The sequence below is a fragment of the Peromyscus maniculatus genome, chromosome 14, assembly GCF_049852395.1.
Source record: "Peromyscus maniculatus bairdii isolate BWxNUB_F1_BW_parent chromosome 14, HU_Pman_BW_mat_3.1, whole genome shotgun sequence".
In the NCBI taxonomy this organism is placed as follows: domain Eukaryota; kingdom Metazoa; phylum Chordata; class Mammalia; order Rodentia; family Cricetidae; genus Peromyscus; species Peromyscus maniculatus.
Genome location: NC_134865.1, coordinates 87,466,913 through 87,539,001, shown reverse-complemented (window position 1 = coordinate 87,539,001; position 72,089 = coordinate 87,466,913). Strand labels below are relative to the sequence as shown.

The 72,089-nt window shown below is 39.0% G+C and overlaps 3 pseudogenes; all 3 read left to right on the top strand.

Annotated features, from left to right (window-relative positions):
- Positions 1-3,424: 3,424 nt before the first annotated feature.
- Positions 3,425-3,885, top strand: LOC143268389 (immunoglobulin heavy variable 1-84 pseudogene; annotated as a pseudogene).
- Positions 3,886-29,242: 25,357 nt separating this feature from the next.
- LOC102908125 (immunoglobulin heavy variable 1-84 pseudogene) lies at positions 29,243-29,700 on the top strand (annotated as a pseudogene).
- Positions 29,701-45,985: 16,285 nt separating this feature from the next.
- LOC121822621 (U6atac minor spliceosomal RNA) lies at positions 45,986-46,093 on the top strand (annotated as a pseudogene).
- The last annotated feature ends 25,996 nt before the right edge of the window (positions 46,094-72,089 follow it).

Here is a 72,089-nt window from a genome sequence, read left to right as displayed (position 1 = left end):
TTCAGGTGCTCTGACCCAGTTGTAGCCAGATGAAGGCTGCAAAGACCCCATTCTCTCCTCTTGCCTTATTACAAGTGGGAACTGCTGGAACTGGATCCACCAGAGAGGAGCCTGGGATTGAGAGGGCCATTGATGATCATGTCGGCACAATTTCAAAACAGTCTCTGAAACATCCCGTCAGCATCTTCAGGTAAAGAGGAGCCATTCATCCCTGCAGCTGAGCTCTGTGAGCACTGAAGTTTCAGGGATCTGTTACTGCTCCAGGGAGACAGTGCAGCTTCAGTGTAAGCCAAGACAGACCAACCTGCAGAGGAGCTCCTGACCAGCAGGGGGCACAATGGAGCCATGAATCCCCAGTTAGAGAGATGAGGTTGGTGTGTGTGGGGGAACTCTGTATCCTCTGTGGTTTCCTTTCTTAACGTTTTTAGCTGACCCGCACCTGCTGTGAGTGACAAGTAACGTGTCCATGCTCAAACAAAACAAAGATTCTTTGTTATACATTTCACAGGTTTAAATTTTCTTGTTTATTTTGCTGAGTTTTAATTTATTTTTTATAATGTTTTTTTAAAAATAAATTTTCAAACAATATGTTTTAATTACTGATTTCCTTCTTCCAACCTGTCCTAGATCCTTCCTGTTTCTCCACCACCCAGGTCCTCACCCTTTCTTTCTCTCTGTAGAAAGCAAACACATAGACAAAACAAAATATAATAAAACAAATGAGTTTAAAAAATAGACAAGCATATGAAAACAATGAAACACACACAAAAACACAACTCTGAGACCATGGTATACAGGCAAAAGACAATTTAGACAGAAAGAAATGCACAAAGAAGTGGTATGATAGAAAATATCTACAAAAATACCATTAAGGTCATCCTGTGTTGGTCATCTACTCCTGGGCCTGCATCCACCATTAAGTGTGGTGAATGTACCCAATGAGACTCCATAAGAGAAAACTAATTCTTCCTTTGTAAATATCAATGGATGAAACGTCTTGCTTTAGGCTGAGATCCCGTGTCTGTGTCCCTCTCTCAACACTGGAACCCCATCTGGACTGGATCCGTGCAGGCATTGTGTGTGCTGTCACAGTCTCTGTAGGTTCATATGTGCATCAGTCCTGAGGTGTCTGGAGTATAGTTTCCTAAGTCATTTACCTGCACTGGCTCCTACAATCTATTGGGTTTTTAATTTTTCCCAGAGAAAATTCTAACTATTGAGTTATTGTGAGCAACTGAGAGAAATGTCAACACCTCACACTGGTTTAAGCACTTGTAGGGATTCTCTGACCGTTAACTTATAAGGAGTTATCCTGTGCCTGGTACTGATATATTCAATTGATAAATCATGATTTTAGGAAACAGCACTGGTGACCCATGCAGGTACCTCTGTTCAAAGGCTCGCAGGTTAAAAAAAAATACAAAGCTTATCCATGTGCTTTCTTAGCTTTCTGCAATAACTCAGTAAACTGCCAATCATGATGAGAATGAGACCACTGAGACAATCCTAGTAGCTAAACTACATCTCCTCTAGTTATAACCAGCTTTGCACACAGCTTTCTTAAATTTATTATTTTCAATAAAATATTGTATCATCAGATCCATAAAACCATACCATATATGAACAAACACACACAAAGTATCAGTCCAAAGAAAATTGCAAATGTAGAACTAGGCCACCATGAATAGTTCATTATTTCCCTGTGTTTTGTTATAGAAATAATAAGGGTAATTCATGTTTCTCTTTACTCCAGAATACGCTTTCCTTTACTCCCACTATTCTTTCGTTCTCTCACACCACGCATGTTCTATGTCCTCTAATGCTTTATTTTTTAACTTATTCTATAAGACCATATATTCACATATAGCTTTGTTATCATCCCTCATTTTGGTTTGCTTTACACCAGTGCCTGATCTCTCAATTTCAAATAGCACTCCATCTTTGAACCTTTCTTTCTCCAGTATCCCACTTCTGGTTTCATTTTATTTCTATTTTATTAGACCCTCTCCCTTAATTTCTTAGACCACAATGACCTAATTTTAGTGACTTGGCTTCTACAAATTAAATCCACAAAGCAAATATTCAAATCTGGGAGAAAGGTATGAGTGAGAACATGAAGCATTTGTTTTCATGGACCTTGGTGACCTCACTCAGCACATTTTTCCAGTTCCATCCACTTACTTATAATAGAGTTCATATCTATATGTTCCACATTTTCATTATCTATTTGTCCTTTGTTGGGAATCTAGGTTGATTCCATTCCCAGCTCCTGTGAATTGAGTAGCAATAAACATGGATGTGCAAGCGTCACCATATTTGGATGTAGAATCATTACAGTATATCCTTGGAGGAATAAAGCAAGGGCACAGTATAGTTTCATTTAACGTTTTTGATAAAATTTCCAAGTTGGGACACGAGTGTATACTCTCATTAACAGTGAATGATGATCATCCTTTTTCCACATGCAAGCATGTATTTGTTATAACTTATTTTCTTGTTTATAATCAGTCTTACTAATGTCAAAATGGAATATTAAAGTTGATTTTATCTGCACTTCACTGTGAGCTAAGGACTCTATTTGAAGATTATACAGAAACCAACCATAAACTGAATTTGAAATTGTCCCTGCTGCCTAGGTTTCCTAGTGAAGGAAAGTGCTATTCAGCCTTCAGGGAGAGAAAAGTCATCAATGATCTTATACCATACAAGACCTTGCTGTCTACAGTACCAGACTCCCAGGAAAATGCACCCATTAGTGCCTGAATGGTATGTGGTGATCAACTGCTTTCTAATTAAATTCATTGCGTGTTCCACAGGAAAGACTGCATCCCAGGTAGACATGATTGAAAGTCCTTGGCTTGGAAGTATATTTCCCTAAGTTATCGTACTAATGTTGCAATAAATATCAATGTACAAATATTTCTGAGGTATGTTCTCTTTAGGTCATTTCACTGAGTTATTTCTATGTAACCTTTAGGAATGGCAAATACTAATTGAATGTATCTAAAAGGAAGTTTCAAATCCTCTTAATTCAGCAGATTTTGGTATTTCCATTCACCACCATCACCATCAGAACCACTTTCTTAATCTTGTCACAAAGTGGAGCAAATTCCACAGGCCTGAAATCTATTGAGAGCTTAGGCCCTGAGGTTACGCCCACAGCATCTGCACAGGGCTGAGGACAAGGATATGGATGCATTTCCTCAGAGAGGATTAGGACTTGGAACTCAGCATCCTGCTGCCTGACCCAGGTGTCCTCTATCTACTTCTTCTCCAGCTGGGCTAGATCCTTATCTAAGAAGTACCCTGCTCATGAATATGCAAATTACATGAGTCTATGGTGGTAAATACAGAGATGTCCACACCCCAGAACAACATATGATCAGTGTCCTCTCCACAATCACTGAGCACACAGATCCTCACCATGGGATGGAGCTGGACCATTCTCTTCCTCCTGTCAGTAACTACAGGTAAGGGGCTTTCCAGTTCCAAACCTGAAGAAGGAACAAGGACTGAGGTGACAATGACATCCACTCTGCCTTTCTCTCCACAGGTGTCCACTGCCAGGTCCAGCTGCAGCAGTCTGGTCCTGGGCTGGGGAAACCTGGGTCCTCAGTGAAGTTGTCCTGCAAGACTTCAGGCTACACTTTCACTAGCTATGTTATGCACTGGGTGAAGCAGAGTCCTGGACAGGGCCTGGAGTGGATTGGATGGATTTATCCTAAAAATGGTAATACTAAGTACAATCAGAAGTTCCAGGACAAGGCCATACTGACTGCAGACACATCCTCCAGCACAGCCTACATGGAGCTCAGAAGCCTGAAATCTGAGGACTCTGCTGTCTATTATTGTGGAAGAGACACAGTGTTGCAAACCACATCCTGAGTGTGTCAGAAACCCTGGAGGGACAGGAAGCCGCACTGGGACTGAGATGACAGAGAAGATCAGCCTGGAGACTTGCTCAGAAATAATCGTTCTGAGTGTCCCTTTGTCTGTCATTTCACAACCTTATTGGGTGTTTGTCAACTTTTCAAAAGGGAAAATGCTGGGAATAAAGTGATGTTGATTCAGGTTGTCCCTAGAGTACACCATACTTTGACCAGCTGTTTACCAGTTACAACCTCCATTCACATGATTACTTTTTAATAAACTAAAATAGGACAAACTGTGGCAATATATTATGATATGAATATCTCTTAAATCTAGGGGACTGGAACTGTTGCTGGAGTAGCTGGGAATTAGCTATAATATGAATCAGGCCATTACAAGACAAATTAACAGCATGTGCACAAACAAAGCCCCTTTCACAGTCCAATTTGGTTTACCTAAAACAAGCACAGGCAAGTTTGTTAGAAGCTGTCCCCATAGATTTTGGGGTAGGTGTTTTAATCTCTTCTATGAAATCTAATTTTATGTCTTTAGTTGTTGATACATCTGATCATGAATTGCTTTTGGAAGTAGTATTAAAATCTGTATTGTTTTAGAATTAGGGATGAACCTGAATGTCATTGTGGTGTCCCCAGGGTGTGGAGTCTGCTACTTTGACAACAAGCTGGGCTCCTGCTCACACAGCACTGGGGAAAGAGCAGTGGATTCCAAGCTGGGAAGTAGAGACCTGATCCTGTCATCAGTAACCCTGGGTGCTCATTCCCCACTTTCCTGAAATTGAATTCTCTTTTTCACCACTATCCACATAGACTGGACCAATGAAAATGCATCTTACATTTGCAGGTGTTTTAGACGGAGGTTTACTGTATTGATGGTGATTAGTAAGTTTTATTTTATATTAGTTTTGTAAATGATCTTTTCCTTTCCCATTTGAAACATATAGGAGGCCACAAGGACACAGCCAGCATCTGAGCCTCATGTTTCTCTGGGCAATCATTTTGACCTGCTTTTATAAAATTAGCAATTATGTGAGAGTTATTAGCAACTGCACAATTAAGGTTTTTACAGTTAATATTAATGAGCAGATGTATGAGACAAGGTGGAAGCAGCTCCTTTATTATCTGTCAGCCACTCTATTGCTTGTTGCAGATGATAGACAAATTCATAAAGGTCTCTGTAGGTTTCTGTCTATAGTCAGAAAGATGTCTGTGGAGTGTTAATATCAGGAACTTTATTCCAAGCCCTGATAGCACTTTGGCTGCTTTGGCTGTGAATCACTTGAGGGCTGGCAAGCTGCTAGGCCACTGTTTGGAAGTTTCCTTGTCTGTTAATTTGACAAGTAATGTTTATACAGGTCCCTGCCTTTGGTTATGACCAGCAGTGGACAGGAATTCTTTCATTCATTTCTGAAGCCACGGACTAAGGGGTAGTGAGAGTTGTTTTCATAGAAGCTTGTCAGGCTAAGGTATAATTTCCTACATGTTTGCCAAAACAGCTATTATTTCTGTAGGGAAATGACTCTCAACCACATTTTCTGTAACATTATTTTTGAGGACTTTCTGTATGGAGAATGTGGGTGGTGGTGTTCATGGGCAGGATTCTCATACTTCTCTAGTGGCTGGAAACATAGTCAGTAATTGTCCTACCTGAGAAACTTCTTTAAGGCCTTTTGTGGTTAAAGATCATTAATATCTTAACATCCTGAAGGGACATATGCAGAGAATATGTCCTTGCAGAGAAGATGCAAGAGATTTGGTAGGAAGACATTATTTTCTGAGACTTCCTTTTCCTTTGGTGAGACTAACCAACTAGTCTAAGATGGTTCCACAGGATTAAATGTTTTAGTATATCTCGTCCCATAGAGCAGTACAACTTAGCTTCATTTTCCCCCTCAAGATTCTGCATGAGTCTCATGGTCAATATAACATGGCTGGTTCTTAGTAACAGTCAATACTTGTTGAATTCATCTTAAATACATTCTGGCTCCAATTCATTTATGTAAGTTTTGTAGTTGCTTTGAACACATTGACAACAAACTCAGATTCATCAATGTTGTTTCCACATCACAATAAGGAAATCAATCAAAGCACTTCTCCTTGACATCATTTAATCAGGAGCAAGCCCAGTTTTGAATGGCCTAGTTGATTCTCCCTGTGTTGTCTTCTGTTGACCCTCTTGTGGGAGTCTGAATTTCTCTTTCTATCTCCATCTCTTCCTCTGCACCTCTTTCTCTGTCTTCCTGAGCCCACTTCTTTGTCTTTGTCTCTGTCTGTGTCTGTCCTTAACAAAGATCTTTACTCTTTATTTATTGAACAGCATGGAATACATCACATCAGAAGAGAATTAGGGATATTAGACATAAATCTTTAACAGGATTTTACTAAAGATTAATAACTTTTTCAGCTGACTCAAATAATAAACAGTACAACAAACATATTTTTATTCAAACAATATCTGCATATTATTTTCAGCTATTTTGGATACTTGTTTTATAAAATTTATTGAAAACTATAGTTTATTTTTCAGCAGATGGTTATTATAACATACATACAATCATATGCATCAGTCTTGATTCAGGACCATGGAAGAGCACACAAAATAAGGTTAGAGCTATGCATTGTTTCATTGTGTAAAAGCTAGTTATGAGCCGGGCGGTGGTGGCACATGCCTTTAATCCCAGCACTCGGGAGGCAGAGCCAGGAGGATCTCTGTGAGTTCGAGGCCAGCCTGGGCTACCAAGTGAGTTCCAGGAAAGGCACAAAAAGCTACACAGAGAAACCCTGTCTCGAAAAACCAAAAAAAAAAAAAAAGCTAGTTATATGGGAAATCTTAGGCAAGTAAGGTTGGGTGTTACAATGTTCTCTTAAAGGCAGGTTAAACAGACTGAGTACACAGTAATATCACATTCTGAATAATTTCAAAGAGTATCATTCACTCTGGCTGTGTGGTCCAGCAAAATTTTCAGTCTCTTCAAGGATAAGAGATATTTTTATCAAAATATATTACCACAAAAGTACATTTCCTGTAAGCTGGATAAATGTGCTATTAAAACATTTTCACAGAACTCATGGATTGACACAATGCATGTACATGTTAATTGTCAATAGTTCTGAAATTATGCATTATGCAATATTCTCTAGTCTCATATTTAGTGCTTTCCCAGTCTTAGTACTCTGATCTACACTCTAAAGTCTTTACACAATATGGAACTACACTGATACAGCATCATCTCACACAGTTCTTTGGGTAGCTGGTAGTCATACTGCTATAAAGCATGGGGTTTTGAATACAGTGTGAATAACAACCAGCATTGAAGACCTTGGGTACTTGGTAATCTCAATGGTTTGATTCAATAAGAAGACTCTTTATCTCAGAACAATAACTTTTCATTCTCCCCTAGCAAACAGTCCTCCATGATAAACATCAATGTCATTTGCTTAATATGTATGCAACCATGTGGGGAATACATTGTGGCAGGCATTAATCCCATAATAATTATATGTTGAAGATTATGTAAATCTATATTGAGTGTAAAATACTGTATGAAAAACCAGTAATTTTGTAATATATCCTTCTGTCTTCCTCCAACAGGAAAGCAGGGATTGACCTGAGGCAGGGGAATCTTCCATTTCAGGCCTCTGTATTGAATGGGACTCTCCAATGTACTGGTGTAGATGTAACCAACAGTCTTATTAATTAAGAAACGCAGAACCATTGCAAAGACGAGAGCCAAGAGGTCAGAGCTAAGAGTTAAAACCTTACCCTTCCTCCTGTGGTGGTCCTACCTCTCCGAACCAGAGCTAATTCCTGTGTGTCTGTCTGTCTTTTTATAGTGTTTCTGTTCTGCCTTCTCATTGGTTGTAAACCCAACCACATGAACGCCTCATCATGGCCTGTCTGTATAGACCTCTAGGTTTTCTATTGATTGGTATTGAGATTAAAGGCAGGTGTATCCAATACTGGCTGTATCCCTGAACACACAGAGACTTACCTAGCTCTGCCTACCAAGGGCTGGGATAACAAGTGTATGCCACCACTGCCCCGCTTTCCTATGGCTGGCTAATAGCTCTGATCCCCGGGCAACTTTATTTATTAACATACAAATAACATTTGAATACAAATAAAATTTCACCATATTTCCTCTTTTCTATTTTAATTAAAAGAAAAAAGGAAAAAGCTTATAACTAACATAAAAAACTATATACAAATGTATAATAACTATACACAATATATACAAGTAATAAATACCTAAACAATATCTAGTTCATTTCTCTGAATGAGAAAATAATTCCATTATTTATCCTATTGTATCTAATTTACTTTCTATCCTAATTAATCTTCAACTATAACTAACTAATCTTCAACTCCCTCAGAGACCCAAGAAGGAAATAATATTAGCTAACAAAAATAAAAACAGGAAGTGCATGCAAGCAATTTCCAAAAATTTGTGAGTTGACAGAAACAGCCAGCTTCTTGGACAGTCACCTGAGGTTTCTCCTCAGTGTTGGGGCATCATCTTCAGCCTATAGGCTTAGCGTATCTGACAGACTCTTCTGTGAAGTAGGATGTACACAAGGTCAACATTTCAACCTCACATTGGGTGAGAGCAGTCTATATACCAGAAACACCTGAATTCCATGTCATGTTATGATTCAGGATTTTAAATTCTGGAAATTGTTTTTTTTTTAATTCAGCTGTCCAATCTTTTTGGCTATGTGTGTATGTGGCTTCATCTCAATATCCTGTTCTCCACATCCCTCTATTAAATGCCATTCTAATATTGAGAGGCATGAGCTTAATTACTCTTTAAGAATAACTGTTTCAGCTGCTGTCCCATTGCACATCAGAAGCCATCGGCTCACTGCCGACTAAGCTGCCTTCGAAGAAAAGGGCACTGTACCTTTTCCGGATTGCGAAGGTCCCTTCAGGGATGGTGCCATATTGTCCTGGCCTCAGAAGATGCCTTTTGATAAAGCCATAACCACACATGTTTTGGCAAGAATCAGTAGTCCTTTGATTACAAGATTAATATATATATATACATAGTGTCCTGTCTGTCAGCAGTTGATTTGAGGATACTTTGTTGTCCAGTGGCTAACTTTTGCCACAATGAAAGTTAACTCCAATTGCAGTTTTTTCAATGCCCATATTTTCTCTGAAGTAGATTGGTACTGCCAGGAGACGACATGCCTTATGGTCATGACAAAAAAAATTTCTAAGTTATTAAAACATTTTAAATGCCATATTCTGTAGATCTCTGAAGGGTTTGAAGATAACCTGTCTATATATCTATTCCATCTTGAAAACATACCTAATATGACTAAAAGTTATACTATAATGTCTAACTACTAACTTTCATTTCTTTATATCCTAATAGTTGGTAATAACCACATTCAAGGATCAGAAAATTGCATTACATTGTTAAATGAATAGTGTTAGTACAATTAGAAATATACATATAGCATTTCTAACAATACCAATTTCAATATATATAATTTGTATACAATATAAAACAATCCAATCCAAGGTAAAGTATTTACATTATTATTTTCTTTCTCTCTCTCTCTCTCTCTTTTTTTTTTTTTTTTTGGTTTTTCGAGACAGGGTTTCTCTGTGTAGCTTTGCGCCTCTCCTAGAACTCACTTGGTAGCCCAGGCTGGCTTCAAACTCACAGAGATCCACCTGGCTCTGCCTCCCAAGTGCTGGGATTAAAGGCATGTGCCACCACCGACCGGCCTTTCTCTCTTTTTTTAACAAGAACCTTAAATCTAATCTCCTTTGCTTAGCCCTTTTCCTAACCCTTGACAACAACTTGTAAACAACCCACCTAAACAATGAAAATTATCCCAGACCCAAAACCCATTAAAAGAACCAAAAAACCACCCACACCACACCACCTCTTTGAGAATGTGGGCGTCATATTCTTAAAATTGCTTCCTGCTGGGTATGGGCGAAGGTATCTTTATCCTGAAAAGAAAACTTTTAGGTTAATTGTCAAATTCTAGGAAAGGTAAGTATATCCTTCATTATCCAGTCTGTGTATAATGCCAAAGTTCAGGGTTTATCTCAAATCCTTATTCAAATAATCTTTGAGACTGGATCATCTCAGCTAGCTCTCTCAAAATTGCTCTGAGCATTTTGTAGTTCAAAGCTGATCTGTAGATGATGTTTGTCAGCTTAGTGATGTTATTATTGTCCACATGGAATTTTTGTTGTTGTGGGGCCCCATCTTCTTCCTGGAGACTTCAGTTGATGTTAGGCCTGGCCGTGATTTCCTGCAAAAAACTGATAAGAGACTGGAACACAAAGACATATATATGCAGGTAATTGAAGCCTTTTTTCTAGAATTAGTTAGTACTTTATATGGCCATTCATGTCTTAACAAAGTAAGATGTATGTATACATATATATTAATCATGTAAATTTTAATATAAAATTCATACTTTAAGAAAAGTTTAAAGAATCAGAACAGAATCAAAGAGTTGAGATTAGTAATAGAATAGTCCCTTAATTAATTTGGCTTTTGTCCTGTCCTATAACAGAAGATGGCTCTTTTCTTCTGGCATGATACAGGGAGTTTGCATTTTCCTTTTAACAACATGCTTGAGTTTAAAGAAGGAGAGAGCCATTCTCCAACTCCAAAGTCAGCTTTAAATTTTAATTGAACTGGGACTATTAGAAGACCAATAGTGTTAAATCTTTAAACAAAAGCAGAAAGAAACCTTTAGGAAGACATAAAATTTTGTAGATGATATACCCATATGCCATTTCACTCTGTTTCTTGGGATAGACGATTTGTCCTTTTTCTTCAGTTGTCTCATTTGTCCAGTGTTCTTCAGATTCCTTAACCTTCATTCTCCTAAAAGACAAAAACAAAAACCTTTCCCCAAGACTAATTTTGGGGATGTTCTTTTTTGGCAAGTTATTATCTGATTAAATGAAAAGGCATGTGTTACTGGTACAAGGTAGTTTAAATTGGATGCTCATGCTGGTTGATGAACTATCACCTCCTCTAAATAAGAGGTTTCTCTTGTTCAAATCGAACTTTTATCAATTTTGATGGTACCCACAGCTTATCTTCTCCTGTAGAAACAAAAGCAAAACCTTGTCCCCAACGCAATACATACCCTGGTTTCCATTGTGAGGTCAGCACATCCTTAAAGTATATAGGCTGATTTAATTCTGTAGTTTTTTCTATTATCCAATGTCTCACTGCAGCCGTTGTTCCTTTCTCATTGGCATTGAGAAAATTCAAAGTTAATAGAGCATTATGTAGTCTATTTCTGGGTTTTTTTGTTACCCCTTTCTGTTTATTTAGCATATCCTTTAGAGTTCTGTTTGATCTTTCTATAACTGCTTGACCTGTAGGATTATGTGGTATACCTGTAATATGCTTTATATTGTAATAAGCAAAAAAACTGTTTCATTTTAACAGAGACATATGATGGAGCATTGTCAGTTTTGACTTGTGCAGGTATACCCATGATGGCCATAACTTCTAGCAAATGAGTGATTACAGAATCAGCTTTTTCAGAACTCAAAGCAGTTGCCCATTGAAATCCTGAATAAGTATCGATGGTGTGGTGTACATATATCAATCTTCCAAATTCTGCAAAGTGAAATATGTCCATCTGCCAGATTTCATTCCTCTGAGTAACCTTTGGGTTACATCTTGCTGGTAATGGCGTTTGATTGTAGAAGGAACAAGTAGGACATTTCTTTACTATTTCTTTGGCTTGTTGCCAGGTTATGGAAAAATCCTTTTTTAAACCTTTACTATTGACGTGATGTTTTTTAAGAAATTCTGAGGCCTCCAGCACATTTCCTATCAATAATTTATCCATCTCAATATTGCCTTGTGCTAGAGGGCCTGGCAGACCAGTATGGGATCGAATGTGAGTTATATATAAAGGATGACTCCTTTTCCTGATATCTTGTAATTGAATGAATAGTGAAGTTAATTCTGAAGCATCAGGGATAAATTCTGCAGTCTCAATATGTAATACTACTCTTTCAGCATAATGAGAGTTAGTTACTATGTTAAGAGGTTCTGAAAAATCCATTAATACCAACAGAATAGCATACAATTCTGATTTTTGAACTGAATTATAAGGACTTTGAACCACTTTACTTAAATTTTCTGATTTGTAACCTGCCTTTCTTTGTTTGTTGGCATCTGTATAAAATGTATGAACTACAGACATGAGTTTTTTTTTTTCTGAACAATTCGAGGCAAGATCCAATCAGCTCTCTTTATAAGATCAATTCTATCACTTTTGGGATATTTGCTGTTAATTTCTCCCAAAAAATTACTGCAAGCTTTTTGCCAAGGTTCACTTTCTATCCATAATTTTTCAATGTCCTCCTTAGTTAAAGGTATGACAATTTCTGCTGGTTCTATTCCTGCTAATTGACAAAGTCTCAATATTCCTTTCCAAATCAAGTCAGAGATTTTTTCCACATAAGTTTTTAATTTTTTATTTGGTTTATTTGGTAAAAATATCCATCCCAATATAATATCTTCCCTCTGCATTAATATTCCAGTAGGAGAATGCCTAGAAGGTAAAATAACCAAAATGCAATCTAGCTTTGGATCAGTATGATCCATGTGCCCTTCATGTACTTTCTTTTCTACCAAGGCCAATTCTTTCTCAGCTTCAGGTGATAATTCTCTTGGACTATTTAAGTCCTTGTCACCTTATAAGGTTTGGAACAAATTAGTCAGTTCATCATTTTTTACCCCAACAATAATTCTTAAATGAGATATGTCTCCAAATAATCTTTGAAAGTCATTAAGAGTCTGTAGTCTATCTCTCCTAATTTGTACCTTTTGGGGTCTAATTTTTCGTAGCTCTATTTTATATCCTAAATAATTAATAGAATCTCCTCTTTGTATCTTTTCAGGAGCAGTTTGTAATCCCCAGCAAGGCAAAATTTTCTTTACTTCTTCAAACATTCTTTCTAAAGTATCTACATTTGAGTCAGCTAATAAAATATCATCCATATAATGATAAAATATAGATTTAGGAATTTTTTTACGTGTCACTTCCAATGGCTGTTGTACAAAATATTGTGCTATTCAACATTCCCTGTGGGAGAACCCTCCATTGAAATCTTTTAACCGGTTGAGAATTATTATAAGTAGGCACTGTGAAATCAAATCTTTCTCTGTCTTTTTCTTGTAAGGGTTTTGAAAAGAAACAATCTTTTAAATCAATAACTATGAGAGGCCATCCTTTTGGTAACAGAGTAGGCAAAGGAATTCCAGATTGTAGAGAGCCCATTGGCTAAATTACTTTGTTAATTGCTCTAAGGTCTGTTACCATTCTCCATTTACCAGATTTCTTTTTAATAACAAATACAGGAGAATTCCAAGGGCTGGTTGATTCTTCAATATGCTGAGCATTTAACTGTTCTTCTACCTGTTCTTCTAAAGCCTGGAGTTTCTCTGTTGTTAAAGGCCATTGCTTAACCCATACAGGCTTGTCTGTTGACCATTTTAAAGGTAGAGCTGTTGGTGTCTTTGGAAGATCACCAGTTGTTGTGCCCTGTTCTTGTATGACATGGATGGCTGGTGAGTACTCATTAGAATAATATCTTCTAATATTTCTCTCAGAAACATGTGCTAGTTTATGATTTGTTTCTGAGATTGGAGGGATATTAATCTGAGTATTCCATTGTTTTAACAAATCTCCATCCCACAGGTTCATAGCTATGTTAGCCATATATGGTTTTAATTTTCCTTTCTGTCCTTCTGGACCTATACATTCCAGCCATCTTGCACTCTGTTTCACTCGAGATAATGTCCCAATTCCTAACATTTGAATGTTTACCTCCTGAAGAGGCCAAGTTGGATGCCAAATTTCTGGTGCAATTATGGTAATGTCTGCTCCTGTGTCTAAACAGACCAGACAACAAAACACCATTTATTTTTATTGTTAGTTTTGGTCTTCGTTCATTAATAGAAGTTTGCCAAAAAAAATTTCTTTATGTTTTCTCCTGAATTTTCTCTTCTCTCTGTTTCATCATCCTGACCAGCATGATTTATTCCAATAGGCATTTGGTATTTAATTGCTCTGAGCAGGGGTTTCCTCTATGGCTGCAGGAAAGGTTTGAACTCGATTTGCTATGGAGCACTGCATGAGGCCCCTATGGGAGTTTCCCGAAAATTGAGGCAAAGGATTACCCTGTCTGTCCTTTGTTGATCTACATTCGTTGGTCCAGTGTTTTCCCTTACCACACCTTCTGCATACTCCAGAAGGAAGTGGCATTCTGTTGCCAGTGTTCCTTGAAGAGACATTATTTCTAGGAATGACCTGTTTACAGTCCCTTTTCAGATGTCCTTGCTTTCCACATCCAAAACATCTAACATTTCTCAAATCTTTTGAAATTGCTTCTCCTAACCACATATCATCATGGTCATAAGCCTCAACAATAACTATATCTCTAATCCAATCTTGCAAAAGTGCAGATCTTGCCTTTAACAGCCTGATTATTCTTTTGCATGCTGCATTTGCATTCTCAAAGGCCAAAGATTCAATTATTATCTGACTAGCTTCTGAATCCGGGACCATTCTATGTACTGCTGAAGTCAATGTTTCTTAGAAATCTGTGAAAGATTCTTTTGGGCCCTGTATAACCTTTGTAAATGACGTAGTTTTTTTCCCTCGTTCCTCATGCATTCAAGGCTGCCATTTGACATAGAACTAGGGTTTGGATATCATATAAACATTGTGTTTGTACTGAAGCATATTGGCCTTCTCCAATAAGCTGATCCTGACAAACTTGTATTCCTTTATCCCCCCCATTGTTTTTCTAGATTTTTAGCCTCATTATTGAACCACATTTTCCACTGGAGATTTTGTCCGGGTTCAAGAACAGCCTGTGCCAAATTTCACCAGTCCTTTGGTAAAATCCTATTACAAGTTGACCAGGTGTTTAACATTTGCTTTACATATGGGGAATGCATAACATAAGATGCTACTGCCTCCTTAAATCTTCGTAAGCCTAACATTTCAATTGCAATCCAAGTATCTTGTCCATTCTCTTCATTATGTAGCTGCTGCATGGCTACCGGATAAATTAAGGGTGATTGTGTGAAAACTGGCTTTCTTTCTGTAACCTTATGATCCAATTTTGAAACAACTTCACTGTTAATTTCTTCTGTTTGAATTTGAATTTCTCTATAATTCATCTTTACAGGTGTAACAAGTTTTTCTAAGACTGTTATCCTTGCACTTAAATTGAATATCTTTTAAATAGTAAAATGAGGATAGGAAAAGTAATAAACTGAATAATTCGATCAATATTAATCTTCTCATATAGTTGTTCCATTGTCAGAGTGCCTAAAATTTCAAACAAAGCCCAATTTTCTTCCAATGTTCACATAAAGCCCACTTTTTAATGTAGAAAAAAATTCTCTTTTAAATAGATATGTTAATTGACTTACCAAATCTGCGTAGAACAGTAGAAATCTGAGGGAATTTCAAAACAGCCACCTGATGTTCAAGGTGTGAATCCAGTGAGAGAGAGAGAGAGAGAGGGAGAGAGAGAGAGAGAGAGAGAGAGAGAGAGAGAGAGAGAGAGAGAGAGCAAGAAAGCATAACTGCTTGAGCCAAATCAAGCCTTAGCTTTACAGGCAGGGGCCCTGTTCAGTAGGGCAGGCCTGAGTTGTTTGAGTTGTTTGTAACACCAGCTTTAAGCAAGTAGCAACAGCTGCGGGTCAGTCAGACCTGGACCCGAGCTAGGGAGCTGAGCCGCCCAGGCCGGAAAACGGACCTGCCGCCAAGCCAAGCGGTTTTTAATGGATTCTTGTCATGTTGGGTGCCAAATGTAGATGTAACCAACAGTCTTATTAAATAAGAAACACAGAACCAATGCAAAGAAGAAAACCAAGAGGTCAGAGCTAAGAGCTAAAACCTTACCCTTCCTCCTGTGGTGGTCCTAACTCTCAGAAACAGAGCTAATTCCTGAGTGTCTGTCTTTTTATAGTGTTTCTGTTCTGTAAACCCAACCACATGAACGCCTCATCATGGCCTGTCTGTATAGACCTCCAGGTTTTCTATTGATTGGTATTGAGATTAAAGGCAGGTGTATCCAATACTGGCTGTATCCCTGAACACACAGAGACTTACCTAGCTCTGCCTACCAAGTGCTGGGATTACAAGCATACGCCACCACTGCCCTGCTTTCCTATGGCTTGCTAATAGCTCTGACCCCCGGGCAACTTTATTTCTTAACATACAAATAACATTTGAAAACAAATAAAATATCACCATATACTGGGAAGGCATCTGTCAAGTGGCTATAAGAACTTGATTCAAGTATTTCTCTAACATCTGTTCGGCAAGCCATTTTAAATTACTTAGGAACCTCATAGTACATATGGGAGAGATCTCCAAAGACAGTCCTGAAAGTCTGAAAGATTGAAAAGGGTATCCCTAAGACTGAGATATACTGTAGAAAATATATTATACTTTGCCTTCTGCCCAGAGGAAGCAAATGATTCATTATAATTTGATTCTAAGCCTATGAGAGCTAATTTTGCATAGTTACCACCTAGAGGTGTTATTTAAATCACAGTATTCCCTAAAAAATGTATTTTAAGTAGTTTGTATTGGGAATTTAAGGAAGAAATGTAATTTCATTTTCTTGTTTTCTTTTACAAAATAACATAAACTTACTATGTGCTATAAAAATTATCTCCTCTTGAATCTTTCATTTAGTTATCTGGTTATCAGTAGCATTATCTCTTACTAAACAAGGTATTTTACATTGGGCATATAATAACCCATCACAGATTTATACTCTATGTGAGATTAAGAAGAAATTTCTAGAAGACCTCATGGAAGACCCAGAAGAACCTGAGCTCTGGCATCTCTGCCTGTAAATACAGAGGTCTCAAAACTCAATCATTCTTCTGATCTCCAGGCAAAAATTTGCACATTCAGTGGTGGAGAGTGCACAAGTCTCTTCTCACACAGGGCTGAGGCACCTGGAGAAGGGAAGGATTGGTCTAGAAGATCGTTGTGATGGTTTGAAAGAAAACGGTCCCCAAAAGGAAGTGGTATTATTAGGAGGTGTAGCTGTGTTGTAGTTTGTGTGGCATTCTTGGAGGAAATGTGTCACCATGGGCAAGGACTTTGAGCTATCCAATGCTTAAGATATGACCAGTGTCACAATTAAATTTCTGTTGTCTGCAGACTTGAACTGTCTGGACCAATGCAAGTTTCTCAGGGTGAATTCTCTATGGACAGGATGGATTTCTCTAAAACAGCCAAAGCTTCCATCCTCCACAGAACTCCATCTTATGGCTGCCCTGATGTATCACAATAACACAGAGTTGATAGGGAGGCTTTCCTTATCTATAAAGTATTTCTGAAACACTGTGCGTAACTACATGGAGATTATGTTCCAGCAAGGTAAACTAAGACATACACAGTCCACTACTCTATATTATGGTTTACAAATGACAACAAGTTCACATAATCAATAACATTGCTAAAACTTATTGCCATGAGACAGCAAAAATGAAGCAAATTAAATAAATCAGTTGTGCAGAGCCTAGGGAGCAGGTGCAGACAGGGGCCAGCAAGAGTGTTTCCTGAGTCTACCCAGATTTTATTCCTCCCATTTAACCACATACAAGCCCAGAAAACCATGTCCTGTGTCAGAACCCTTCCCTTGAAGGACACAAAATCTGACAGAGATCACCACAATTAGTTCCTCAAATCTATGTCACTCTCCTGGGAATATTACATAGACAAAAAGGACTCAATTTGAAAGCCCAATTAAGTCACCACAAAGACAATTTATCTCATAGTAGAATGAATTCCTCAATTGGAACCCCAGGACCTGAGAATCTTGTCTCATGGAGAGGCAATTTTATGGCTCTTCATGCTGCTATTTCACCCCCAATCAGTATAGAGTGTCATGTGCTGAGGAGGGGCAGACTGGAGATAGGGAAGGACATCAGAGCATGATGCTAGAATGGAGGCCCTAGATTTCTCTATGTACTCACAGACATGTTAATTTATTACTTGAACATAATTGAAATGAGTGACCTGATATAGAAAAAAAGCTTCATGAAAGAGCGCCAACACAAGACTAATAATGTAGATGAACAGTCTTATTAAATAAGAAACACAGAGCCAATTGCAGAGTTAAAAGCCCAAGAGGTCAGAGCAGTAGCTAAGAGCTAAAAACCCTTTCTTACCCTTTACTGCTGCTGCTGTCCTTTCCTTCAGCAAAGAGACCTACTTCCTGTGTGTCTGTCATTTTATTGACTTTCTGTTCTGCCTTCTCATTGGTTGTAAACCCAACCACATGACCGCCTCATTACTGCCTGTATATACAGACCTCCAGGTCTTCTATGGTTAGTATTGAGATTAAAGGCATATGTCTCCATGCTGGCTGTATCTTTGAACACACAGAGAACCGCCTAGCTCTGCCTCCGAAGTGCTGAGATTAAAGGTGTGCTCCACCACCGCCCAGCTTCTGCTATGGCTTGCTATTAGCTCTGACCACCAGGCAATTTTATTTATTGACATACAAATAAAATCATATTTCAGTACAAATAAAATATCACCATGTAATAATAAAACACAAATTTCAAATATGTAAAAATTATTTGCAGAAAAATAATACTGTATAGAATATGTGCAGCTTTGATTCCCAATACTGGGTATTACATACCAGTTGTTTTCTGTGAATCTACACTAAGCTACATCCTTGAAACCAATTTCTTCAATTTAATATCTGCACTCAATATTCATAAAGTGTGTTTCTCCTTGTAAAATTATCAAAAATGTATTATAATGCTCTGTGGAGCACATAAGGCAGAGGGCTGTCTGTAGTAAAAACATGATAAAACAAGACTTGGAATTATATCATAAATATGTAATAAAATAATTATTTCCCTGTAACTCAAGTTTTATCTCTTTCATCTGCTCTAGGCATTCATATTCCTAATGTTTCAACAGCCAATTTTATTATAAGTAAAGGACATGCAGAGACGGCCTCCTAGTACTCATGAAAACCAGCCCAGGCCTGATACTGCATCTCAGGCTGAGGAGGTCAGCCCTAGATTCCCAGGTCTTCCCACGCAGTGTTAAACACTGAACACAGACCACTTACCTAGGAGTTGGGTATGAGAGATTTTCTGTTGTTTTAAATTTTTTTTTTTTTTTGGTTTTTCGAGACAGGGTTTCTCTGTGTAGCTTTGTGCCTTTCCTGAAACTCACTTGGTAGCCCAGGCTGGCCTTGAACTCACAGAGATCCACCTGGCTCTGCCTCCCGAGTGCTGGGATTAAAGGCGTGCACCACCATCGCCCGGCTAAATTTTTTAATTAAAATATTTTAAAGAATTTCTTTACCTGAGTACTATAACCATCAATATTCCCACTCAAATTCCTCTCATATCCATCCCTCACTTTATCTCAAATTTATGACTGCTTCATCGTTAATTAATATTTTACATGTGTATGTTTCTGTGTGTATTTAGTCTATTGAGCCTAGTTAGTTGTGTATAAGCACATGAGTTTAGAGCTGACCATTGGGACTGAATAACCTATAAGGGAGCTTGTACTTGAAGGAAACTGATTCTTCCTCTCTCAGCAGTCATTGATTACTTGTAGCTCTTCATTTAGGGGTGAGGGCCTGAGAGGTTTCCTTGTATATTTTGGAAATCTAGTAAACTAAAGGAAGCAATATTTTCAAGATTTCATGGGTGAAGCATCCCTGTCCTGTCTAGAAGATACCATCTCACAGAGACATCTTGGTTCTTGAGACCCTACAATCTTTCTTCCCTCTCTTCCAGGATTTTTTCTGAGCCTTATGTGTAGAGTTAAAATTGAAGACATATCAAGTGTATTTGGACATCCCAGGGTTACTTGTTCTCTTCATGTTTACCTGATATAGATCTCTGTAATAGTCTCCACCTGAAAGCTTTTTATAAAAGCTTCTTTGATAAGGGAGTGGAATCTTTTAGTTCAGGGTATAATAATAAGTTTTTAAAATACAATTATAAAACATATTTGTTTCTTGCAGGCTGGTCACTACTGTAGGTCCAAGTGTTTGCAGCTGGGATGGTATTTCCATTTACCCTTTGGTAGTATGCAGTGTATCTTTTGTTGGAATAACCAATGAAAATATGATTTAATTTCAGGCTGACTTTATAAGATTGAACCCATTCCCAGCACTGCTCAGGTAGCCAAGAACACGAGGTTAGATGGATCAGGTGGAAACCAAATACTACTATTGACAATATAAAGGAGGTACGGGGATGAAGGATTCTGCAAACACCAGGCAGTTGCTAAATTTTCAGTTCACATATCCTTGATTCCTTCAACCATCTCTTGTCATAGACTCTTGGAACATGAAAAACTACACAGTTAAGCTGGGCATCAGTCTGATAAATTAAATATTCTAAGGACTCCCCATGTTCTGTTCTAATATCACATACCACTTTGTGGAGACCAACAGGTGATCCCCTGATTAGCAGGGAGCTGTAGCTCTCAGTGCCCAGGTCTCTGTGAATTATGTTGTGCTTCTTCCTGATGATTCCCTTAATGCCACTGAGTCTTGTTTCAGGAATGTTCTTCCCTTGGTGGACCTCTGTTATCAAGAGTCTGCACATTAACCTACACTTACAGGCTGGTGAGACACAGTAACTGTCTCCTCTGTGGATTACTGGCTCACTGTTGTAATATTTTTGATTACACTATGAAAAAGTATGTCACTGTGACTTTCTAATAAAAAGGTGAATGGCCAATAGGTAGGCAGGTCTTCCAAATACAGAGGCTGCTGGAAAGAAGAAGGGGGGGGATTCCAGGAACACAGAGCAAGCAGCATGGCCATTACAAGGTAAAGATAACCAAGCCTTGTAAAAGAATGTACATTAAAAGATTTAGGTTAATTTAAGATATAAGAGTTAGTTAGAAACAAGCCTAAGTGATTGGACAAACTTTCATGATGAATAGTAAATCTCTGTGTCATGACATGGGAGCAGGCTGGTGGTACAGATAGAGAGAAGAGCTTCCCTTCTATCTAACAGGGCTTTTTCTTTCCTTTTCTTCTTTGAATCCTCTCTATGTTTATGGCATATATTATATTGCAAAGCCTTTTCATATAAAATTATTTTTGATTTTGCTAAAATATAATAAAGTGTGGAATATGAGATCCTAAGAAAACTCAGGAAAGCATGGAGACTTCAGTGTGATTCTAGAAATATTGGCAGTGGGGATTCCTGTCTAGAACAGAGTTTGAGATTTCAAACACAAAGGGAGGGCTGACCAAGCTGCTGGACCCCAGAATTATCCAATTTAAAATGTCCCTTCCTCTTCCTGAGGTACATTCCAGGCTCAGATATGAACAATTAGACTTCTAGCAGATGGGTTTCTTCATCTGGCACCATTCTCAGCCATTCTTATATGTCTCACCTCAGGTTTTTTAAGAAGAAAAAGCAATTTCTGAATCTTGTAGTTTTTGTTCATATTGACTATTAAATTAATCAGACCCAGAATCATCTGCAAAATGAGTCTTGGTCATACCTTTGAAGGATTATTTGGTTTGGACTCAGGACAGTCTGTGAAGGAAATTCTAGACTAGGTAAATTGAGTTAGGTAGACTCACCCTAAGCACTGTCCACACTATTCCTGTAGGTTTTGGTCCTGGGCCAAATACAAAAAGTAAGATTATTAGTATAAGCACTTATCAATTTTTGCCTTTGAATGTTGATGTAATGTGACTCACTACATTAAGCTCTTAACTCCATGAATAACTGACATGATGGAATGTACCTCAAACTATGAGCAAAAATAAATCCTTTCATCTAGGAGTTGTTATTGTCTTATAGTTTGCCCCTGCAATGCAGATAGTAACTAACACAGAAAATGATTATTAAGAAATAGGGCTATTGCTGTGCTAAATTTAAATGCACTCTTAGTCAATGTTCAATTACTGTGAAGAGGCACCATGATCAAGGCCACTATTGTAGGAGAAGACACTCAATTGGGATCTTGTTTACAGTTTCAGAGGATTATTCTATTATCATGGCAGGGAACATTGTGGCATGCCTGACATTTGGTCAGCAGCTGAGAGATACATCCTGATCACAACTAGAGAGAGAAAGACTGGACTTCTCAAGGGTTTTAGATCCTCAAATCCAACATCCAAAGACATACTTTCTCCAACAAGACCACACTTACTCTTCTAATCCTGTCAAAGAGTACTATTCTCTGATGACTAATTATCATAGTCTATAGGCCATTCTTTTTCAAACCACCATATGTGCTGACTGTGTTTCCTGATTCTGAAAGGCCACAAAATATTTACCCTAATTTTTAAAATTACTATTCTTAATTTGAGATTTTTTTGTCCATAACTGAGAATAGATTTTTCCCTATAGCCCCTACATTAACATGACCCATTTTCTAGAAAATGTTTGTAGTTTAACCTGGATTACCAGACAGGAGATAACAGTATCTTGTCAATTGAATAATTAGAAGGGGGAATCTCTACTAGACTAAAGTTATTGCCATGTAATAATCTAAAATGTAATAGTTCAGTGTTTGTGTTCTAAATGGTTCATCCTGATGTTCCAGTTGTAAGAAACAGTACATTGTTGTAAAACATGTGGACTTTATGAGATATGAATGGAAGGCATTATCAGCTTGGATTATCTTAGGGATGCCTATAAAAGGCAAAGCAAGCTTGTAATATGACATGAATAGCAGATTCCTCAGGATGAGTTGTGGCCCATGTCATGATTGAAAAAATATCTATAGACAGATGAACATATTTTTGCTTACCAAATTCTGGGATTTTAGTAGTATCCATTTGATAGATGTCATTTGGTCTCTCTTTGGGTAGAATCTTTGAAGGAAATGGTTTAGTACCCAATTTAAAATAATCAGGGCATTGTAAAACTACAGTTTTTACTGATTCTTGGTTTGTTGAAATTTTGCTGCAGAAATGGACCACGATTGTGAGTTAGATCATGCCAATCAGTGGCCTTTGGACAGATGTGAATAAAGACAGAGGGAAGACCAAAGCATCTTACAAGGTTCCAGGAAATCCTGAATAAACACACATGTAAATGATTAAGAATTGTGAAGGCTTAAAACAAATTATTTCATAATCCTGAAAAAAAGTTTCAGATAGTGTTAGCAATTGGTGGTATGTATGCTGTTTGTAACATAGGCATGGTAAGGGTAGTAAGACAGAATCAGGGACAATATTGACTAGAGAAGAGTGATGCTTTAGACCTTTATGACTGTATAAAATTCATTCTGTTAGGATGAACACAAACAAGTATGAAGAACTGAGTGATCTTAAAATGGAAAACCTATGCTAACAATGATGTCATTGCTTGTGCAAAACATTCAGCGTGCAATACCATTGCTAATAAGCATTTAGGTTCTTCTTCTAACATAGTCTTTTCAATGAATTTAAAATATACCAATAGTGAAGAAGAGTTGTGATCAATATGATATAAACATTTGTAGCTAATTCTCATTGAATATTATCACTACACCAAAGGCCTCTAACCAGCTACTTTTCCTCATAAACATGTTCAAGTTCCTCAAAGATTTTCATCTAAGGGAGAATCCAGAGGCTCAGGTTGTATTGTAAATGTTAGGCTTTCTTTAGGTAGAATCAATAGCAGAAGACTCTTTCAACAATGATAAGAAGAAACATCATGCACACAAAAGCATCTAAAAGGTACAACATATGTGTATGTGAGCTTGGCTTCAACAACCCCCCTTTACAGCAGACCTTGAATATAGAACTTAGTTAAAGCACTTATATACAGAAATGGAAAATCAAGCACCATGATGCACTGAAAAGTTTTCCATATAGAACAAAATTATATATGAGTGAAATGCATGTTACTCCTGATCATGCTGACACTTATACAACCTGATGTGCAGCATATACTTAGGGATTAACACATGTGCCTACCTCCACATGTATTTCTGTGCATGTATACATGGGTCATATACATTGGTATTAGCTCCACCAACTCTTTGGAGCTGGAGGTGGGTTATCTAGCTCCACAGCTGTCATTCACTAAGCTTATAGTAAATAAATTTAAGTCTTTATAAAGCATTAGTCACGACATTACATAAATAAGTTGATACTGTGCTTGGGGAATCTGGATCCAAACAGAGAAGAAAGAAGTCTAAGGATACAGAAAGAATTTTCTACCTAGAAAGATGCATGGCAAAGGGACTAATAACCTCTTTTAAGTATTTACATACAAATATACAGCTCATCCATGATACAAATGCTGAATTAGCAAAACATTATTTTGAATCACAGTCCAAATTTCCCTAAATTCTGTTCACTTCTCAAATGTGAACATATTTCATGTAGGTGGGAATTTTTCTGTAAGTATTACATTTGTTCCTCTTCCTGGTGCTGTGAGTTTTTTCTCTCAAGTGCATCAAGCTGGATGATTTGGAAAACTCAATTGTATATCACTTGTGGATCCTGTCCATCACTTGTGCTGTCCCTCGTAACTCACTTCATCACCAGTGATCACTGCTAAAGCTTGATCTAACAGCCCATGGAGAAAAGACTGTGGTTCATGGAGAAAACCATTGAATTACAGCTCATTACCCATCCTTGAAATATTTACTCAGCATCATTTTGTACATTACAATGAAGAGAAACAAGACCTTAGAACCCTTGAAGTGTGGTTCACTTTTTTGAACTCTGATGAAGTGACTAGATTCTCACTGGGATGAAAGAGCTCTATCGACACAGATGCCAAGATGAAGCAGGGAATGCACATCTGCAGACAGGTTTAATTCTTGAATCTCACCCTCTAACTGACTAACATAGAACAACTCTACCTGTTCTTTCTCAAAAAGGATAAGGTCTTGATCTAAGAAATACTATACCTCATTATTTTGCAAATTATAGAGTTTGTGATTATAAATCCAGTGATATTCACACAACCAACAGTATCACATTAATTCTCATTTGTCCACAGTACACACAGGTTCTCACTGTGAACTGAACCAGATCATCCTCTCCCTGGTGGCATCAGCTCCTGATAAGTGCATTACTAGGAGCAGGGCTGATGGGGAGCAAGGGACTGAGGTGATCATGGCATCTTTATACATGTGATGTCCACTCCTAGGTTCAGTTGTGCTATGGATATTGCTCTGTATGCTGTGTGTTACTCTGATTGATTAATAAATAAAATGCTGATTGGCCAGTAGCCAGGCAGGAAACATAGGAAGGACAAACATAGAGGATAATTCTGGGAAGAGAAGGCAGAGGCAAGAGTGCCAGCCAGACACAGAGGAAGCAAGATGTCAAGGCAGTACTGAGAAAAGGTACCAAGCCACGTGGCTAAACATAAATAAGAATTTAGTATAATGATGGTATACTAAAATCAAATCTCTGACAATCTTGTGGTTGTAACTTAATTGTAAAGAAACAATCTTGTAAGTCAATGACTATGATATGCCAGTCCTTCAGTACTGCCACAGGAGATGGCAGACCAGGTTGTAGGGCTCCCATATCTTCCATAGCTCTCAAATCCTGTAATAATCTCCATTTTCCTGATTTCTTTTTTATGACAAAAACAAGAGTATTCCATGGGCTATTGGACTCTTCTATATGCCCCTTTTCTAACTGTTCTGCTACTAGCTGCTCTAGTGCCTGTATTTTTTCTTGTGTAAGGGGCCACTGACTGACCCACACAGGCTGGTCAGACTTCCATTTTATAGGATCTGCATAAATGGTACTCGCAGTGGCCCCTATGAAAAATGTTGATCAGTCTCTGAGTCTACTGATACCAATTGGATATGCAAGGATTCCATTAAGTCTCTACCCCACAAGGTGAAAGGTAAGGAGGGCAGCACATAAGGCTGTATCATGCCGTCCTTATTGTCTGTCTTCCATTTTAATACTTTTGAGCTTTGCATGACCCCCGAGGCCATTCCTAACCCCATAAGAGAGGATCCTGTTTTATGTATAGGCCATGAGGAAGACCAATCTTTTCCTGCTATACAGGTTCTGTCAGCTCCAGTGTCCAGAAGGCCCTGAACGGGTTTTCCTTCTAGCTGTATCACTTTAAAGGGTCTATTGCATAGGCTTTGGACCCAAGCCACCAATTCATTAGAATCAGTAGATCCAAATTGATCCTGGCCTCTGTATCCTTTCATGATTGGAGCAGGCAGATTCACATAAGGTAATAGCACAATCTGAGCTATTCTCTGTCCCTTATGTAACTGTATGGTCTCCTTTAATGGTCTAATCATGACTTTAATGTCCCTCATTGTATCTGCATCAAGAACCCCTGGTAAGACCTCAAAATTTGTGGCTGTGTTAGATCTCCTTCCTAATATTAGCCCTACCGTTTGAGGCAGCAGGGTTCCCACTATTCCAGTAGATATGACTGCAACTCCGTCACAGAGGGACAAGAGTACATCCTCCCTACAGCTCAGATCCAATCCTGCACTCCCTGGGGTTCCTCGTGGCAGATCATAAATCGTAAATTCTGGGCCTTGAAGATTTAAAGCTTGCTTGTCCTGTTATACAGGATTCAGCTCCCTGTCCTCCAACTTCCCCTCTTTGAGTTCAGGCCTAAGGGGAAGCCCCTTACCTAGTTTTTTGACTGAGGTTCCTCTTTTAGGGGAACCCCCTCTTTAGTGAACTTTGACTTGCACTGATTTCTCCAAAGGTTTCCCTTTTCTACAACGAGGGCAAATCCCCGGAGGAGGCCGGGAAGTTTTTCCCCGTGTAGAAGGGCATTCTTTCTGCATATGCCCTGATTTTCCACACTTATAGCATGTTGAGGACTCATCATCATTACTTCCCCCAAATGCTTTCTTTACATAGGCGCTGAATCTCTGAACTTTCATGGCTGCAGCGTAGGCCATTCCTTGCACTACGGCTGGTGAGGCATCCAAACATGCTTTTATGTAGTCCTGTAATGACCCAGTTTTTCTGACAGGCCTAATCAGATCTTTACATAAGGTATTGGCATTTTCCCAAGCCAGTTGTTTTAGAAGCATATCCACCCCTTCAGATGGGGGAAGCATCCTATGGATAGCTTCCTCAAGGCGAGAAATAAATGCCTGATAAATTTCCTCGTTTCCTTGTATAATCCCAGATAATACAGTTCCCTTGGTCCCTGCAGGAGGTATCCTTCTTCAAGCTTCTAAAACATCTTTGGGGAGAGCAGTCTGAGACTGAGGGGTAGCATAATTTCCTGTCTCTAGAAGCATGTCTAGGGTAGGTTTAGTCCCCTTTTTCTTGGACATAGTAATGATTGTCTCTTTAGATCTGTCCTCATAATCAGTTCTCCAGAGAATATAATCCCCCGGAATTTCTCCCTGCTGGCTACATTTCCTAGGGCAGGATGGTGCTATGCAGCCTGCAGGAAGAGAAAAGATACCAATGATCTTATACATTGCAGATTCAAATATCAGTCTTCAGGTAAACATGTTCAAAAGCCCATGGATATGGATAGCCCTTTTAGATCCTAGGTCTATTGCTAAAGGTCAAGTTGTCAAACTTCCTTATATTACATATATTTACACCTAATAGATGAGTGCTGCCCCCAGCCTTGATCACACAAGCATTTTTGTGCTGTGTAATGATTAATGCAGACATTAATGACCTATCAATATTCTGAGAATGAGTAAATGAGTACTCAGCCACAGATGAGTTGTCTGTATTAACCTCACAACAAAGTGGAAGGACTATGATGTAAGCGAGATTGGAAAGAATGGAAGGTACAGAATATGAGTTTGCTAAACATGGAATTCTATCTTTAGGACCAGACATGGCCGTGGTACATAGAACTCACAGCAGCTATAGTTACCAGTTTAAGACCTAAACAGAACAAGCCATTCAAATTACAGCATGGGAGCCTATGAACTAGCTGATCAGGTAGAGGTGTCTACTGCCAAGCCTAGCAATATCAGTTTGATTGCTTGGACACATGTCTTAGGATAGAAGAATTGTATTCCATAAGTTGTCCTCTGAGGACCACACATACACTGGTGCATGTGTGTCCTGTTCTCACCACTAAAGATACTATAACAATTTTAAAAACTATTAAATGGATGGAGAGAAATTCCTGAGAATCCATATCAAGCTGAGGATCTATTGGCATTTAATGACTGATGAGGAAAATATAATGAGTCTTCTTTGGAACATCTCTGGAGGCTGCCTATGTACTAGGGAATAACCCCAGATATGTGTATATAAAAAGAACTGATGGGATTTGCTGTGTTATTAGTTAATGAAACAAAAGAGGTCAGGGATTTGGGAGAGAGACTTATTGGAAGGTTCCATGAAGAACCAGAGGGGCATAGTGGGTATAGATGTAATCATACTATATTATATACATGAATTAAAATTTCAAAGAATAAAATAGTGAAATGTTAAAATAACAATTTTATAATTTTTTTTAGAATTTTCATGTGAGTGTATTTTGTACACTATATAAATTTGCCCCATAATCTCTACCCTTCATTTTCTTTCCCCTCCCAATTTCCCTTTATTCTACTAGACAATTTCACTTATACATCATCATGTATTTGTTTGTATTCCTAGTTGTATACAAGTATGAAATATCTAAGAACTACTAATCATTTAAGGTTTGTGTTTCTGAGACGATCTTAATGAGTACATTTATCTCTAGTTGCATCCATTTTATATAACTGATGTAAGTATCATATTTCTTGCAAATGAAAAACTTCTGTTGTGTTGTTTATATAAACATGTTTTCATGATGAATTCCTCTGTTGACAGACACATAGTTTATTTCCATAATTTAATTATTGTGATGTTGCTGCAATAACCATTGCTGTGCAAATACTTCTGTAGTGTATTTTCTTTTGGTCATATGGGTGAGTTTCTTAGTATATAATCTGTCAGAAGGGATAATATAATTGCATATATCTGAAGGAGGCTGTAAAGTTCAAACTTAGCAGGCCTTAAATTTCCCATCACTGACCTGGTCATCACAGCCACCATCTGTACTTCAATCTCAAAACCTTGTAAAAAAAAATGGAGCAACTTTCTCAGGCCTACTGAGAGCTTAGGTCCTGATGTCACATCCTCAGCATCTGCACAGGGCTCAGGAAAGGAGCATGTTATACACTTCCTCAGAGAGGATTCAGAATTGGCTCTCAGCTTCTTGCTGCCTAACCTAGGTGTCCTCTGCCTTCTTCTCCCCCTGAACTAGGTCCTTATCTAAGAAGTATCCTGCTCATGAATATGCAAACTCCTGGAGACTTTGGTTGTAAATACAAGGTTGTGTAATCCCCTCAACAACAAATGATCTGTGTCCTCTCCACAGTCACTGAGCACACAGGTCCTCACCATGGGATGCAGCTGGATCATCTTCTTCCTCCTGTCAGTAACTACAGGTAAGGGGCTTTCCAGTTCCAAGCCTGAGGAAGGAACAGGGACTGAGGTGACAATGACATCCACTCTGTCTTTCTCTCCACAGGTGTCTACTCTCAGGTCCAGCTGCAGCAGTCTGGGGCTGAATTGGGGAAATCTGGGGCCTCAGTGAAGTTGTCCTGCACGGCTTATGGCTACACCTTCACAGACCACTATCTTACCTGGGTGAAGCAGATGCCGGAACAGGGACTGGAGTGGAATGCATGGATTATTCCTGGAAGTGGTGATACTGACTACAATCAGAAGTTCCAGGGCAAGGACACACTGACTGCAGACAAATCCTGCAGCACAGCCTACATGGAGCTCAGCAGCCTGACATCTGAGGACTCTGCAGTCTATTACTGTGTGGACACAGTGTTGCAACCCACATCCTGAGTGTGTCAGAAACCCTGGAGGAACAGGAAGCTGCCCTGGGACTGAGATGACAGAGAAGATTAGCCTGAAGACTTTCTTAGAAATAATCATACTGAGTGTCCCTTTGTCTGACAATTCACATTCTTATAGGATCTTTGTACTTTCAAAATACCACTAGTATTAAAGTGATGTTGATTCAGGATGCCCTTAGAATGCACCATAAACTGACCAGGTGTTTACAATTTACCACCTCCATTAATATGATTTTTTTTTTTTTGGTTTTTTTCGATGCAGGGTTTCTTTGTGTAGCTTTGCGCCTTTCCTGGAACTCACTTGGTAGACCAGGCTGGCCTTGAACTCACAGAGATCCGCCTGGCTCTGCCTCCCGAGTGCTGGGATTAAAGGCATGTGCCACCACCGCCTGGCTATTTTTTAAAAATAAACTATAATAGAAAAACTGTGTGTGTGTATATATATATATATATATATATATATATATATATATATATATATATATACATATATCTTACATCTAAGGGTCTGGAACTGTTGGCGGAGTAGCTGGGAATGAGTTATAATATCAGTTAGGCCAGTAAAAGACAAATCAACAGCTTGTGCACAAACAAAACCCTTTCACAGTCCAACTTGTTTTCCCTAAAACAAGAACAGGCAGTTTGTTGGAAGAGTTCCCATAGATTTGTGTAAGAATCAGTGTCACAGCACACATCTGATCTGTGTCAGAATCCCTGAAGGAGCAGGAAGCTGCTTTGGGGTTGAGAGGACAGGGAAGAATAACCTGAAGACTTTCGAAAAACTTGTGGTTAAGTACCGAGGAAAGGAACAACAGACTAAGGATTAGTTATATTACATGAAGAATTTCCTAGTCACACTGCATACAAGATTCAGAGAGCAGGAGTTTCAAATTAGTGAACTTGATCCACTCATTCTCTTGTTGATATCAATGTGAGCATTGTCTACCATAATTTAGTCATCACTTTGGAGTAAAAATATTTGGTCACATTTCACATCAATGTCTAATTTGTAGATGACCAATGTTGCTGTTGAATATTTATTAACAAGTGTTATTCATCACACCAGTTTGTGTTTATGAGCTTTTAGGTATAGGCTCTGAGATTAAGCAATGATCACTGATTCATATTCATAGTCTTCCTCAATCTCAATACCCTGCCTTGTAATCACAGCCTGTTACAGAACAGTGAACACAGTGACATGAGACATTCTCCTCCAGTCTTTGGGATATATGGGTTTCACAATCATCCTCAGTGCCTTGCTGAAGGCTATTTAGTAGTTAGTGTTGCTGATTCATGACATTTTCCCAGAGGAATGGGCTGCAGATGTTGTCTGTAACTTCCTTCAGAGGTAAGTTACAGAGAGGACACCCCAGAGATGCCCAGAAACATCTCAGAACTGGATTTTCCTGCATCTTAGATATCTGGACACTGAGGAAACCGTGTGCATCAATCTGTGAGACAATCAGAATGAAAAGATGTGAGCCTGTTTCCAGATACATTCTCTTCCCTGTGGAGGGCCTCCAGAATTGTGCAAGTGGTGCTCAGGTCCTCAAGTGGTGTTTAGAAGAGTAAAATACAGCACAGTTACAGTAGGGAGGCTCAAGGGTTAATTATCAATGCAATCAGTGACCAGCCAGAGAAGTGTAAATAGTCCACAGAGTAAAGAGAAAATCATAAAAAAGCTAGAAATCAATATATGATGTAAGTAAGGAGATATCCTGCTCACTTTCACATTTGTTGCAACAGATCAGCACATACTATAATCCCAATATTACTTTACCTCAGAAGAATAAACTACTAGCATCTATTTATATCTCACAGGCCCCAGAATTTTGTGAATGGATTACATTGTAAGAAGAGAAAATCTCCATACTATTTAGAAGGCATGCATTCCTGTCCATTGTAACCAATGATAGCCATTAGCATCTTATGTACTGAAGTTAAATGTGGCTTTATAGACATTACTTAGCCCAACAGAGATTCTAAAATGCCAAGAAAAAACCATCCAGTACCCTGAATTGTAGGGATAAGTGATAGAAGAGCAGATATGCAACAGACTGGTCCTAGATCCTTTTATGCTTCAACATTTGGTGCATCTGACCCATGAGCTAAAATTAAAGCAAAATATACATGACTAGCATTAATTTATGTAGTGTGCATTTTTGTGTAAATATTTTAGCTATATTTCAGACATTTAAACACACATGTACAGGTAACCCTGCATAGTGATATTTGATTCTCCCATTCCTGGGAGCATATTTCAAATCCATGAAAATGTTCAGCTTCTAAATAGGTTAACTAATACATGTCCTATCCAAAAATAAGAGGACTGTGAAATTGGAAAGATATACATGGGGAGATAAAAACTTGTAAATATATATATATATATATATATATATATATATATATATATATATATATATATATCCTACACCCATGAGGATTCTGGTCAAGGAGATCTCTCTGGCTTCATTCCTTTAAATGTATGCAAATGTAGTGTGGGAAACTGAGTCACAGCAGATATTTGATTCATTTCTACTTCCTTTTTAATGTGAGTATATTTTCTCATGGTATAATTGTTAACTTTTCTGTGAGTACTACAGTGGGTTATCCTCTTTCTGTTGACCCTTTTATCTGCATGTCTCTGCAATGCATACATGGATACATTGGGGGCTGCATCTAAGTTTATGACTCATTGTGGTTCTCTGACATCAGGTGCTCTGTCCCAGATATAGTCTGAAGAATGTAGTTTCCTGTTGTTCTTTATTGTTGTGACTTTACTACAAGTGGTAATTGCTAGAGCTGGATCCAACTGTCACCAGGGAGAAGGCTGGTATTGAGAGGGGCATTGATGATAGTATGGAAATATCTTAAAATCAAACTCTGATGTATCCAGTCAGCATCTCCAGATTAACAGCAATCATTTCTCTCCGAAGTTAAGCTCTTTGAACACTGAAGCTATTGGGATGTGTTACTGCTCAAGAAAGCCAGTGCTATACAAGTGTGCACTCCCTCCAACAATGGAGGAGTGTTCCCCTTGCTCCACATCCTCTCCAACATAAGTTATCATCAGTGTTTTTGATCTTATCCATTCTGACAGGTGTAAGATTGAATCTCAGAATTGTTTTGGTTTACATTTCCCTGATGAATAAGGATGTTGAGCAATTCCTGAAATGTCTTTTGGCCATTTGGGATTCTTCTGTTGGGAATTCTGTTTAGATCTGTAGTTCATTTATAATTGGATTGTTTGGTATTTTGCTTTCTATTTTCTTGAGTTCTTATATATTTTGGAGATGAGTCCTCTGTCAGATGTGGGCTTAGTGAAGATCTTTTCCCATTCTGTAAGCTTTCATTTTATCTCATTTATTGTGGCCTTTGCCTTACAGAAGCTTCTCAGTTACAGGAGGTCCCATTTATTAGTTGTTGCTCTCAGTGTCTGTGCTACTGGTACTATATTTAGGAAGTGGTTTCCTGTGCCAATGCTTTCTAGGCTAAATCCCACTTTCTCTTCTATCAGGTTCAGTGTAGCAGGATTTATGTTGTGGTCTTTTATCCACTTGGATTTGAGTTTTGTACATAGTGATAGATATTTATCTATTTGCAGTCTTCTACATGTTGACATTCAGTTATGCCAGCACCATTTGTTGAAGATGCTTTCTTTTCTTCTTCTTTTTTTTCATTGTACAGTTGTGGCTTCTTTGTAAATTATCAGGTGTTTCCAGGTGTGTGGATTAACGTTAAGGTCTTCAATTTGATTCCTTTGGTCCACATATTGGTTTTTATGCCAATATCAAGCTGTTGTTTTTACTATGGCTCTATAGTGGAGCTTGAACTCAGGGATGGTGATGCCTCCAGACATTCTTTTATTATACAAGATTTTTTAGATATCCTAAATTTTCTGCTTTTCCATATGAAGTTGAGTATTGTTCTTTTGATGTATGTGAAGAATTGTGTTGGGATTTTGATGGACTTGCATTGAATCTGTAGATTGCTTTTGGTAAGATCGCCATTTTTATTATGTTGTTTCCACCTATCCATGAGCATGGGAGATCTTTCCATTATCTGATATCTTCTTCAATTTCTTTCTTCAAGGACTTAAATTGTTTATCATGCAGGTCTTTCACTTGTTAGAGTTACTCCAAGGTATTTTATATTATTTGTGGCTATTTGTAAAGGGTGATGTGTCTCTTATTCCTTTCTCAGGATAATCATACTACAACTCACAGCTCCAAAGAAGATTGGAAAAAGTAGGACCATAAAAGGGGTACATGGATCACCTTGGGAAGAGGAAACTGAGGATATCCCGATGAGTAAACTGTGGATGAGGTGAGGGCACTAGAGGGTAGGGGATGGGGGATGAGAACATGAGGGAAAGGGATGGTCAATATGGTGGAGGGATGGAGTGGGAGAACAATGAAAGAGATATATTGATAGAAGAAGATATTATGGACTAAAGGAGAAACCCAGTGTTAGGGAAATTCCCAGAGACCAACAAGGATGACCCCAGATTAGATTACCAGTAATAGTATTAGATTACCAGTAATAGTGGTGAGGGTTCCTGAACTGGCCTACCCTGGTAATCACATTGGTAAATACCCTAATAGTCATCATAGAGCCTTCATCCAGTAACTGATGGAAGCAGATGCAGAGATCCACAATCAAGCACCAGTCTGAGAACTGGAAGTCCAGTTGAATAAAGGGAAGCAGGGTTATATGAGCAGGGGGGGGTGTCAAGATCATGATGTGGAAATCTACAGGGAAAACTGAACCAAGTCAAAGGAACTCATGAACTTTAGGCTGACAGCTATGGAACCTGCTTGGGACCAGACTCGACCCTCTGCATATGGGAGACAGTTGTGTAGCTGGGTCTGTTTGAGGGGCCCTGGCAGTGTGATCAGGATCTATCCTTGGTGCATGAGCTGTCTTTCTGGATCCCATTCCCTATGGTCTGACCCCTTGCTCACCCCGGTTAAAACAGAGAGGGGCTCGGTTCTGCCTCAGCTGAATGTACCAGGCTTTGCTGTCCCCCATGGGAAACCTTACCCTGTTGGAAGAAGGGATGAGGGGTGGGTCCAGGGGAGAAAGAGGGTGCGAGGAAGGCAGAATGAGAAGGGATGTCTTCTTGGTTCATAAAAGGAATTTCAAAAAATAATTAAAAATAGACCTTGCATCTTCAGTGTAAGTCATGATAAACCAACCTGCAGGGGAGCTCAGAACCAGCAAGTGGCACAATGGAGCCATGAATCCCCAGTAGAGATGAAGGAGACTCAGGGGACTCCAAGATCTTTCCTCTGTTCTCTCCTGCCCTGTTCTCACCACTAAAGATAGTATAACAATTTTTAAAATTATAACATGGATGGAGAGAAACTCCTAGGACCCACACCAAGGTGAATATCTATTGGCATTTATGATGGATAAGGAAAATACCTATGTGTATATAGATAGCACTGATTGGTTCATTGTGTTATTAGTTAATGAAACAAAAGTGGTCAGGAAGTTGGGAGAGAGACTTATTAGAAGGTCCCAAGAGGACAATTTGGGCACAATTGTTGTAGATATGATCATACTATAATTTTATACATGGGTTAAAATTTCAAAGAATACAAATTATTAAATGTAAAAATAACAATTTTACTTATGTTTAAAATTTTCATACACATGTCTTTTGTACACTGCATATATTTCTCTATAATATCTACCCTTCATTTTCTTTCCTTTCCTATTTTATTTTTATTATACTAGACAATTTCACTTATTCTTCATCATGTATTTGTATTCCTACTTGTATGTAAGTATGAAATATCTAAGAACTACAAATGAGAATCTCATTTAATGTCTGTGCTTCTAAGATGCTCTTGATGAATATATTTATCTCTAGTTGCATCCCATTTTCTATAACTGATAGTTTCCATATTCCTTGCAGTCGGAAGACTTCAGTTGTGTTGTTTATATAAACATGTCTTCTTGATGAAATCCTGTGTTGACAGATACATAGTTTATTTCCATAATTTACTTATTGTGATGTTGTGTAAATATTTATGAAATATGTTTACTTTTGGACATTTGGATGAGTTTTTTTGGTATATAATCTGGTGGAATGACAAATATCAATTGCATATATCTCTGAAAGGAGGCTGTAAATTCTCATAACTTAACAGGTTTTAAATTTCTCATCACTATCATCATCATCACAGTCACTAATCTGAAAGCCTTTTCACAAAGTGAAGCAACTTTCTCAGGCCTGAAATCTATTGAGAACTTTTGTCCTGATGTTACATCCTCAGGATCTGCACAGGGATCACAGAAGGAGGATGCTATACATTTCCTCAGAGAGGATTAGGACTTGGCCCTTGGCATCCTGCTGCCTGACCCAGGTGTTCTCTACCTCTTTCTTCTCCAGCAGGATTAGGTCCTTATCTAAGAAGTGCCTTGGTCATGAATATGCAAATTACTTGAGTCTGTGGTAGTAAATACTAGGAAGTCACACCTCAGAACAACATATGATCAGTCCTCTCCACAGTCACTGAGCACACAGGTCCTCACCATGGGATGCAGCTGGATCATCCTCTTCCTCCTGTCAGTAACTACAGGTAAGGGGCTTTCCAGTCACAAAACTGAAGAAGGGACAGGGACTGAGGTGACAATGACATCCACTCTGCCTTTCTCTCCACAGGCGTCCACTGCCAGGTCCAGCTGCAGCAGTCTGGTCCTGGGCTGGTGAAACCTGGTTCCTCAGTGAAGTTGTCCTGCAAGGCTTCAGGCTACACTTTCACTAGCTATGTTATGCACTGGGTGAAGCAGAGTCCTGGTCAGGGCCTGGAGTGGATTGGATGGATTTATCCTGGAGATGGTGATACTGACTACAATCAGAAGTTCAAGGACAAGGCCATACTGACTGCAGACACATCCTCCAGCACAGCCTACATGGAGCTCAGAAGCCTGACATCTGAGGACTCTGCTGTCTATTATTGTGCAAGAGACACAGTGTTGCAACCCACATCCTGAGTGTGTCAGAAACCCTGGAGGAGCAAGAAGCTGCCATGGGACTGAGATGACAGAGAAGATCAGCCTGGAGACTTGCTCAGAAATAATCGTTCAGAGTGTCCCTTTGTCTGTCATTTCACAGCATTATTGGGTGTTTTTCAACTTTTCAAAAGGACCCCTGGGAATAAAGTGATGTTGATTCAGGATGCCCTTAGAGTGCATCATGCCTTGACCAGCTATTTACCAGTGACCACCTCCATTGACATGATTCTTTTTTTTTTTTTTTTTTTTTTTTTGGTTTTTCGAGACAGGGTTTCTCTGTGTAGCTTTGCACCTTTCCTGGGACTCACTTGGTAGTCCAGGCTGGCCTCGAACTCACAGAGATCCACCTGGCTCTGCCTCCTGAGTGCTGGAATTAAAGGCGTGCGCCACCAACGCCCGGCTGACATGATTCTTTTTTAAGAAACTAAAATACGACAAGCTGTAGCAATGCATTATGATATAAATACCTCTTAAATCTAGGGCACTGGAACTTTTGATGGAGTAGCTGGGAATAAGCTACAATCTGAATCAGGCCAGTGAAAGACATATCAATAGCATGTGCACAAACAAAGCCCCTTTTAAAGTCCAACTTGGTTTCCCTAAAACAAGCACAGGCAGTTTGTTGGAAAGAGTCCCCATAGATTTTGGTGTAGATGATTTAACCTCTTCTATGAAACATCATTTAATGTCTTTTTAGTTTTGATACATCTGACCATGAATTGCTTTTGGTAGAAGTAATCAAATCTCTTTTTGTTTTAGGATTAGGGATGGAGCTGAGTGTCAGGTGGAGTCCCCAGGCTGTGGAGTCTGCTACTTTGGCAACAAGCTGGGCTCCTGCTCAGATAGCACTGGGGGAAAAGCAGTGGATTCCAAGCTGGGAATGTAGAGACCTGATCTTGTCATCAGCAGCCCTGGGTGCTCATTCCCCTGTTTCCCGAAATCCCATTCTCTTTGTCACCACTTCTATTTTGACATAGACTGGACCAGTGAAAATGCATTTTACATTTTGTAGGTATTTTAGAGGAACATTTACTATACTGAGAATGATAAGACAGTTTTAGTTTATATTATTTTAGAGGGAGATTTACTGTACTGAGGGTGATTAACAAGTTTGTGTTTATATTATTTTTCAAAGTAACCATTTGCTCAGTCTTGGTGCAGGGAGGAGGGGACCGAACCTGCCTCAACTGAATCTACCAGGCTGGGCTGACTCCCCAAGGGAGACCTTGCCATGGAGGAGGTGGGAATGGGGGGTCGTTGGGGGAAAGGTTGGGGGTGGGAGGAGGGAGGACAGGGGAATCAGAGGCTGATATGTAAAATTAAATTAATTATAAAATAAAATTATTTATTTATTTATAAATAAATAAATAAAATGCATAGGAGGCCACAGGGCCCATCCACAATCTGAGCCTTATGTTCCTCTGTGCCTTAATTTTGGCATGCTTTTATCAAATCAGCAATAATATGAGAATTAACAACTTAAGAATGAAACTTTTTACAGTTAAAAATTGCATTTTAATAAGCAGATGGAAGAGAAAAGGTAGAAGCAGTTTCTATATTATCTGCCAGCTGTTCTAAGCTTGTTGCAGAGAATGGACAAAGTCCTTAAGGGCTCTGCAGATTTCTGTCTATAGATGCCTGTGCGAGTGTTAATATGAGGAACTTTGTTCCAAATCCTTTTAGCAGCTTGGCTGCTTTGACTGTGATCTATTTGAGGGCTGGCAAACTGCTGGGCCACTGTTTGGAAGTTTCATTTTCTGATAACTTGATGATAAGTCATATTTATAGTGGTCCCTGCCTTTGGTTATGAGCAGCAGTGCACAGGCATTCGTCCATCCATTACTGAAGCCACAGACTAAACTGAGGGCTGGTGAGAATTTTTTCTTAAGGGCTTGTCAGGCTAAGGTATTATTTCATACATATTTGCCATAACATTTATTATTCCTGTAGGGAAAAGACCTTCAGCCACATTTTCTGTAACATCATTTTTGAGATCTTTCTTTATGGTTAATTTGGGGGAGGGTTCTGGACAGGATTCTTCATACTTCTTTAGTTACTGGAAATACAGTCTGTAATTGTCCTGCCTGAGAAAGTTTTTAAGATCCTTTGTGGGTAATGATAATTAATATGTTAACATAAAGAAGGGAAGTATTCAGAGAAGATGCAAGGAGTTTAGTAGGACGACATTATTTTTTTTCGGGATTCCTTTTCCTTCTGTGAAAATGTATTGCTAGCCTAAGCTGATTCCACGGGATTAAATATTTTAATGTAATTGGTCCCATAGAGCAGCACAACTTATCATTATTTTTTCCTCAATATTGTGAATGAGTCTCATGGCTGTGACCCCATAGATGTTTCTTAGTAACAGTCAATAGTTGATGAGTTTATCTTAATTATGCTTTTGCTCCATTTCATTTATGAAGTTTGGTAGTTGGGTCGAGCACATTAATAATAAACTCAGATTCATCAATACTGTTTCCACATCACATTACGGAAAGAAATCAAAGCACTTACCCTTGCATCCTTTAACCAAGAGCAAGCTTGGACTTAAATCTGCTACTTGACTCTTCCTGTGTTGCCTTCTGATTTCCCTTCTGTTGTAGGATCTGATTCTCTGTCTCTGTCTCCATCTCTTCCTCTGCACATCTCTTTCTCTGTCTCCCTGTGTCTGTGTCTGTGTCTCTCTTTGTCCATCTCTCTCTTTCTCTCTCTTTCTCTCTGTCTCTCTCTCTGTCTCTGTCTCTCTCTGTCTCTCTCTCTGTCTCTCTGTCTCTCTCTCTTTCTCTCTCTCTCTCTCCCTCCCTCCCTCCCTCCCTCCCTCCCTCCCTCTCTCTGCTCCTAACAAAGATCTTTGCTCTGTACTTATTGAACAGCACAGAATGCATCACACTGGGAAATAATTAGTGATATTAGACAGAAATCCTTAACAGAGTTTTACTAGGGATTAATAAATTTTTCAGCTTACTCAAATAATAAACAGTACTATGAACATCTTTTTTATTCAAACAATATCTGCATGGTATTTTCAACTATTCTCGATACTTATGAAATTTATTGAAACCTATATTTTGTGTTTCAGCAAATGGTTATCATAATACACATAGAAACACACACGAATTACTCTTCAGTCAGAGGGATGGAAGAGCACACAAAATAAGGTTAGAAGTATGCATTATCTCATTTTGTAAAAGTTGAATACAAGGGAAATCCTAGACAATTAGTGTTGGGTGTTACAATATTCTGTTAAAGGCAGCTTAAACAACCAGTATGAGTGTATAATAATGATTTCACTCTGAAGAATTTCAAAGTGTATTGTTCATTCTGGCTGTGTGGTCCAGAAAAGTTTCAGTCTCTTAGAGTGTAAGAGATGTTTTTATCATAATGTATTACCACAAAAGTATAATTCCTATAAGCTGATTAAAAGTACAATTAAAACATTTTTCATAGAACTCATTTATTGACACAACATATGTACATGTGAATTGTCAGTCGTTCTGAAATTATGCATTATGCAGTATTCCCTAGTATATTTGCTGCCTTCCCAGTCTCAGTCCTCTGTCCTGCACTCTAAAGTCTTTATAGAAGGTGGACCTACACTGATACAGCATCTTCTCTCACATTCCACTGGGTAGCTGGCAGTGACAATTCTATAGATCATGGGATTTTGGATAAATATGTGAATAACATCCAGCATGGAAAATGTGAATATTTGGTAATCTCAAGGTTTTGATTCAATAAGAATACTTGTTATCTCAGAAAAATAACATTTCATGCTCCTCTAGCAGGCATTCCCCCATGACAAATATCAATGTCATGTGCTTACTATGCATGCAACCATGTGGGGAATACATTGTGTCAGGCATGAAACCAATAGGGAAATTCTATGTTAAAGTTTATGCAAACCTATATTGAGTTTTGAACACTATTTCAAATACCAGTGATTTCATAAAACATCCTTCTGTCTTCCTCCTACTGGAAAGCAGGGATTTATTAGGAGGCAGGAGAATCTTCTACTTCAGGCTTCTGCATTGAATGGGACTCTCCAATGAACTGGGGAGGCATCTGTCAAGTGAGTGTAATACCTTGATTCAAGGACATGTCTGATATCTGTGGGGTGAGTCATTTTAAAGTATCCAGCACCTCATACTGCATGTGGGAGAGATCTCCAGAAAGAGTTCTGAATGTCTGAAAGATCAAAAAGTGAATCCCTGAAACTGAGATATGCTGTGGAAAATTTTCTTTCAAATCACAGATTCTACTATACTTTCTTCTCAGAAGAAGCAAAAGATTCCTTTCACTCTGAGTTCAAGCCTATGAGAGCTAATACTGCATAGTTATCATTCAGGGGTGCTATGTAAATCACAGTACTCCCTAAAAATATATTTTGAAGTACTTTGTACTGGGGATTCAAGGAAGAACATAAATTTCATTTTCTTGTTTGTTTTAAGCAATAACATTATTTTTGGTATAAAAATATCCATTTCAAATTTTCATTTGGTAAAATCTGAATATCAGTAGCATTATTTCATATTAAATAGTGTATTTTATGTATCATAGAGTAAATGATATTGAATCACAGATTTACACTCTGTGTGAGTTTATGAAGACATTTCTAGCAGACCTCATGGAGGACTCAGGAGAACCTGAGCTCTGGAATCTTTGTTTGTAAATATAGAGGTCTCAAAACTCAAATATTCCATTCTCACGATGGTGAAATGCATTCTTGGTAGAGGGAAGTGCACAGGTCTCTGCTCATAGGGGGCTGAGCAACTAGGATAGAGACAAATGTGTTTTTTTTTTCTATTTCAGCTTCCCAAAGTCAGGATTCCTGTCTGTCACCCATGGGTCCTTGATTAGTTTTCAGTGTGGTGACTGTCAAGGCATTTGGACCTGGCCTGCTAAACTCATCACATGGACTGTCTTCACCTGAGCTGTCTCTGACTGTTCTACTACAAGCTGATACTTACTGGCACTAGAGTTTCCAAGACTCAGAAAACAGGATACACTGTTGGGAAATGAAATTATTGTGGAGTCAGAAAACAAAACTCCTCCCTGTTCAGCCTCATCTCCACTTCCAGGAGACCTTATCCTATGTCAGCTAGAACCCTTTCCTTAAAAGATACAAGATCTGACAGAGTTAGTTAGTTAGTTAGTTCCTCAAATATATGCCACTCTCCTGGGAATCCTGAAGAAACAGAAATGATACAATTTGAAGGCCTTCTCAACTCACCCTGAAGACAGTTTATCTCATTAAAGAAAGAATTGCTCGATTAAAAACTCAGACCTAATCATCTTTTCTCATGGGAGGCAGTTTTCATGGCTCTTCATTCTGAGTCTCACCCCAAATCAGTATAGAGTGACGTGTCCTGGGGAAGAGGCAGGAATGGAGGCATGGGAGGACATGAAAGCGGGGCCCTAGAATGCAGTGTCTAGATTTCTGTCTGTCTTTGGGTATGCAAGGCATGGTTCCTGTATTACAGGAGGGCTACATGAAACACAGCCCACAGCAGATAAACTATAAATACAAACACAAAAGTTCAAAAATTTAAAACATTATTTACACAGAAATACAGTCTGTAGAATTTGTGCAGCTTTATTTTTCAACACTGGGAATCACACACCTGTTGTTTTCAATCAACAATTGAATCAGCACCAAGCTTCATCTATGAAACCAATTTCTTCAGTTTAATATCTGGATTCAACATTCATAAGCTTTGTTACTCTGTCTAAAATTATCAACATTGGATTATGATGTTCTCTGTGGAGCACATAAGGTATGGGGTGACTATGTTAAAAAACATGATAAGGTGGGACTTTGAATTATATCACAAATGCATAGTCGATAATTCTTTAATTTTTTTTGCTATTACTTAGTTTTGTCTCCTTCATCTACTCTAGGCATTCACATGTCTAATCCACCCAATGCAGAGTTCATAATAGAACAGCAGGGAATGCATACAAGGCCTCCCTGTGCTCTTGAAAACCAGCCCATCCCTGAGCCTGCAGCTCCTGCAGAGGAGCCCAGCACTGGATTCCCAAGTCTTCTCATTCAGTGATGAACACTGCACCCAGGCCACTCACCATAGCATCGGCTCTGCGCTGAGATTACCTTGCTGATTTCTAAAAAATTTAATTAAAATGGCTTTTTTTCTGAATTTTTTTTACCTGAGTACTGTACCCATCAATATCCACACTTGTATCCATCCCTCACTCCATCTAAAGTTCATTACTTCTTCACATTTAACTAATACTTTTACATGTGTGTATGTTTTTCTCTGTATGTGTAACATTTGAGCCCAGTTAATGTCATGTATATGTACATGTGTTTAGAGCTGACCATTGGGATTGAATAACCTATTAGGGAGCTTGTTCTTGGAGAAAGCAGGTTCTCCCTCTCTCAGCAGTCATTGATTACCTAAAGCTCTTTATTTAAGGGTGGGTAACTGAGAAGTTACCCCTACACTCTGGACATCTAGTTTAAGCAACAGTATTGTCAAGATTTCATGGTTACAGCATCTCTGTCCTGTTTATAAGATACCTTCTCACAGTGACATCCTAGTTCTGTAGATCTTACAATCTTCCTGTCCCCTCTTCCAGGATTTTCACTGAGCCTTAGGTGAAGGGTTTGCATTGAAGATGTAGCAACAGTATTTGGGCATCCCAGGGTCACTTGTTCTCTGCATGTTCATCTGATCTGGATCTCTGTAATAGTCTCCATCTGCAATTAAAAAACAAAAGCTTCTGGGGGCTGGAGAGATGGCTCAGAGGTTAAGAGCACTGCTTATTCTTCCAAAGGTCCTGAGTTCAATTCCCAGCAACCACATGGTGGCTCACAACCATCTGTAGTGAGATCTGGTGCCCTCTTCTGGCCTGCAGGGGTGTGTGCAGACAGAACACTGTATAATTAATAAATAAATAAATAAATAAATAAATAAATAAATAAATAAATAAATCTTTAAAAAAAAGCTTCTTTGAGGAGGGAGTGGAAGCTTTTATATGAGCGTATAAGGATAAGTTTTCTAACACACTTAGAAAATATATTTGTGTCTTTCAGGCAGGTCATCATTGTAGGTCAAAGGGGTTGTAGTTGGGTAGCTGTTTACATTTCTCCTTTGGTAGCATGCACAGTATCTTTTGTCAGAGCAACCAACCAATATCTGGTTGTAATTCTGACTGACCACCTAAGATTGGATCCATTCCCAGCAGAGCTCAGTTGCCCAAGAACCTGAAGACCACATGAGAAAAGGAAGAAACAAAGTGCTAAAGAGGCCCACAGAAATCCATAAAGATACCCCCACAATAGACTGCTGGCAATGGTCGAGAGACAGCCGGAACTGACCTACTCTGGTGATGGGATGGCCAAACACCCTAATAGTTGTGCCAGAAACCCCATCCAAGGACTGAGGAATCTGGATGCAGAGATCCACGGCTAGGCCCCTGGTGGAGCTCCTGGAGTCTAATTATTGAGAAAGGGGAGGGTTTATATGAGTGAGAATTGTTGAAACCAAGGTTGGATAAAGCATAGGGACAAATAGCCAAACAAATGGAAACACATGAACTATGAACCAAAGGCTGAGGTGCCCCCAACTGGAGCAGGCCCTCTGAATAGGTGAGACAGTTGATTGGCTTGATCTGTTTGGAAGGCATTTAGGCAGTGGTACCAGGTCCTGTGCTCATTGCATGAGTTGGCTGTTTGAAACCTGGGACTTTTGCAGGGACGCTTGGCTTAACCTGGGAAGAGGGGACTGGACCTGCCTGGACTGAGTCTACCAGGTCGATCTCAGTCCTCGGGGGAGGCTTTGCCCTGGAGGAGGTGGGAATGGGGAGTGGGCTTGGGGGGAAGGGGAGGGGGACAGGAGGGGAGAGAAAAAGGGAATCCGTGGCTGATATGTAGAACTGAATGGTATTGTAAAGTAAAATAAAAGGAAAAAAAAACAAAATAAAAAAAGGAACCCGAGACTAGGTAGACTATGGGAGAACCAAATACTACTGTTCTGCTAAAGGAGGAATGGAGATGGAAGATTCTCTAATGCCAGGCCGTCTGGTAACACTTGGTTGCAAGAATCTTGAAAAGGGGGAGACCTATTGTGTAAGAAATAGCAATGTCTACTCAGCATTGGAGAGAAGCACGGCCACTTACGATGTGGGAAAGAGCAAAGACAATACGATGTGAAGGGGAGGGATGTCACAGGAAGAGAGCAGGCTGTAGGGAAGAAGGGGCTGCACTTCCTAGTGGAGCAGGGAGGGGGAAGTCTCTAAAGGGCCATGTGGTACTTTTCTGTAAGAGCAGACCTAGCTCCTGGGGAGAGAAAGACAACTCCTTGAGGATCTGGAGAGCAGAAGAATGGGGCAGGGAAAGAAATGAGCCTATCTGGTGTCTTAGGGAAGTCACAGAAGAGCTGGGAGTTCCTTTGGGATGGGCAGGCGAAGGCCTGCATGTTGGATGGGGTAGGTCAGTCCTGGAGGTTCTAAATGGTAAACACAGGTCTTCAGTGTGTTTTAATTATTGACTAAAGAACAAACTCAGATAGTAGTTATATCTCTATTATAGTTCTTTTATTTTTTGAGAATCACTTTTTATTCTTTTTGCCTGCTGTACTGAGCTATTACCGCTTCATCCACATTTTGTAATTTAGTTTTAGGTATGAATTCACTATAGACATAACCTTATATAACATTGCTTAAATTGTCATATTTTAGTTTTTCTTCTTTTAATTTTCTATTAATTTATTGTATAAGTTCTGCTAAGACATCAGAGGAGTTTACATGTACAAAGAATAATAAAGGTGTGGCTTCCCATGGGGAATTAGCAAAGCCTGGTACATTCAGTTGAAGCAGGTCCAAACCCCTCTCCTGCATCAAGGCTGTGCAAGGTGGGACTATGGGCTCCAAAAAGCCCGCACATGCACCAGGGATAGATCCTATTCCCACTGCCAGGGGAGCCCTTAAACAGACCAATCTACACAACTGTCTTGCTTATGGAGAGGGTTGAAAGCAGAGAATGTCTCCCACAGCTTGGCCTGGTGCTTGGTTGTAGATCTTTGCATCTGCTTCCATCAGTTACTGGATGAAGGCTCTATGATGATAGTTAGGGTATTCACGGATTGCCAGGGTAGGCCAGTTCAGGTCCCCTCATTATTATTGCTAGTAGTCTAGTCTGGGGTCATCCTTGTGGGTTCCTGGGAATTTCCCTAGGACCAGGTTTCTCCCTTACCCCATAATGTCTCTATCAAGGTATCTCTTTCTAAAAAAAGAAAGAAAGGAGAGAAGGTTAGCACTCCCCTTGACAAGGATGGAAGAGGCCCTTGGGCCTAACAACACACATATGGCTAAGGCATTACCACCCACTTCATTCCTTCTTTTGACTTCCTTCCTTCCTTCCTTCCTTCCTTCCTTCCTTCCTTCCTTCCTTCCTTCCTTCCTTCCTTCCTTCCTTCCTTCCTTCCTTCCTTCCTATCTTCCTTCCTTCCTTCCTTCTCTTTTCCTTTTTCAGACACAACTCATGTAGCCCAATCAGAACTCAAACCTGTGATTCTCCTGCTCCCATCTCTTGCCTGTCATTCAGTGCTGAGGATGAACACATGAACACTTCCGGCATGAAAAACAGTACTCTTATCAACTGAGCTGTGTCCCATTAGTGACAATGAAAAGGACAATAAGTGATACTTTGATGCTATAAATTGACTTTGGCCTTTATTGCATCTCCTCTAAGGCTCCTACCCCTGACTTCATGATATAGCAGGAAGACTTGCAAATAAGGTTCACCTCTGCTCATGAAAACCAGCCCTGACCCTACAGCTCTGACAGAGGCACCCAGATCTGGATTCACAGGTCCTCTCATTCTGTGACCATTACTGAGCCCAGAACATCTAACATGGAGTTGAGAACATCTAACCAAGTTGAGCTTGGTTTTCCTTGTTACCCTTTTAAAAGGTAACTTATAGATAAAAAAAAAGATACTCAGTGTGTGAGTGGACATGAATGAGAGGGACAGTGGACATGTGTGGCAGTTAACTGATGAAAGGATTCTCTGTTTTCAGGTGTCCAGTGTGAGGTGCAGCTGGTGGAGTTTGGGGGAGGCTTGGCACAGCCTGGAAATTTCCTAAAACTCTCTTGTGCAGCCTCTGGATTTACTTTCAGTAGCTATTTCATGAATTGGTTCCACCAGTCTCCAGGGAAGGGGCTGGAGTGGGTTGCTGAAACTAGAAACAAAGCTAATAATTGTGCAACATACTATGCGGAGTCTGTGAAAGGCAGATTCACCGTCTCAAGAGATGATTCCAAAAGCAGCGTCTACCTGCAAATGAGCAGGTTAAGAGCCAAAGACATCGCCATTTATTACTGTGCAAGACACAGTGAACGATCTTCAGTGTGAACCCAGTAACAAACCTCCCTGTTGGAGTGCTAAGAACCAACAGGGGGTGCACAGCACACATGGAACCAGGGACATTGTGGGAACAGGTGCAGACATAATAGAGTGCTGGTTTCTTGGAACTCAGTTGTCACTCCAACTAATGATTTCTCAGGATGCTCTGTACATTTATGTTCTGTGAAACTGTGAAAACAGGGTTCTGTTTGCCATAATATAAAATATATATACCACTGTCTAACATGAACTGAGTGCCTTAAATCACCACTGGGAGTAGAAATGACTCCACTGAGGTTGCCGAGATCAAATGTTTAGGAAGGTCCACAGTATCAGTGATGTTTTTCCCTCATGAGATTAAGGGCAAAGCCTCAGTGGTATTCCAATTAGGACAGTGTTTGGGATTAGAGGATCCATGGAGAGGTGAGGCTACTACACTCAGTGACTCGTGCACCCTAACGGTCTCACATCCCTCTGTTTTCCCTGAGAACTGTGCATTTGTACTTTTACTGGACTCAGCTACTTAGTCTTTAAATTTCATCATCAAAACTCCAGTTTTGTTTTGTTCATCTAGAGAAACTTCTTACCTTTGTTCTAACACAGAGCACAATAAGAGAAAAAAATCTCCTAATTCATTTTTAACAATTGCATGTGTGAATACCAAGAATCCTCATCTCCTCCCAGACCTGACCCACTTGCCTTACAGCCAGATGAGCCCCAGACTGCAGCTCTGTGGGGACTTGGGGAAGGCTGTTAGGAAATGGGTGGTAGCAGTTTCCCGGATTCCTTGTATGTCTCTTCATCATGTCTTGGAAAATGGAAAAGATGTGATTAATGTGGGTATAGAACTGAACAATCAAAATATTCTGTGGATGAAGTACTCACCATGTTCAGTTCCATCATTTTGTGACACATTTTTTTTTTTGCTCACAGGACAGCATTTTCCTCATCTCAACGCCACATAACAGCATTTTTATAAATTCTCTGTGTCCATTCTTTCTTTGTCCATTCCTTTTTCCACAAACACTCTGAAGATTTCCTTCCTAATTATTTTATTGTATCTTTGATCATTTTATACATCTATAACTTATTCTGATGATATTCATAAGCAATACCTCTCTTTAACTGATTAGTTCCCACACCCCACAAAGCATTCTCAACTTCAGAATGAGGGGCATTTCTTATTTCTGCCCCTTAGAACAAACCTGCAGTGGTTGCACTTGGTGGTATAGACATTACATTGACTCATGTTACTGTCTCTTATACATAGCCTGCTAGTTGATTGGGAGAATTTATGGTGATGCTGCATTTTATTTGTTGAAGAGTGCATACCAGTCTGACTATTCTCATCTACACACAAACTAACAAAATGTCCAATCTGTGCATAGTCAACAACACTTGTTATCTCCTGTTTATGAAACGCTATTCTCACATGTATAATGAACATTCCTGTGTGTATTTAATTTGCATTTCAATAATGATTCAAAAAATGGAAGTTGTTTGCATATCTATGAATATACACAATTACAAAAATTTCTTATCTACTGTGTTTAAAATTTTAATTTTTCTTTTCTTGTGACTGAGTTACCCGCATATTTGTTTATAGTCTCATAATGATATTTATGCAGGGTAAATATTTTCAGATTTCCAATACTAATTGTTCAGCTCTGAAAACATGTACATGCAACAGTGAAATAACTGAGTAGGTTGTATGCATATATTTATGCATAAGTGTGTGTGTGTGTGTGTGTGTGTGTGTGTGTGTGTGTGTGTGTGTGTGTAATAGTTAATACACAGGAGGCCAGCAGTTTGAGAGTGAGAGGTTAGGTGACATGTTGTTTGTTCATTTTTCCTTTCTAGATACAGCTAATATTGATTTATAGAAATATAGCTCTGGTCTATCTTACCATCATTATTAGTGTTTATTGGTTCTAATTTCATGGAACCTTTGTTTTCAGGTTATAAATTCATGTCATCTGAAGGGGTAAATTTGTTTCAGTTTTCTAATTTGGATGACTTTTACTTCCTTTGTGACTGATGCTCTGACTAGTATCAAGGACCATCTGCAGTAAATTGGTTTGAAGGAGGACAATTACGTTGTGCCAGATTGAAGAAATATAGTTATGCCTTTTCATTATGTTGTTGTTTTGTAGCTTGTTGTCATTTTATTTTAAGTTATTAATGTGTTTGAGTGTGTATGGTATGTGTATGTGTGTGTCTGTGTCCACGTGAGGGTGGGCAAAAATGTGCCACAGAGTACATGTTGTGGTCAGAGGACTTTCTATCTTCTTTGAGGTAGGGTCACATGTTGTAGCTGACCCATGGGCTTCTGGGTATTTGCTTTTCACCTGCTATTTTCTATAGAAGCACCCAGGCTACAGATACACACCACCTAGATTTACACTCTATCTTTACACAGGACCTAAATTCAGGACCTTACACTTACGTAGGAAGCAATTTTATCCCCTGAGGAAATTTTCCTGCCTCAGTTTAAGTTGCTATATTTTCTTCTATTCTAATTTATGAGTATTATTAAATTCTTTCAATTGTGTATATTGTAATCATTATAAAGTGGCATCAACTTTTATTTTGTGTATGTTACTGTATCACATTTATTGACATTCATGTTTAATCATCTCTACAACTTTGGGATTACTCTGTTGACTGTTGTGAATTATGTTTGAAGGGACAATATATGGAATTTCTTAGGATGTTTTAGAGGATTTTGCATTCAAATTCATAAATTATGATGCTATAGTTTTCTTCTCATATAGTCATATATCTTCCTTACAAATCAGTGAATTTCTTATGCTTTCATACACGTATAACTTACTTTGGTCACATATTTTCTTTCATAACCTTTGAAATCTCCCTTTCCTTGCCATTTTCCTTGTTGGTATTCCTGATAGACTCCACTTAAATGCCATATTCTAGTTCTTGCTTAGTCTGATACATGTGATGATACTGCAGTATTGTCTTTTAGAAGCTGGGTTATTTTCCTTAATATGTAGATAACCAATTAAATACTTTTGTAGAACTGTAAAGATTTTAATCTGCTTTTGGTATAAAAATTTGATCATGCATATTGATCACATTTTCTTTCACCATCCATCAGTTGCTGATAGCATGCTAGGCTTTACAACTAATACATAGTGAGCAGAGCTGTGATGAGTTTGTACATATGGGGTTTCTATTATGAGCCATGTTTGATGCCTATGGATGTATTTGTCATAGTTTAGCTGAAAAATATTATAATATATGTTTCACTTTCATTAGCATACATTAATCAAGCATAGTTTGAGGCTTAATTGTGACATTTCCAGTATTGTGTATTTACTATACTTTGAAATCATGAGTGCTTCTATATCATCCTTTCTTATCTGTTATCTCTTATCTGTTTTTCTTCTCCTAATACATCCAAATATTCTCATGTGTACATCTATGTCTTCTTTTTCAAAAAGTATGCTATGCAAGAAAAAATTCATGATACCTATTGTGACACTGTCTTACATCAAAAAACTTGATGATCTATAATTCTTTCAATTTTTCCATGAATACCATGATTTTCTCATGTTTATTGCTTAAAAACTTCATCTATATATGAAATAGTATATTGTGTGTATATTATTAACCATTAGTGTTGGATTTTTATTCCTCCAAAATTTTTCTGATAGAAGCAATAGGAGACCTTGAATTTTCTCAGACTCAGAGTATCTGGGGCTTCAGCTCATCACAAGGAAGGAGGAAGCAGCTTACATCCAGGTTGTGAAATGCACTGCAAGGCAATTGTCATGCACACTGAATTTAATACTTTTATATTTTCTTAACATTTCAAATTTACTGTAAACTGCAGTAATTATACATGATTATGGACTGTTTATGACTGGGCAAGAGGAAGGAAAGCAGAGAGGAGGCAAAACAAATGATCCAAAGGAAGCATTCTGGTGAGTGCAGTGTCAATGCCTTCTTAGATGCTAAGGGTTGAAAAAGATGCCAAGTCTTTTGAGTACTGTGGAGCACACACTGAAAAGACAGCCTGTGCAGCAGGTGCAGAGGGAAGGTGAAGTCTGGTTTCCTGTGTGTGGAAATCTCTTCTTGTAATATTCATTGTACAATTATCTCTAGAGTTATATTTTTATTATATGTAGAGGATCACCACAGCAGAAATCCTAGGCTTACCTTAATGTTGCTATAAGGAGAAGGATTGTCTTTGACTTCAGATTATTGTGCACCCCCTCTGATTTTTGAGATCATAGGAATACACTATCACAGGGGATATTTCTGCTGTGAGAAAATGATTCCAGAGTTTTATACTTGCCTACTGAGCTATATCCCAAGCAGTTTGTATTATAACTATGCCTATCTTATAAAATAAACAAACTAAAGTTTAGTTTCCATTATAATTTTTAAAATATTTTTATTTCTAAAGTTTATATTATAATTTCATCATTTCCTCCTTCATAGACCCCTTCTCTGCTTAAAATTCATTGCCTCTTTTACTTTAACTTAATTTATGTTGCAAACAAATTTTTTCTTAATGAGTGGAGATAGCATCAACTAGCTCTGTGGAAAAGGATAAATATTTAGAATGAAGTAATAATGAAGTAATAGATTATGCTATTCAGTAAAGTTGCAGTTTAGACTCTCCTCAGAGAACTATGATTTATGTAACCCTGAGTAGTTGACTACATTTCCAGTACCAGGCATGATTCCCTTTTTTGTTGAGTAGGCTTTAAATCCAAATTGTCATTGCATAACATCTACTAATGTAAGTATAACTAACTTTGTTTCCAATAACTTCATCAGATATCTACTTCACGGGATCTCATGATCTTATTGTTGGATTTAGACTTTTACGAAAGATTACTTTGAATCACTTTATGTTTGCAGACATGTAAGAGAAACACCTTTTCACACAGACTCTCCAAGTGTACCCTGTGTTCCCATCTCGGTGAATGCACATGGTGCATAGTGCATATATAAAGTGTGTATCTCTGTCTTTTTTATACTCCAGGCTTTTTGAAAGTTACCAGGTCCATGCCAAATTCTGTCTCCCAGCCAATACCCAGCCCCGCTCTCTGTATACAAGGTCAGCTTACTACCCTAGTGTTCCATTGCATTAGGTGAGAGTTGTGTACCTAGCCACACATCAATGTTTGTGGCCGCATTCTAATCGAAGGCTTTCTAAGAGATCTCTGCCTGGCTGTCTGCTACCTATACACACCGCAGTGAATATGCTTTTCAGAACTCACAGAGGTTAGAGCATTTCCTATGTAAGAATCACTGTATGAAATTTTATTCTTTGGGCTTGCAGTTTTTATATTCTGTGGAGTAATCTGAGTTGTTTGATAATGGTTTTCTTTGATGCTGTTATCTTTAATTAAAATCAGTATGGATACTAAAATCTCTTTTAGTGTGTGTTTTCATTATGTAAAATACCTTCATTATACTTTATTTTACACAATTATTTTGACAAACTTCTTCAGTTGGAACCTAGAAGAAAAGTTGTGTATGTGTGTTGCAGAGGGTATAGTCAGAGAAGTGGCCCAAGTCCTTTTGAGAAGTTCAGATATCCTGAATGAATCCCAGACACTAGATAGTTGAATCAAGACAGTAAGCAGTACTCCTCCCTGTCCTCTGCATCTGCTCCTGCCTCCAAGTTCCTTCCCTGCCTGTGTTCCTGTTCTGACTTCACTTAATGATGAACTGTGATGTGGATGTATAAGCCAAATAAATCCTTTCCTTTCCAACTTTTTCTTTGGTCATGGTGTTTCAGTACAGCAACAGTAACCCTAATAATTCCTCTTCTACTTGAACTTGTTAGAGTTATCGAAGTTATTTCACTGAACTTGTTAGCCAGATTCCACAAACACAGAGAATAACCCATTTTTTTCTGACAAATTTGTGTTTTAAGGTTTCTAATTGATGATGAAAACACTGATGATGCCTATTCTGGCAATGTAACTGTTATGTCACTTTATGTGATACAGTCTACAAACTCCCTGTTCTCATTCTGTAGCTTCCTGTGAGAAATGAATTGCCCAAGAGCAGAACTGAAACCTGGAGTCACCTGGAAGAGCATTATACTGGACATCAGCTGAAAGTACTAAGAAGTTGAGAAATGAGGGAAGAACTCATATTGTGGACAAATGCAGATATCTGTTACAAAGTCTCAGAGGAGCCTTGGTGTGTGCAGAGGTCTGAAAATAAATATCCTCAGGGTTTTTATCTTTAGCCCATGTATTTGGTCTGTCAAATGATTGCTACCATGATATTGTCACATGTCTACCATGGGTGAGCTGTGAGCCAGGACAGAATATGAAAAATGAATGAGGTCCTCAAGGGAGGTGGCACGAAATGTTGATGGTCCAGCTGGTTCTCTCAGTTTGTGCTTTTTCTACATTTTACAGCAAGGATAGGCCAAGAGGCAGAGGTGGATCCTGTGGAACAAAAACATGGTAGTGTACCAAGTTTTAGAAAAGATGGAAACACATCTCATGAGTGAGAGAAGGGAAGAAAATCAGAAGCAATGTGGGCTTGCTAATCAGAAAGCAAGAACTCAGGAACCCAAGTTTGAAAAGAAGGTTGGTACTGACTTGAGACCTTACAAATACAGGAGCAGAGGAACATAGGTGTAGAGGTTGGACTAAGAAGAGGAGGGGTCATGCCAAGATGTGTTTCCTATGATCCCTGTAATCCTCATGCTTTCTTATTACAGACTCACAGAAGAGGAAGCCAAAGTTTGTGATGATTGTGTTGAATTAATCAAAGGGAGTCAATATCCACCCTCCTCATAAGGACAAGGCTGGTTCCCCACATGCAAATGAATCACCTAGCTCTAAGTTAAATCCCCTCCTGGTCTGTGGAAGCTCACATCTCTCTAAGGAGGCAGACCTCCTCCGAGGAAAAGGAGGTGTATCCTAGAAGATGAGAATATCGGCTATTCTGTGCCTGGTGACATCCCTACCTGGTGAGTGTTACCATTTCATACATGTGTCCATGAGGGGTTGTGACAACCTGTGATTGACAGAATTGACCCTATTGTTTGAAGGATTCCTGTCCCAGATGCAGCTTCAGGAGTCAGGACCTGGCCTGGTAAAGCCCTCACAGTCACTATTCCTCACCTGCTCTGTCACTGGTTTCTCAATCACCAGTGGTTACTACTGGATCTGGATGAGGCAGTCTCCAGGGAAGAACCTAGACTGGATGGGGTACATAACTCACAGTGGGGAAACTGTCTACAACCCATCCCTGAAGAGCTCCGTTTCCATTACTAGAGAAACATCCAAAAACCAGTTCTTCCTGCAGCTGAACTCTGTGACCACTGAGGACACAGCCACTTACTATTGTGCAGGAGACACAGTGAGGAGACTTCAGCAGGAGCCCTGACACAAACCTCCCTGCAGAGGAGCTCAGGACCAGCAGGGGGAGCTCAGTCCTAACTGAGCACAGGAACGCTAGAGCAGAGAAATAAAACTACCTGGTTTTCTCTGACTTTGCTTCTCACTCCCTAAGGGCAGAGAGGTTTCGCTGTCATATCTCTCTCTCTCTCTCTCTCTCTCTCTCTCTCTCTCTCTCTCTCTCTCTCTCTCTCTCTCTCTCTCTCTCTCTGATTCTGAAACACTGTGTTTTGTAAAGTCACAATTGTGTATTTCTCACTCATAGCACCCCTCAAGATGGTCTATATGGTAATATTTCTTGTCCTTTTGTTTGTGTACTTTGTCACAAGCTGAGTGATCAATCTGGTCTTGGGAATATTTATTTTTTTAATTGAAAACAAACAGCTTTTTGGAACTCAGCTGGCCTCAGCATGGCCATAGTTTTCACAATAAAAACGTGACCCCACATTTGATTGTCCTCCACACCTCCACCTTCAGAAACATCTGTATTTCAGAGCATACCCTGGACTGTTCACACACAGCAATTGCTATGATACCTAGAGAACGAGACAGAGAATGGCATGGTAATCACACATCACTGCAGCTGCATTGCCTTCCCTGTAATGCACAGGAGGGGATTTTCTAAAGTCAAGTGTGTATGGCTGAGATGCAAGGATTCTGCTATAAGATGGTTACTGCCCCCCAAAGACTGAATATTTTGTGTAAGAAAATATGTCACTTGGTATTAGGATTAAAAACATCATATTAAATAAATATGTATGTAGCTGCAGTTTTCTCCAGTTCCTATGGGGTCCACAGCCACTAAGACCCAGGTAAACACACAGAGACTTATAATACTTATAAACTGTATGGCCGTGGCAGGCTTCATGCTATCAAGTTCTTCTATCTTAAATTAACCAATTTCTATTAATCTACAAGTTGCCATGTGACTTGTGGCTTACCGGTACTTTACATCTTACTTCTCATGGTAGCAGCAGCTGGCAGCATCTCCCGACTCAGCCTTCCACTTCCCAGAATTCTCCTCTCTGCTTATCCCACCTATACTATACTTCCTGCCTGTCTGCTGGCCAATCAGCGTTTTATTTATCAATCAATCAGAGCAACACATTCACAGCATACAGAAAGACATCCCCAGCATATGCATGTTCACGCTGTTAATTAGTATTTTTAAATGTGTCAGAGAAGAATTCATTTCTGACCTAGAAGATAACTGAAAATTATACATGCAGATAAATCTGAACCTGAACCATTAGAATTTGGTCTGTGTTTTGTGATCAAATCCTCCTAGAGAGTGTATTGGGAACGGAGATCTAACCCAAGTGCAGATCCTGAAAGAGAGTGCCTCACCCACATAGTCAAAGTAAAATCAGTAGAGTAAGTGCTCTCCCAACATGGGCCCCTGATTCAGTGTAACAGGAGTGACATTCATTTCTGTGATTTTTTTTGAAATTCTCTGACCATTATGAAAATTGAGACAAACCCAAAACGAGACATAATATCTGAAAATCCTCGCAGCATCACAAAGAAGGTGGCAGAGCATGCACAGTATTGGGAAACCCTCAGAACCTGCACTGAATAGCGGTCTCTTCACTGTTTCCACCATGGACCCTTGTAGTCCAAAGATCAGGCATAAGGAAACAAGGACTCATAAAATATGAGATGTCCAAGGATGAAGAATTGGATTGAGCAGGGCACTGGTGGCTCATGCCTTTTATCCCAGCACTCAGGAAGCAGAGCCAGGTGGATCTCTGTGAGTTCAAAGCTAGCCTGGTCTGCAGAGCAAGATCTAAGACAGTCACCAAAAATTATACTGACAAACCCTGTCTTGAAAAACCAAAAAAAAAAATTGGATGGACATCCTTCCAGGCCAAGATCCACATAATGCCATCAGTTATAAGGATTGTCTACTGACAGCCACACCTCAGACTTAACAGTGCAATGTAGACATGAGGCATAGGCTGATGGGTGAACAAAAGAGAGGAGGTCATCTTAATATTCACAGAATAATGTCTGGATGGCAGGATCCACATCATTTCTCATTTGTCTGGGAGTAGGTAAACAAGGTTGAAATAAAGAAAATATCCCTGAGATCTGTACCTCTAGTTCCTCAAGAAACTCAAGGTAAATAACTCTGTCTTAGAGGGACCATTGACCTGAAATCTGCTACCCACTTATCTCCTGTATAGGTGCCCTCATTTAGAGCAGCCCCAAATTCTAGGCTGAAAGTGCAGCCCTCGCTGATGAATTACAATCTCATTCTCAAACAAGGGTCCATCAAAGTATGGACTTTGGGACTGTTGTTCTGTCTGGTGTCTGTTCTCTGAAGTGAGTGTCACAGGGTTTAAGGAAAGGGAGCTGAGCATGTGTCTCATAGTGTGTGTGACTAATGACAATGTTCAGTGTTCTTGGGTGTCCTCTCCCGGGTGTAGCTGCAGGAGTCTTGTCTGTTCTGGTGAAACACTCACAGGTCCTGTCCCTCAAATGTTCTATCTCTAGATTCCCTGTAACCAACTATCCCATTAACACGATACAACAGCATCCCCCCACCGCCCCAAAAAAAAAAAAGATTAGAATATGCTGGTGTTATAGTATTGATTGTTGGAGACACAGCTTCTATTTGGAATCTCAAATCCAGAGTCAATATTAATATGGATATCTCCAGTAGCCACTTCTTTAAAAATCTGAACTATCAACCATGTCTTACTGTGCCAGAGAAATGGGAAGGAGACTTCAGTGTGAACTCAGACACACCTCCATGCAGAGGAGCTCAGAGCCAACAGAGATACTTAAGAACTGCTGAGGCTTCTCAGAACTAGTAGATGCCCCTTGAACCGTAAGAAGTGCAGTACTGCACCACATGGTTCATCACAAGCAGGCTTATGGCTGTTTAATATTAGAATATGCAGTTTCCTCCTTCTGTTCAAGCAATCCTCTAGAGACCTTTGCTATTCACATTCTATGACAGTTACTACTAATTACTTTCTAATAAGCATATCATTTTTCTCTATGGACTATCTAAGCTATCCATTTGTTACCTATCAGATGGAATAAACAAGAATAAAACTTCCCATGTTTTTCAATGAAAGTCCATAATTTTAAGAGTTGGTGATGGTTATTAGTTCAGTTGGAAATCTCAGGGAATTCTAAGTTATGTGAAAACCATTCTTGTTATTTTTCTCACATGTGGAGGAGAAGCCAGATCCTCCATGAATTTGTGTGATTTTTCACAGATAGTGGGAAAACAAGGTCTGGCTTCCAATGTGTGAAGGTCGCTAATAGGGTACAAGTGATTATCACTTAATACACAATGCATGCTTGAGATTTGCATCCTTGTAGAGATTTCTTTCTATCCCAATGGCCCATGTAATGATTCCCTTGAAGATGTTTTGTGTGCCCTTGGCTTGTGGAAAAGTCCAAGTGACCATTGTGCACATGCCAGCTGATGTCATCTACTGTCTCTGTTCTATTGCCATTCCCTTTGGCAATAGAGATTCTTCATCACTGTTTTCTGCTTTTTGTTAGTGATTTGTTGTTAAGATTGTCTACATATTTACTGCTATGGAACTCTCTCTTTCTGCTAAAGGTAGGACATTTTATCTGTGAATTAGGGAAATATCATGGGGAGAAGTGATGTTTGGTGTTGGTTCAGTGTTGATGATCAATTTCAGGTATCTGTAAGAGGAAAAACATATATGTACTGGTTCACGGTTGAGCCTTCTCTGGATATTATTATAGTGACCTTGACTAAGTGTGAAGAACTTTAGGAGAACAAACAGACTATAGAATATTGTAGTATTGAGATCAGGACAAATAAACATGGCTCAAGGAACAGTACAGTGTGAAGTTGAAAACTAAAGGATCCACTATCTCTTTGTAAACTTTGTAAACTGCAGGGTAAGGGTTAACCCACATAGTTAATAGGTAAAATATGATGATCTCTCTCTCTCTCTCTCTCTCTCTCTCTCTCTATATATATATATATATATATATATATATATATATATATATATATATATCTTCTCTCTCTCTCTCTTGTGTGTGTGTGTGTGTGTGTGTGTGCATGTGCATCATTAACAAAGTTATTTTCCCTGTGCATTGAACAGCAAATAAAGCATCCCATGGAAAAGGAAGAAGGGATGCTTTACAGATATCTTTAAGAGAGCTGTATGAGGGTGATGCCTTGTTAAATCACTCCAAATAGCCCAAATAATAAAAAGTACTACAAATATTATTGTTTATCAAGCATTATCTGTATGCTGTCTTCAATTATTCTTGGTATTCATTTTTATAAGATTTATTCAAACCTATATTTTGTTCTCAGCAAATGATTGTCATAACACGTATAAAAATACACAAGCAATAATCTTGAGTCGGGAATATGGAAGAACACAAGATTTAGGTTAGAAATTTGCATTTTCTTATGTTGAAAATGCTGATTATGTGGGAAATCCAAGGCAAGTAAAGTTGGTTATTATAATGTTCTCTTAAAGGAAAGTTAAAGAAACTGGCTAAATACATAGTACTAAAGCAGACTGAAGGCTTAAGTGTCCAAAAATTACATTATTAACTCTGTCTGGAAAGTCCAATAATGGTTTTAGCCTCTTAGAGTATGAGAAAATTTTAGCCATCATATATTTTCATTTAAGTATAATTCCTGTAAGTTGTTTAAAAGTACCATTAAAGTATTTTTCATAGAATACACATAACAGCCCAATGCATGTACATGTTAATTTAAGATGAGTTCTGAGATTATACATTTTTCTCTGGTCTCATATTTTCTGCATTCCTAATCTCATTGCTCTGACCTATATTCTAATGCCTTTTAGGATATGTCCCTACACTGATACAGCATCATCTCTCACACTCCCTTGGTGTTAACATGTATTCTATAGAGAGGTTGGTTTTGGATAAATGCTGTGGTACATGGTAATCTCAATGGATTGATGTCAGTGAGAAGTTATTTTCACTCAGAACATTTATCTTGCATGTTCCTCTAGTAGACATTCTCTCTCTATGACCAATACAAATGTTATAGGATTAATATAGGTGCAATCTTATGGGAAATGTGTTGTGGCAAACATGAATCCCCTAGGCCAATTCTATGTTCAAAACTATGCAAACCTATGTTGAATTTAAAATACTGTGTGGAATATCAGTGACTTTATAAAGCACCCTGTCTTCTCCATCTGGAAAGCAGGGATTGACCAGAAGGCAAGACAATCTTCCACTTCAGGCCTCTTCATTGAATGGGACTCTCCAAAGTACTGGGAAGGCATCTGTCAATTGGCTCTAAGACCTTGGATGAAGGACTTGTCTGATACCTGCTGGATTAATGCAGATCACATGATACTCAGCAAGTGTCTCCTTCACCTTGTGAAAGGTGAACAGACATTTCTTGTCTTCTAAGGCCCATCATTCCTCTGCTGTCCTCTGTGCAGTGTATAGAATGTTGTTACCACCATTGACTCTCTTTTTCAAATATAAGCCACAGAGTCAGGACAGAAAGGAAAGAGGACTTTCCTTACCTATGAATTTGGAGGAACATCAACAGCAAGTCTAAGATATGTTTGGTTGTTAGGTTTGAATTGGCTGGAACCATGCAAGTTTTATAGGGCCCACTTAATGTAGAACAGGTGCATTTCTCAAGGAGAACCAAAGTTTCCATCCTCCACAAAATTCTTTCTTACCTCTTCCCTAAGGTATCACAATAACACAAGATTGCTGGTACAATCTTCCTGAGCTGTAAGGAATTGCTGAGAGTCTTTAGTATTGTCTATAAATATTTCATATCAATCATTATGGGAGTGAGAAACATTAAATTGAGACCAGGATCCATCAAGTAAACACAGAGGGAACCAGTTTGTTACTCTATATTATGGTTTACAAATGACATCAATTTCGTATAATCAATAGCCCTGGCAGATTTATGTGGCCATGAGACAGCAAAAGGGAAAATCAAAACTTAATTGTGCAGAGACTGAAGAGCAGGTGCAGAGAGGCCAACATGGGTGTTTCCTGACTGTCAGAGTCTTTTCCTCTCAACTAACGACAGACAAGCCTCAGGAGACCATCTCCTGTGTCAGTTAGAACCCCTTGCCTTGAAAAACACAATATCTGACACAGATAAGTGCATCCATGTCACTCTTCTGGGAAGTTCCCCAAACAGAAATGACACAACTCAAAGTTCCTCTTGGTCACCATGAAGATGGTTTTTCTCATGGTAAATGAATTCTGCAATTGACAGTTAGGACCTGACAATGGAGACACAGTTTCAAGGCTCTTCATGCTGAGATTTGCCCAAAGTCAGTAGAAGTGTCATATATGTGTGGAACATTTGGAAGCTATCTGTGAAGTCCATGTCATTTACAGGACATTAAACTTCAATGTTTCTCTGTGTATTTTTTCCCAGATGAACTGTGTATCAGTGAGAGTAGGGTATTGAAAATTCATCCACCATCACTACATTGGGTCTTATCTGTTTTTTTTTAACTAGTGGTATATCTTTTATAAAATTTGCTGCAAATTTTGAGATATACATGCATATATACATATATGCAACATTCTTTTATTGGATTCTTTGTTTAATGAGTATGAAGCAATCTCCTTTACCTCTTTTAAGAAGTTTTGGATTAACATCAAATCTATCACATATTGTAATAGTTATGCATGTTTGTTTCTTAGTTCCATCTGCTTGGAATAGTTTTTTTTCCAACCTGTAACCTAAGGTATTGTGTCCTATGAAGGTGAGGTCTGTTTCTCAAATTAGCACCAAGAATACTCCAGTTTTCTAACCCATTCTGCTTGTCTAAAACTTTTTATTTTGGTATTAAGACCATCAATACTTAGCATTATTGTTGGAAGTAGTATAATCTCTGCTGACATGTGTTGTTTCTGGTATTTTCTTAGAACTCTGTATTAAATATTCTGAAATTATTTACTCATTCCATATGACAGTGAGTGTGTTTATTCTCTTCAGGCTAAATATCCCATTATTCATTATTCTTGGTGGAGCTGGACTACTGATCATAAGTTGCTTTGACCACTTTTATTGTGGAAAGATTTTTTCCTTCAATTATTACTTATAGTTTTCTTATATATAGTTGTCTGGGTTGACAGCTGTTTCTTTCTTTCTTTTTTTCCAAGACAGGGTTTTTCTGTGTAGCTTTGTGCCTTTCCTGGATCTCGCTCTCTAGACCAGGTTGGCCTTGATCGCAGAGATCCACCTGCCTCTGTCTCCCAAGCGCTGGGATTAAAGGTGTGTGCCACCACCAGCCGGCTTGACAGTTGTCTCTTTAAGAACTTGTAGTACATCTTTCCAGACTTGTATAACTTCAAATATTTTTGTTTGTATTTCAGGTATTACCCTGACGAGCCTGACTTTATAACTGGCTTGATATCCATTGTAGCTTTCAATACTCTTTCCTTTTTCTGTGATTGTATTGTTAAACTATAATATATCATGGGAAATATCTTTCATGTCCCTAATTGTTATTCTTTAGTGCCCTCTTGATATCTAAATGGCCATTTCTTTCTGTAGGTTTAAGTTTTTTTCTGTTTTTATTGAAAATATCCCTGATGCCATTGCTGGGGTATTCTTTTCCATGTCCTCAGCCCATAATCAAAAGATTGGTTAGGTCTCTTCTTGGGATCCCAAACCATTCCCATGTTCTCATCATATACATTTAAAATTTTCTTCTTGTCCTTTCTTGAGTAACTCCTTACCTCTTCAATATGTTCCAGCCTTTATTCTCATTTTGTTTTTGACATGATTCATTTTGTTGGTGAGTCCTTCCAGGGAGGGTTTTCTGTTTCTTGAATTATTAACATGTTAATTTCCATCATCATTTCAGTTTGTTTTCTTCAGCAATTCTTTGCCTTTTTAACTGTTTTTATACCTGTATTTCTCCTCATTTCATTCATATCTTTTGATATCCTTTTTTATGAAAATACTGCTGCCTTAAAATTTATTCATATCTTCCTTGAGTTCTGTAAGCATAGATATAATCATTCTTTTGAATTCTTTGTCTAGAAAATCATTATCATTGGACTTCAACACTATGGGAGTATTAATATAAGCATGGAGAGGAAAGAACGCCTCGTCTTGGCTTTTAATGTTACATCTGAATTTGCTCTAAGACTTGTAGCCTGAAACATTACTGTATTAATTAGGTACAAGAGTTTTCTATTATATACAGTAGGGTCTTTCAATTAAAGAATCATGTCATCTGTAAGTAGGGATAATTTGAATAATTCCCATTATATTCTGATCCATTTTATGTCTTTTTCTTGTTTAAAAATGATAGATAAAACTAAAAGCACTATATGAAATATAGAAGAAGACAGTGTATATCTATCTTTGTCTTGTTCATGGTTTTAGAGGAAATTATCTTAGTTTGTCTCCATTTAATATAATTTTGGCTATAGGTTATTCTATGTAGCCTTTCTTATTTTGTGGCACATGGGTTCATCCCTAAAGAGCTCAGAACTTTTTTCATAAAGGCACATTGAACTTGGCCAAGTGACCTATCAGCAACATTTAAAATAATTATGTCATTTCAATCTTTGTATTTATTTATGTGGTATATGATACTGACTGATATATGTTGAACCAACCTTCCTTTTGAGAAAGAAGCCCTCTTGGTTGTAATGTATAAATTCTGTGGTGTATGACCGAATTTGATTTACAAATATTTTGTTAAGAATTTTTGCATTTTTGCTCATCAAATGAATAGGTCGTTATTTTTGTAGCATCTTTACATTTTTCAGTTATCAAGATAATATTGACTTCATAGAATAATTTGGAAGTGCTCAGTCAGTTTCCATCTTACAGAAGAAGTTAAGAAGAAGTGGTATGTAGTCTTTCTTGGAGGTCTGATAATTCAACAGTGACTTTCTCTGCTAGTAGGATTTTCTCTAATGTGAGACTTTTAGGAACAGCATCAACTTATTGATAATGGGTCCACTTACATTATTTACATTTTAGGGCCTTAATTTTGGCAGATAATCTTAACTCAGAAGTTCTGTTTCTTCTGGGTTACCCAGAATTTCAGAGTATATGTTTTCATAGCAATTTCTAATGATGCTTTGAATCACGGTGGAGTCAGATATAAAGATTTCCTTTTGATCTGAGACTACTACCTTTGAAATTGTTTGTTGAGTCTTTCTTCCTTTTTGTTCAAATCACCTTTATGCAGGTTTGTACTGTAGATAAACAGTCTTATTAAATAAGAAACACAGAGCCAATTGCAGAGTTAAAAGCCCAAGAGGTCAGAGCAGTAGCTGAGAGTTGAGACTTAAAACTGCCTTTCTTACCCTTAGCTGCTGCTGCCGTCCTTCCCCTGAGAAAGAGACCTACTTCCTGTGTGTCTGTCCTTTTATTGACTTTCTGTTGTGCCTTCTCATTGGTTGTAAACACAACCACATGACCTCCTCATCACTGCCTGTCTGTACAGACCTCCTGGTCTTCTATGGTTGGTATTGAGATTTAAAGGTGTGTGTCTCCATGCTGGCTGTATCCTTGAACACACAGAGATCCACCTAGCTCTGCCTCCCAAGTGCTGGGATTAAGGGCGTGTGCCACCTCTGCCCAGCTTCTGCTATGGCTTGCTATTAGCTCTGACCCCAGGCAACTTTATTTATTAACATACAAATAAAATCACATTTCAGTACAAATAAAATATCACCATACTGTACAATGCTCAGGAGAAGATTAAGTCATGAGAGGGATAAAACATTATTTTCATTGGTGGAACTGGTGTACAGGACTTCTGTTTACATGAACAGGCACTATCCAAGTCTCAGAACACCCCTTGATTGTTCTCTCTGCCCTTGTCTTCCTGGGTATCTCTCCAAGTCTGGTTTCTCTGCTTTGGGAAATCTCTGCTGGGTGTGTAGTCATGAGGCTTTTAGAGTCAGGAGACACAGGGTCTGTACGATCCTGACAGAGGCATGGGCATGCCTCTTATAGCAGGGAAAGGTATAAGCATAGTCGAAGGGCATAGGGATGAAAGATTCTGGAAAAGCCAGGAAGTCTGGCTTGGATGCAAGAACCTGGAGGATCTGGATTCTGTAAGTAGCAACAATGTCTACTCAGCCATTAAGGGAAGCAAGACCATGGAGAAGAATGCCTGATATGTGGGAAGGAGCAAAAATAGCATGATGGGGGGGAGGGAGGTCATAGCAGGAGAGTGGGCTTTGTGAAAGGGAGGCACTGGACTACCTGGTAGTGCAGGGAAGGACATATCCGAAGGGCCAGGTGGGTCTTCTCAGAGAGAAAGTGCACAGCTCACTAATGATTAAAGAAAGACAAGTCCCTGAGGATTTGTGGGACAGAAGGATATGGAATGGAATGAAATAGGTCTACTCGATACCATATGGAAGCCACAGAAGAGCTGGGAGTGCCTTTCAGGTTCAAAGGAGGTGGCCTGCATGGTGGGCTTGGGAAGTTACTCCTGGAGGAGCAAAGTGGTACACAACGGTCTTCGGTGTGCTTTTATTATTGATCAAAGTATAATCTCAGATAGTATTTATGTACTGGAGTTCCTTTATTTCTTTAAGGATCAAACATTGAGCCTTTTTTATGCTACACTGTACCATTTTGTTACTTTATTTTAATGTATGCATTTATAACTTACTGAACCTTATACAATCTCTCCTAAAATTATAATATTTAGCTAATTCATATCTTTATTTCCTATGAATTTATGTGATAATTTCTGTTAAAAGAGCAAAGGAGTTTATATGGACAAACCACAGTAAAGTACAGATGCAAGATTATATTACTACTTATGACTAACATTAATTCTAAGTAACTTTTCCTCTTTCTTTCTTCTTTGTTCCTTCTCTTTCTTTTTTGAGACACAGTTTCATATATCCCAAGCATAACTCATACATTTAATTCCCTTGTTTCCACCTTTTCTTTATCCATGCAGTGCTGGAAGTGAATACAGGGCTTCCACTTTGAAAAAAAATGTTTTCTACCAACTGAGCTAAGTTCCCAGGCCAATCAGTAATACAAGATTCTATAAATGCCACCTTGGCCCTTATTTCATCTCAGATATCTGTACCATTAATTGTGTCTTCTAAGGCTCACATCTCTCAGCTCATGATATAGCAGGAAGACATGAAAATTACGTTCCCCTCTGCTCATGAATACCAGCCCTGATGCTACAGCTTTGACAGAGGCACCCAGCTCTGCACTCACAGATTCTCCCATTCTCTGATCAGCCCTGAACATAGAACGTTCAGCATGGAGTTGGGGCTGTGCTGGGTATTTCTGGTTGCTCTATTAAAAGGTGATTTATAGAGAAGAGATACTGAGTAGGAGTGAGAGGGTCAGTGAACATTTGTGAGAGCTTACTAACAGGATTCTCTGTGTTTGCAGGTGTCCAGGGTGAGGTGCAGCTGGTGGAGTCTGGGGGAGTCTTGGTGCAGCCTGGAAAGTCCCTGAAACTCTCCTGTGCAGCCTCCGGATTCACTTTCAATGATGCTTATGTGCATTGGGTCTGCCAGACTCCAGAGAAAAGGTTGGAGTGGGTTGCTGAAATTAGAAACAAAGCTAATAATTATGCAACATACTATCTAGAGTCTGTTAAAGGCAGATTTACCATCTCAAAAGATGATCCCAAAAGCAGTGTCTACCTGCAAATGAACAGCTTAAGAGCCGAAGACACTGCCATTTATTACTGTACTAGAGACACAGTGAGAAGCCTTCAGTATGAACCCAGACACAAACTTCCCTGCAGGAGCGCTTAGAACCAGTAGAGGGCGAAGAGTGCACATGGCAAACAGGGAAACTGCAGAATGGGTACAGACTTAACTGAGGGATGGCTCTGGGCTATCTGCTCCACCTAAGGGTTTCCCAGAACGTTCTCTGCACATGCATCTGTATATGTCTGTGAAAATAGAGTTCTGTTTTTTCTGTATCTATATATCACAGTCTAAATGGACTAAATGTTAAAAATCACCTCTGATTGCAGAAATGACTCTGCTGAGGTCACCAGGATCAAATGTTAATGAAGGTCCAAGGCTTCTCTCTCATGAGCCTCAGGGCAAAGCCTAAGATATTCTAATTATGACAGTGTTTGGGATTAGAGAAAGTCACTGTGGACACACTCTATAGCCTGTACATGTAAACAGGTTGTAAATATTTCTCCTTTTCCTGTGAACATGAGGAACAGATCTGATCCATTTGTATTTTTAGGTAATTCTGTTACTTAACATAGAATTTTTGTCATCATATATCCTATTTAATTTTGTTCATCTAGAACAACCTCTGACCTTTGATCTCAACATAAACAGGAACCATTGACCTTAAATTCAGCTGAGTCTCAGGATGGAATTCTGTGGGGACTTGGGAAAGCTTGTTTGGAAATGATCTGTCCCAGTTTCTCTAATTCTTTCTGTCTTTTTTAAATAGACATTTAAAAATTGCAAAAAAAGAAAAGGTTATAATAGGACTCTGTCTGCTAAATCAAAATATGTGGATGAAGGGCATTCCACTTTCTGGGCCAACATCTTGTGCCACTTTGGGGAGACTGACAGATGGGCCTTCTGCTGAGCAGTGAGCTCTAGATCTCAGGACTCAGGTCTCTGTAAACAATGTTGTCCTTCCTAAAAATTACCTACCTGCAACTGAATCTTCCTTCGGGAATGACCTGCCTTAGGTACCCGTCTATGCAACAATGAGACAGGTGTGAACCCTGTGCAAAAACAAAATGGCAGACTACTAAGTGTTAGGAAAGATGGAAATCCATCTCATGGGTGAGAAAAGTGAACAAAACCAGGAGCAGTGTGGGCTTACTAATCAAAAAGCAAGAACTCAGGCACCCAAGTGCAAAAAGAAGGTTGGCACTGACCTAACACCTTAAAAATACAAGAGTGGAAGAATTTAGGTGGAGAGATTTGGCTAGGAAGTGGAGTTGGGTCATTCAATGATGTGTTTCCTGTGATTCTCCATAGTCCTCATGCTCTCCCATTCCAGACTCACAGAACAAGAAGCCAATGTCTGTGATGACCACATGTAATAATCAAAGAGAGTCAGTATCCACTCTTCTCAATTATAAGGACAAGGAAGGCTTCTGACATGCAAATGAATTGCTTAAATCTAAGTGAAATCCCATCCTGGACTGTGGGAGCTCACAGTTCTCTCATAGGAGGCTGACCTCTGAGGAAAAGTAGGTGTTGAGACTGCTGGATCTTTCTTGTGAAAGGTTACCATTTCTTCCACATGTGTCCATGAGGGGTTGTGACAACCTGTGAGTGACAGAATTGACCCTCTTGTTTGAAGGATTCCTGTCCCAGATGCAGCTTCAGGACTCAGGACCTGGCCTGGTGAAGCCCTCACAGTCACTCTTCCTCACCTGTTCTGTCACTGGTTTCTCGATCACCAGCAGTTACTACTGGATCTGGATGAGGCAGTCCCCAGGGAAGAACCTAGACTGGATGGGGACCAAAGCTCACAGTGGGGAAACTGTCTACAACCCTTCTCTCAAGAGCCATCTTTCCATCACTAAGGAAATGTCCAAGAACCTGTTCTTCTTGCAGTTCAGTTCTGTGACCACTGAGGACACAGCCTCTCATTATTGTACAGAAGACACAGTGAGGGGACCTCAGCATGAGCCCAGAAACAAACCTCCCTGCAGAGGAGCTCTGGGCAAGCATTGGCCACTGAGCCCTAACCAAGCCCAGGAACTCTAATTCAGAGGACGGGAAGAAAAACATCTGGTTTCTGTGACTTTGCTTCTCACTGTCTAAGTACAGAGAGGCATTGGAGTCATTTCACTCTGTGGTAATGAAATGCTGTGTTTTTGTAAAGCCACATTAGTTTATTTCTCACTACACCTCTCAAGATGGTGTATATGGTAATATTTCTTGTACTTTTAGTTGTTGACATAGCTCTTACTTGGTGAGACATGTATTGGTTTTTGAGACAGCCCTTTCTACATGTCATAGACCTGACTGCCCTGGAACTCACATTGTAGACCAGAGTGGCCTCAAATTCACAGATATCTACCCGTCTCTGCCTCCCAAGTTCTTGGATTAAAGGATTTCTCTAACAAGTCCAGCCAAGAGTATATTTTTTAATGAAATATGCTTTTTGAACCTCAACTGACATCAGCATGGCAGTAGTTGTCACATTAAAATATGAATTCCACATTTGATTGTCCACACCCTCTACACACAGAAAAATCTGTATTTCAGAACACACCCTAGACTCTTCATACAAAGCAGTTGGTGTGATGTCTAGGGAATGAGACATAGAGTGACATCATGTCCACACATCACTGTAGCTGAATTACTTACCCTTTACTGCACAGCAGGGGATTTCCTGGAGTTGCATGTGTATGGCTGTGGTACAAAAACTCTACAGTCAGTAGTTACTGACTCCTACAGATGGAATTTTTGATGCAAGAAAATACATCATTTGGTATTATTATTAAAAACATCATATTAAATAAATACTCAAGTACTCACAATGATAATTAATATTTTTTAATTTGTGTCCAATAAGAATCCAATTCTTTTTTTTTTTTTTTTTTTTTTTTTTTTTTTTTTGGTTTTTCGAGACAGGGTTTCTCTGTGTAGCTTTGCGCCTTTCCTGGAGCTCACTTGGTAGCCCAGGCTGGCCTCGAACTCACAGAGATCCGCCTGGCTCTGCCTCCCGAGTGCTGGGATTAAAGGCGTGCGCCACCACCGCCCGGCCAAGAATCCAATTCTTATCTAGAGGAGAACTGAAAATTATGCATGCAGATACACCTCTACCTGCACCAATAGATTTTGGTCTGTGTTGTGTGATCTCTTCCTACAGAGTGTCATAAGAATGGAAATCTAACCCAAATGTAAATCCTGAAAGACAGTTCCTCAAACATGTGTATTCAAAGTAAAGTCAGCAGAGTAAGAGGTCTCATACCAAGGACCCTAAATTCAGTAAACAAGAGTGACAGTTCCATGTTATCTTTGAAAAATTCTAACTGATCATTAAGAAAATTTGAGACAAACTAAAGATGAGGCATTATGTCTGAACAATATCTCTGAGATTCTCATAGTATCACAAACAAGGTTGCATTGCATGTATAGTGGTGGGAGTCCCTCAGACCCTGCACTGGACAGCTGCCTCCCCATTGCTAAGAAAAGTCTCTACTACAGCTATGCATCGCCCAAAGATCAGACTTGAAGGAACAAGGACTCACATATGAGATTTCCATGGATGAGAAAGTGGATGGACATCCAACCAGGCCAATCAAGACTGACAGGATTATAATATTCTGGAATTATGGTATTGTTTGTGGGAGACACTGTTTCTAATTGCAACCTCACATCCTGAGTCAGTATTAATAGGGATATCCCTAATAGCCAATTGTTAAAATCTGAACCACCTGCCACACCTTACTTTGCTAAGGACATCAGAAGGAGACTTCAGTGGGAGCTCAGACATGAAAAAGACAATAAGGAATTCCTGAGACTTCTCACAATTAGTAGACATCTCTTAGGTTTGTGTTCTTCCTTACAAACAGGTTTATTCTTGTTTAAGTGTTAGAATATGTGGTTTCCCCTTCCTGCTCAAGCAATCCTCTAGAGACCCTTTGCTAGGTCATAGTCTATGACAGTTATTATTTGTTTACATTCTCATAAGCATAGTGTTATTTTACTATGGAACATCTAAGATGTATATTTGCCACTTTCTATCCAATAGAATGAACATGATAATAAAACTTTCCATGTTTTTCAAACAATGTTTGTTGTTCTGAGTTGGTGATGGTTATTAGCAAAGTTGGAAATCTCAAGAAATTCTAAATCATCTGAAAACCATTCTCATTATTTTCTCCCATGGGGTGGAGAAGCAAGATCTTTCATGAACTAATGTTATTTTTCAAATATAGATGAGAAAACAAGTTGTCTATGTTTCAGGCTTCCAATGTCTGAATGTCTCTAATAGGATACATGTGACTATCATTTTTCACACAATGCATGTTGGAGGTTTCCATCCTTGCAAAGAATACTTTCTGACCCAATGTCTCATGTAATGATTCCTTTGATGGTGTTTCTGTACCTTTGGATTGTGGAAATGTCTTAGTGACCATTTTGCACATGGCAGTGGATGTTATCTATACACTGTTCTAACTCTCTTCCAATTGCCAACAAAGATCCTAATCACAATTTTCTGCTCTTTGGTGGTGTTTTCTTGTTAACATTGGCTACATGCTTACTATGATATATCTGTGTCTGGTGAAGGGAGGAAAGCTGGAATGTGTTACCTGTGTTTTAGAGAAGCATCACAAGGAGAAGTGATGGTTGGTTTTGGTTCAGTGTTAATGGTCACCAATTTCATCACCTGTAAAAGGAAAAGAGACTCTACTGGTCGAGGGCTTAGCCTTCTCTAAATGCTATTATGACCTCAACTATGTGTGACGATGTTTGAGAGAATAAATGGACCAGAGAGTGTAAGATTAGTGAGATCACAACAAATACAACTCATTAAACAGTAGAGTGTGAAGATGAAAACCAAGGGATCCACTGTCTGTTACCTAATAACAGAGTGAGGAACAGCCCACATAGTTGTCAGTAACATTCGATGACCATATTTAACCTGCAGGTTGAGCATACTCTGGACTTCAGGAATTTGTGGAATAACTTCTAAATATCTCCTAGATTTATTGATGAAAAGAGATAAATGAATGAGCAATATTTAATGAATGTGAAAAGAGCATATTCTGCTAGAATTTGGACAAAAGTTAACCACTTAAACAGTGACACTGTGACAATTTTATTGCAAAAAAATTGGACTAGCTATATTCTTTTTTTTATATTTTTATTTTTATTTTGTTAAAACAATTATTAAATTTAAATATATTTTAATCATATTTTTCCCTTCTGTTGTTTTTTTTTCTGTTGTAATTTTTTTTTATTTTACAATACTATTTAGTTCTACAAAATAGCCACAGATTCCCTTGTTCTCTCCCTTCCTGCCCCCCTCCCCTTCCCCCCAGCCCACCTCCCATTCCTACCTCCTCCAGATCAAGGTCTCCCCCGAGGACTGGGATTCACCTGATAGACTCAGTCCAGGCAGGTCCATTCCCCTCCTCCCAGATTGAGCCAAGCGTCCCTGCATATGTCCCAGGTTTCAAACAGCCAACTCATGCAATGAGCACAGGACCTGGTACCAATGCCTAGATGCCTCCCAAACAGATCAAGCCAATCGACTTTCTCACTTATTCAGAGGGCCTGATCCAGTTGGGGGACCCTCAGCATTTGGTTCATAGATCATGTGTTTCTATTCATTTGGTTATTTGTACCTGTGCTTTATCCAACCTTGGTTTCAACAATTCTCGCTCACATAAACCCTCCTCTTTCTCACTAATTAGACTCCCAGGTTGGATGTCTGCATCCAGATTCCTCAGTACTTGGATGGGGTTTCTGGACCAAGTATTAGGATGTTTGGCCATCCCATCACCAGGGTAGGTCAGTCCCAGCTGTCTCTCTACCATTGACAGCAGTCTTTTGTGGGGGTATCTTTGTGGATTTCTGTGGGCCTCTTTAGCTCTTTGTTTCTTCCTTTTCTCATGTGGTCTTCATTTACCATGGTCT